This window comes from Phyllostomus discolor, chromosome 1, assembly GCF_004126475.2.
Source record: "Phyllostomus discolor isolate MPI-MPIP mPhyDis1 chromosome 1, mPhyDis1.pri.v3, whole genome shotgun sequence".
Lineage (NCBI taxonomy): Eukaryota > Metazoa > Chordata > Mammalia > Chiroptera > Phyllostomidae > Phyllostomus > Phyllostomus discolor.
This window is the reverse complement of record NC_040903.2, coordinates 206,768,285-206,840,215: the sequence shown is the minus strand read 5'-3', so window position 1 is coordinate 206,840,215 and position 71,931 is coordinate 206,768,285. Positions and strand designations below refer to the sequence as shown.

The window sequence follows — 71,931 nt, the reverse complement described above, 5'->3', positions numbered from 1 at the left end:
CTCTCTGTAGTATCCCTCAGATGGAGTACTCATTAGCAGTACAATAGATAAGCACATTGCTGTATATCAACACAATTGAAATCCATACATAACTGAAAACGAGCAAATGATTGCTGCATGCAATAACATGGCTGAAGTTCGGAAACGCAGTGCAGAGTGATAGAAAAAGGCAGGAACAAAGCAGCACACACTGTCTGATTAAACACCAGATAAAGCTGACCTGTGCTGTCAGAAGTCAGTCAGTGTGGTGGTGCATTTGCTGAGGGCTGGGTGTTCTGGGAACTGTATTAAATGGCACGTGTGCTTGGAATTTATGTTTCACTAGAGCTCTGTGCTATGTACCATAATCCTGTATTGCACATAAAGAACTAAGTCACATATTAAGCAGTTAATCCTAAATGGTGTCATTGGTAGAACTCAGGCACAATCCTTTACTGTAATGCTAGAGTGTCTTAACTCTGAATTATTTTGTCTTTTGCCTTTTGTACAAAAATACCTTAGAAGTCTGAGAGATTTTTGCAACAATGCAGACTGGCTTTGTTGAGAAGGAAGAGAGTATTTTCTATTTTACATCTAAGTTGTAGCACGAATAGATTAGCACAAGATCTCTAGCTATAACAGTTCTAACTGAAGAAAATGATTTATGAATAATAATCTCTGCAAATTACAGATGAAACAATCCCACGTTTTCTAGAAGACATCACTTTGATGTTCTCCATATGACTACATGGGCTTCAAATAAACTTGTAAGAATCACCATCTCGTATCCCGTCCTCACACCCAATGACAATGTGTTGTTATGTTTCCATATATCTATCACCATGCTTTCTTTGAAAGGAAAAAAGTGTTTCTTTTCAACAAGCTGTAATGGATAATGTAACAATTTTTACCTAGATCAGCTTTTATTTTTCCTATACTAGCCAATATCCTATTAGCACACTAAGAAAAAACAGTTCTGAGTCATAAGGCTGAATTTCGAAGTCTATTGTTTAATTTAGGAATCCTCTGTGAATTGTTTTAAAGTTGAAATTATCTTGCAGGACTCATAATATGTTGATGAAAAAAATGTTAAGTCCTATCGCTAGATCTATCAGTCAATCATGTATCTATTATAAGCCAGAAGAACCATGGTTCATTTCTCTCCTTTCTCAGCAAAGCTGAACTACATTGTTTCAGACAACCGGTTAAGGTGTCATATTAAGCGTGAGAGAGAGAGAGAGAGGAAGAGGGAGGGAGAGTGGTTTCCTTAGGGAGGGGCTGGGCAATGAGTTGAAGAGGGCATTTTGGGGCCTGAGAATTTGTGATGTTCTGTTTCTTGATAAGAGTGCTGATTCCAAAACTACTTCTGTTTGTAAAAGTTAACAAGCTGTTCACTTAGGATATGTGCATTTTTCTGGGTGTATGTTATTGTGATTAAAAAGCTGAAGAGGCCCTGGCTGGTGTGGCTCAGTGGATTGAGAGCCAGCCTGGGAACCAAAGGGTCACCAGTTCGATTCCCAGTCAGGGCACATGCCTGGGCTGAGGGCCAGGTCCCCAGTAGGGGGGCGTGTGAGAGGCAGCCACACATTGATGTTTCTCTCCCTCTCTTTCTCCCTCCCTCCCCTCTCTCTAAAAAGAAATACAATCCTTTAAAACAAGCTGAAAAGTGAAATCAAAGTATGTGAGATGGGATATAAAGAATCTTCACAGTCAATATATGTTTTATCTGTAGATGGACTCATATGCCTTCCTCAAAAAGGATACCATTTAACTTTCTCCCTCACCTATAAAACATAATTCATAAAAACAAAAAATGATTTAAATAATATAACAGTGAATGCACCAAAATTTTTATTATACAAAAAAAATAAAGATTTTAGGCACTGGAAAGAAGTAAATACAAATCTTCCCCCGAGGAAAGCTGCCCAACCCAGACTTGAAAGAGTTCTCACAGGTAGACTGCCACCAAGTATGAACTCATTGAGAGGGAGAGAAGGAGGGGGAGGGGAGAGAGAGAGGGGAGCCACTGTGTGGGAGGTTCAGCAAAATAAAAAACGAAGAGCACCAGATCCACAAAAGCTCTAGAAAGAAAATTAATAGACATGTAACACAGAAGAAGTGTGGCTGACAGCTATCTAGAACTGATGAAGGACATGGAATCCTCCCATTTAGGAAGCCCAGCAAACCCCAACTAGCATGAGAAACCAACAAACGAAGATGGAAATCCACACTTCAACACACGGCAATCAAGCTGCAGATCAACAAAAAAACTAAGAAAAAGAGCCAGCGAGAAAAGATGCACTAACTTCAAAGGATAAAATTCAGACTGACAAAGTACTTCTCAACAGCAATAATAATAGGAATCAGAAGACAGCAGATTACTATTTCCAAATTGCTAAGAAAATGTGTCATCCTATGCTTGTGCAGTGAACAGAACTAAATTTCAAAGTGAAACGTAGCAGAGTGAAACGTAAAGACATGTTCAGATAAATTACCATTGAGGAGACTTATCCCCATAGTCCTTACTAAAGAAAGGCTGTGAGGGAAGAAGGAAGACGACACTAGAAAACAGTCCGTGATGCATGAAGGACTGAATGTACTGTGGAGGACGGAGCTCTGATGACTGCACAGCATCCTGTCCACTACCAGGCCCCTGTGTCTGGGAGAACACCTGGACCACGCGAACGTCCTTTCTCGGCGCAAGGACCGAGAGAGCTGAGTGACGATGGCCTGTGGATGCCCCTTCCTCCTTTATCCATGGGACTCAATAAATATCTTTTCTCTCTAGAGAAAAGATGAATAAAATGGAAAGAATAATTTTAGGAGGACTTACACAATTATCAAAGGAAGAAATTTCTTTCTGTGTAAAAACATTTCCTGTCTCAGCAGAAACAACCACAGACGGAATGGTTTGGTGAAGCAGATACTGGGTGTCTTCTCTGCGGGCAACAGAGGCAGTGGTTGCGGAGGGTGTGTGGGGGCTGCTCGGGAGCTGGAAATGCTCTCAGCCGTCCTCGGGGTGGGGGTGTCTGACCGTGGTGTCTTCACTCCTCTAAGTTTTAATTTTCACAGGGTAAGATAGTATCCACTTCGAAGAGTTGCAAGAATTAAATGGCATTAAGACATGAAGCACAGTACCTAGCACATGGTTAGCCTTTACCGTAGATTAGCTAAAAGGAGGTCACCCCTGGCCATCTACCCAGAGTCTAACAGAGAAGCCAGAGGCATTCCGAGTGCGCTCTGGACGGTAACATTTCACACGCGATACCAGCTCTGCAGATAATAGTTGTTACATTAATTCGTGTGAATCTGAGATTTTAATGGAATACATAATTCTTAGTACTCATACATCTTTTCAGATCGTATGCTCATTAATTAAACTTTGAGAAAAATTATTTTTAGAACCAGCTCTGAGAAGTGTGGAGGAGTTTTCGATTTTGTTTTGATTGTTACCCGTGGCCAAAAGAAGATAATCCACAGGATATTAAAATATATCTGCTCTCCTAAGATAGTCCAAATCACTGATGACAATGATTAAAAGATAGCATGTTTGTCCTCATTGTGATGGGAAATACTTGCCTTCGTTTACTATTTTAATAGCTTCTGAGTAAGACTCTGCTATGTGCCCGACACTTATTAATAATGGAAATATTATTTCCAAGCTTTACATTATTTCTGATAGTATAATAAGTATCACCAGACCATTGTGCTGATGAGGAAACGGTGGCAACCCGTTCTACAGTGAGGGCCTTTCTAGGCTACTGAGCTGTTTTTCTGCCCATTTATTTCAGTTTGCCCATACACTGCTTCTTGAAGAGGAAACAGAGCAGATTCTTTGTGTGTGTATGGATCGTTTACCTTACTATCTGTAAACGCGGATTTTGACATCATGTGACCACTGCTCAAAGCAGAGGGACATGTGTCATCCTCAGTTCTCTCTTACAACGCTCTGCAGTGCCACACATACGCCACCCAAACTAGGCAAACTGTTGCAAACGCCACTGACAATCATACAAAAGTATGTTATTTCCTTAAAGATCTCATCTCATTTTAAAATTTTACACTTACCCATGTTTCTTGGGGCGACGATTTTGTGAAAGCAGGAGCCAGACAAATCTGCTCGCGTGAAGAAGAGAAACCCGCACTGTGGAGCAGACAGGAAATTGCACTTATATTTCAGCACAGACCAATGAGGAAGGAGCACCTTACCAAGAAGGATGCCCCTTAGCTAATGCTGAACCAAAAAAGCTTCCTAAATACCTTAAAATGTGTTTTATCTATTATCTCCTGTAGGATGATTTCATAACTTGCTTTTGTATTTGCATGTTAATTACAACTGTGTGCCAAAATTATTTGGGAACTATTTAATAGAATACGTTAGAATTCAATTATTCATTGACTCATTCATTCATTTGTTCTGTCAACAAATATCTCTATTATACATGTAGGGCACAGTGCTGGGAGATATTTAAGACCTGGGTATAGCCCATAAGAGCTTATCACCTAGTGTATGAGAAAGGTATGTGATGTAAAAACCATAATGCAGTGGCAAAAATGCTCCAAGATAGGTACAAAACCATAGGATGAGTCATTGGATGTCTGAGATAGGAGAGGATGTCGTAGATGGAATCAGGGTGGTCAGCATCCTTGGGGGAAAAAAAACAGCAGAGGAAGGGTGGGGGCTGGGTGTATACTGAGCATGCTTCATTGCTTAACGGCAGTGGCAGCGGAGCTAAGGAAGGTAAGGTAGCTGACTTGATAGCCTTTGGTTCTTTAAAGGATTAGCTGTATAGTATGGTAGAAACATTTTCTCCTTTGAATCTTGAAATAAAAGACAATGATTGCTGAAACCATGCTAAGACTAGTTGAACTAACCGTTTTGGAAAAACCAACAATTTTATGAAACTTGAAAACGTGTGTATGGAAGACGTGGAATGTTACAGCGAACACTCGTGTAGCATGGGAGCCCGGTGACGGCTGCGGCCAGATCTGTAAGTGGTTTAATATGAAGCAGAGTTAGCCCCTAGAACTCTTCACATATAGCAAAGCCAGACAGCACTTTTGAACTTGGCTGTCTTAAACTTTTATTGCAAATGAAGGGGAGGATATTACTTCATAAAGGCAGAATTAATTTGAGATAGAAAACTTTAAATTAAAAAACTCTAATCAGGACAGTTTGAGTGTATTTTTGTAAAAGAATATTAGAGGTTGTTGTTGGTACCTTTTAAAAAGTCTCCCCGGGGATAGGAAAGATGTCTTGTGATATAACCGTGACTTTTAATCTTGAGATTGTTCAGGGTATAGCAGGAATGTAAAGGTTTTCTATGCTTCCCTTGTAGGTCTTTCAAAGAGAATAATAAAGTGATAGCTTATAACGTATAAAGTGTATGAGAACTTGCCAAGCAATTGGGCATATAGTAATGTAAGAATTCAGAATACCTTGTATTTTTACTGAAATAATGAAAAATGTAAGTATAATGTGAAAAGTTAATAATAAAATCCTTAAGGCTTTACAAAAACAAAAGTAGTGGTTTCAGTTTATGCACTCCAATTCTCATTTTTGCTAGGTTTTCATACCAGCATATCTGTGGCATCTGCACACAGGTATTTCGTGACTCTCAGTATCTCCTGTTTTACCTCAATAGACTATACTTTTGCTTTTAGGAAAGGGTATTTTTATATCAAATATTTATGTGTTTTGCTCTTCAAAAAAAAAGGATGTAGTTAAAAAAACAGAGAAACACAAACTTTCACTTTTGATTAAATAGGAGAAGAACCATGGCTGACTTATGTCGAAACATTGCCCATTGTACACAGTGAGACATTTAATAATTTTCATTACATTTGCTTTCTGTTTAGTCCAGGATATTGGGCAATACTGCATTTTCAACCACAGGGTTATGAAAAGAAGAGTGGCAAATCTGAGAGCTGTTGAGTCTCTTGTGATATTTGAAATGCCAACATAAGAAAAAGCCAATTAGCAATTATTCAAAACACTACCTTCAGGGGGTTTGTATGTCTGGTGTGGCAGCGATCTGGTCTTCTGAGCCCACAGAATGGACACCCAACACTGGCCAGTGGCAGGGCGCTTGGGCCACCCCTGTGGGAAGAGGGAAGGGAATGTGGTTCTGCCCAGTTCCAACTTCTCCATGGGGCTGACGGTACAAGAACCGGAGTCTGCTGACGAAGGAGCCTTGATGAGGCTGCCTTGTCGGCCCGTGCAGTTTCAAAAGTTAAAGCAGCATTTGTTTCTTAGAAGGAATTCTTGGGAGCAAAGTGGGAGGAGGTGGAGGCGTGGGAAAGACATTCCTAGGTCTTGAGTTTTAAAAAATTTAGGCAACTCAGGAGAATGGAAAGGACTGGGGCACAGACAACATGCTTGAGAGAATCTCTCTTGAGATAAGGCAGAGCTTCCCACCCCCAAGAACAGAGGAAAGTGCTTTTTCTGCGTGGAGGAGGTGGGGCTTAGGGTCGTGAGAGAGAGAACAGTCATGAGAGCTCAGACGCAGTGGTCTGAGATGGGGACCCTCCACTTTCACTGCCTGCATCCCCAGCCAGCAGCCCTGAGGTGGTCATGGGGTGACAGTTACCCAGATGGGCTGCATGGGCTGGGGAGGAGAGGGAACCTGTGTCTCACTGTCCAGGGTGAGGTCGGATGGGTTGCAAGACTCAAGAACATGGGTGTGATAATCACAGCCCTGGTTGGCGTAGCTCAGTGGATTGAGCGCGGGGCTGCTAAACCAAAGCAACTCAGTGGATTGAGCGCGGGCTGCAAACCAAAGCATTGCAGGTTCGATTCCCAGTCAGGGCACATTCCTGGGTTGCAGGCCACGGCCCCCAGCAACCTGCACATTGATGTTTCTCTCTCTCTTTCTCCCTCCCTTCCCTCTCTAAAAATAAATAAATAAAATCTTTAAAAAAAAAAAGAACATGGGTGTGAGTGGCCTGAGACAGCCTCAGCCAAGCTCCCTGTGCCCGGCACAGCCCAGATGGGGTAGAATGATTTCTGGAAGGCCTTGAGGGGCACAAAAGTGGTGGAAGTCCTCAGCCCTACTTAATGTGTGCTTCTAGTGGCCCCGTCTGTCATCGAAGCGGCCTTCCAACTACGGATGAGGGGCACCCCCAGTGAGTCCGGTATGAGACTCACTGCAAACCCGAACGAGGGCACCTGAGGCCAGCACTGGTAGCAGCCTCTTGGGAGCCAAGGCTTGAGCGACTGCCTCCCAGCTTTGGCAACATGCAAACTCCTCGGATCTTAGGTGGTGTTATGGGCTGAATGGTGTACCCCTACCCCTCTGCCAAAATTCATGTTTAAATCCTAACCCTTAGTACCTCATAATGCAAGTGTATTTGAAGCTAGAGCATTCAAAGGGGTGAGTAAGTTAAAAGGAAGCTGTTAGCACGGCCCTAATCCAGTATGACTGGTGTCCTTATAAGAAGGGATTTGGACACACAAAGAGACACGGGGACATGCATAGCACATAGGAAAACCACGTGAGGACACAGAGACAGGCGGCCATCTGATGCTCAAGGGGAGAGGCCTCGGAAGAAAGCACACTTACTGACACCTTGATCTTGAACTTCCCAGCCTCCAGAACTGGGACAAAATAAATGTCTATAGTTTGAGTCACGAAGTCTGTGGTATTTTGTAATGACAGCCGGAGAACGTTAATACAGGTGGGACCCGGAGGAAAGAGAGGTTGCACTCTGAATTGACGTGGTTAAGTTTCTACCACCTTGGCAGAATGGCAGATCGAAGCAGAATTTTAGCGGACTTACAGGAAAGATAGCATTCTATCGCTTGCATCTGTGGTTGTGTCCTGAGTCCTGGAATCTGCAGGGTTAAGATCACGTATTTGGACCCGAGGTGTGTAATTCAACAGACATTTGTGAAGACTTTGTATAGGGCTATTGAGCAAAGACCTTTTTCTCATTCCTTGTCAGGGGCCTAAAATGTAACTATTAGACAGTCTTTCTGCTGGGTCTGGGAAGTTTTGTTTTCAGGCTTCCTTTCTGAAGATGCCAGTATTCCTGGGAGGGGGAACCTATGAAGTTCTCAGGTAGAGCCTTGCTTGGCCGCTGCATTGCAGCAGAGCTCCTCGGGACCCAGGGCACCAGTTTTCCGAGTGCGGCCCCCGGAGCGGCAGCGTGTGGATGTCGCCCTGGGAAAGCGTGAGAGCTCCAGTTCTCCGTTTCACCCCAGGCCCCCGGAGTCAGACGCTCTGGGGCTGCAGCTCAGCCGTGTGTGTTCTGACGGGTGACTCTGATGCTCCAAGGTTTGAGAGTGACGGGTGTACGGAGTGGGGGCCTGGGTAAGAGGACACTGTGCGGGGTAGGAGGGGAACAGACCCTCTGCAAGGGAGGAGAGTGGAAAGACTTTGTGTCCGAATTCTTCTTTGTTTTGGGTATTTAACCCTATTGTCCTTTCGTCAGTAATTGCATATCTCTTATGCATCATTGTACCATTAGTTCATTTGTCTCTACCTTTTAAATTAAATTGGAGCTAATACAGCCTCTCATTTCAGACTTATAAATGTTTTTGACTTCGAGGTTCAGTAAGAACAGTGCTTGGATATAGTCATAGTTAAAGTGGAGCTATGTTATCAAACTGAAGACTAGAGACTTTACTATCCTAAACACCTTTTTAGAAGACATAGTATTTATTTATTTCTTGATGCCTATAAATTATATAAATAACTTTGATGCTTTCATTATCCCCACTTACTGAAAAGAGCTACCAAATGCTAAGAGGACTACTAACTCCAGATAGTTTCCTCTGATGTGTTGTCGGTGTGCAGGACTGCCGACTAGCTTAAGTTTTGAAGTCAGGAGAATAAGTACAAGTCCTTGTAGAAGTGTCTGCAATGACCAGTTGCTTGTGATGGGGATAGCCAGCTGATAGTTTAAGATTAAAGAGCCAAAAAGTGTTTTCACGAATTCAGGTTAAACCAAGGCATGCACTAACATTTATGGAGGTTTAATCCAAAGGATAGGACAGAGAAGAAATACAGACGCTTGGCAGAAGTCTGAGTGAGGGGGGCAGAGTGACCAGGGACAGGCAGGAGGGATGGTCCTGGAGCCAGCGCGCGTGGCGTGGGTCTCTGTGGCATCAGGGCTGCTGAGGGTTCTGCTGCCCAGCGCTGTGGGTGACGTCAGAACCCACAGAATGGGCGGAGCAGAGATTATCATGAAGATCCAAGAGCAATAGGAATACCTGAAATTTTGTAAAAAAAAAAATAATGCCAGTCTTGTAAAGAGGATGCTAAAACACCATTGCGAATGCGCAGTGATTGAGTAACTCTTTACGGCGTTTACAACCCCCGTTTCTTTCAGTGAGTTCAGTATCGAACTGCAACACTCCTTTCCAAGGGACAAGCCTACCACCTGCCCTCACCTGGAGTGCGGGCTAGGCTCGGTGCCTCGCTCCCAGTGAATGGGACACGGCTGAGTGACGGCGTCTGCTACTTTGGAGAAAGGTCAGAAAAGTGCCCTGACTTCCTCCTCGCAATCTCTCTCTTGGATCTTCAGTCTGCGGGAAGCTGGCAGCCAAATCATGAGAAAAGGCCCCCATGTGATCACTTGTGTAATAACGGTCATTTCCGTTTTTCTCACACCTTGAGGAGATTTGAGCTTCTATGTCCAGCAGTCTGAGGATTTCTTTTTCACCTTATATTTCCTGTTTGCCCTTTTTTGTTTACTAGAAACTTCATTGTCTAATGGTTTCCTGAGCGCAGGATATAAACTTGAAATGAGAGATGTTTTCTGGAGTGAAGAATTACTTTGCTGTATGAACTAAGAGGAACTAGTGGTTTGTCCTGGCAGCCAGGCTAATTTTTCTGTTAAATACTTTGTGTTTCTGCTTCTGCAGATTCCGCACATTGCACAAATACTTGTGGCGTGCCTCCCAAGGGCAAGGCGCAACTGATGCGCTGTAGGGTGACTTAGGCTGGGGACAGCTTCCACTTCCTGATTTCACGTACATGGTATTTTCCTCTATTATAACCCTGGCACTTCCCGTCTAGTGACATTATTAGACATATGTTATGAGCATATTTATAGAAATAAAATCCCAGGGTTGGGAGGAAACTTAGCATTTACTCGACGCATCATCCTTGGTGTCACAAGCGTATGTTCGTGATACGGTCTTTCCTGTAAGTCAGTTGCCCAACTGCTCGGCTCGCTGTCTGCCGTGCAGCCCGGCACCCGGGAACAGACACAAGTCACACACAGTAACCATACCGTTCACTCAGCTTTTACTGAATGCAGGTTCACTGGAAGCAGAACATCAACACACATTAATATTCCACTCACACTCTAGCAATCTAAGAGAAATATAATACACACACACAGCAATCAGTGGGGAATAATGAATCCAAGCCCCAGAGTCTCAGTCTGCAGGTCTGGGAGACAGCACGGTGGGCAAGGGAGTTGTCAGCGTCTTTCAGGGAAGGCTCTCCGGAGCCAGGTGGGCAGAAGGGCAGACAAAGTCCTCAGTTCAGCAGGGCAGAGCCTCCGGCGGCCAGTGCCAAGGGAGATCAGAGGGGCGTGGGGCAGCACTCTGGTGTGTGGAGCTCGGCTGTCTCAGCAGTGGCCGGGAACCCACCTCAGTTACACCTTGAAAGTGGAGGACTCCACCCTTCTGGGTCTTTTCAATAAATGTCTTGGCACCCCTGATGCCAAGTGGGGAGTTTGCCCAGGAACCTATGGGTGGCACATGGCTATTCTGCTCGGCACCCCTGATGTAACAGAACCACTGGATTCTGTTGCTCTGGGTTCTATTGCCCGCTGCCAATAGGAACTGTGACTCCCAATGCCAGGGTCTTATGAAAAGGAACTATTATTAAAAACATTAAACAGGTTTAGAATAATGGTGGAATTCTGCTATTAAATCCCATGTTCTTTAGAAAGGAAAAACCCCACCCAGGGACACATAGCCCTGCCTCCCTTTGCCAAACCGGGCCAGTCGGAGGCACCACGTCTCAGGAAAAGAAACAGAAGTCTGTAGCTCAGCTGGGCAGGTTCCCGTCTGTCTGTATTCCGGCTTCTTCCCGTCATCCATGCTCAGGCTAGCTAGGCTCCTGCTCTTAACCCAAAACTGTCTTCTCATGGTAGGTGGGTCGGGGGGGGGAGGGGGTCCTCCTGCATCTTTTCAAACCAGGTGGTCAAGAGCCTGCATGGCTGTTCCATGGTCAAGAGGCTCCTCCTTCCCCAGCCACACAGTCAAGAAGGCAATGGCTACCCTGTGCCTGGGTTTAAATCCTGGCACGGATCTTCCTCTGTCACCCCATTTCTCACTCCTCACACACTGGGTTACACCTGCCAGTAGTCTGGTTTCTTCTGCCTTTCTTGGCTGCCATTGTTACTCTGGGCAGGCATGGCCCGGTGATGTAGAGCTAGCGGCCTTCCTGCTCTCCTGAAGCACAGCCAGCCCCTTGGCTATATCGCCTTATGGGTTAGAGTCAAGCCCGTCTCCCTGGCTCCAAGCAGAGGCACGGCTTTTAGCATTACTAAAACACTGGCCAAGCTCTTCAGACATTCAAAGTAACTCTCAGTGGCCCTGCTCCATCTACCAAGCAAGAGCTGTGGGGACTGTCTCTGTTTTGGGGGGACCTCTAGCTCAGCACTTGGGTTACACTGATGCCAAGTGTGGAATTTCCCCAGAAGCCTATCTATGGGTGGTCCCCCTTTGCAGACACAGGTGCTCCAACCTAAGGTGGAGATATCTTAAGTGTGTCTCCTTGCCAGATGTGTCTGCTCTGACTTGGGCAGTTCCTTTCTTGAACCAAAGTGTCATGGCTGGCTGACAGCCATTTGGTTGACATGAATGACTCCTCTTTGCTTATATACATTATACTACTTTGATGGGACCAATGCCATTTTATTGGTCCTGCTCTCCACACTTGGCTTTTCATCTATTGGGGCTCCCGCTCATGCTTAACGTATTGTGTTAGAACAGAAGGATCAGAGTGAGTTCTGGGAAGGTAAGTAAATCTTTGGAAGTTGGATATTTACTAACTTGTATCACAGACTGGTGGCAGTAGGGAAGGTAGAGAGCTCCTATATGTGTGGCGCTAGGCAAACAAGAAATAGAAGAGAACAAGTGATCCAAATATAGGGGACTGTGTAACTTACCACCCAAACCAGAACACTTTTGAGGATGAAAGGGGCACCATTTATAATTATGTTGGGACAATACACACAGCTGGCACTCTCCTTGGCAGCTGATTAGACCTATAGTAACTTAAAAAGAAAGAGCAAGAATAGCTGCTTTCTCTGTAGCCTCGCAGAGAGCTCTGCAATTTGCTCCAATGCCAAGGAAATCAGACATCTCAGATGAATATTGGATGTGGCAAAAATCCCAGGACAATTCACAACTTCCCCGCCCATCTAAACATCCATAGTCACCATAATGGAGAACCTTATCACCTACTGTTTGCCAAGCGTGTAACACACGCAGCTAAAAATTGACCGAGTGCCTATTACCTTACTTGTATTTAATCATGTCCCCATGCAGCTGCTCTTCCCGTTTCATCTATAGGACAGGGAAACAGGCTTAAAAAGCTACGTGACTCGACCAAGGTGACAGCTGAGTTGGCGCTCGGTTAGGGGCTGCCAGCCCCTGGGTCAGCCACTGTCCGGCACTGCCACCAACTGGCACGTGGTAGATGTGCTCTGAAACTGACGGTAGAGGGCATGGCAGGGCGTCCTCTACTTAGTTGCCTTGCCAGGCCTTGAACGTCCACTTCACCTTCGCTAAAGTGCTGTCACCGGGGAGGCCCGCGGAGAAGCAGCTGAGTGAGCACACAATAAGGTTGGTGCAGGACCCGGACAAAGGCCCGAGCGGAAAAGGCTCGCTGGCCTCCCCCACATCAGTACCGCGACTGTCTCGGCGACCTGTCGCCCGCACCCAAGATGGCGGCAGAGGCGTCTGCAGCCTCTTGCCCTTTCCCATCGTGGCGGCGACCGGACCCGCCTCCCTGGGCGCCTGAGTCACGTGAGCCACACAATGGCTGAGAGCCTACTCCGGGCTTCCCAGCAACGCCGTAGGAAAGCGATGACGGCCGCCGCGGGTTCGGCGGGCCGGGCCGCGATCCCCTGCTGCTGTGCGCGCTGCTGGCGCCCGGCGGCGGCGCGTACGTGCTGGACGACTCCGACGGGCTGGGCCGGGAGTTCGATGGCATCGGCGCGGTCAGCGGCGGCGGGGTGAGCGGCGGGAGGTGGAGCGCGCGGGGACGGGGGCGCCGGGGTCCCGCCCCACAAATCCCCTGGCTCGGCGGTGCCGGCGCTCAAGCTGCGGTGCTGGGATCCGGGCTTGCTCGTCTAGGATGAAGCTGTAGAGGCGGTTAGGTTTAACAGATGAGCATCTAGAGGTCCAATGACAGGTGTAGAAAGTGACAAGGCTGGGACCTGAACTTTCAGCCTGGGCACTGGGCCGGGGCTGTGTTCGCCGCAGAGGGTGCTCCGGGAGGGTTGCTGCAGAAATCTTGGGAACCGGAGAGCCTCTGTCCCGGAGGCGAAGGGGGTGATGCCCCAGTGATATTCTTTGGCTGTCCCCTTTCCGTTTCAGAGAGGTGGGTCGCGGAGTCAGAAGCGAAGCGCCGGACCGCTAGTGCATGCTGTGTGCACCTGAGCTCTTTCAGAGGGGCCGGTGCAAAATAGTGTTTTTTAAAAAATTATTTTATTTTTCTATTACAGTTTGCATTCAACACTATTTTGTATTAGTTTCAGCGGGTAGACATCCACATAGGTAACAAAGTTTCCCTTCTGATAATTTAAGTGCACCTGGTGCCATAGATAGCTATTACAATGTTGTTGAGTATATTCCCTATGCTTTACCTTACATCCCCAAGCCTATTTTGTAATTACCAATTAGTATGTCTTAATCCTATCACCCTTTTTTACCCTGTCCCCCAACACCTCTCCCCTGTGGCAACCATCAGTTTGTTCTCTCTATCTTTTAAGTCTGAATAGGTTTTTACTGGAGGCAGGACAGGTACCTCTAGACGTCTTTAGTAAGGCAAGAGGCCTGGAACCATCTGGGACTTTTTTTAAATGGCGGGCTATACTAGTATCAACTGATCATCTAGAATTGTTCATTGCTGGGGGGCTGTGTTGCCTACGGATGAGCAAGGCGCATGGGTGTGAGTTGCCCAATAGAAGTTTCGGTATCTTAGTACATCATTTTTGTGCGCAAGGAAGGGGAAACAATGGTTTAACAGCAAGGACAGTGGCTAGCCACCATTTGGGGGCCTAAGAATCACCTGGTATGCTTGTTGAAATGCAGATGCTGGCCACCCCCCTACCCCCATTCAGATGTAGCCCGGAGTGGGGCCTAAGAATCTGCATTTTAACAAACACACCATTTGATTCTCATACTAAGTATTGAGTGACAGTTTTTTTTTTCTGCTTCAAGGATCTCTGGAGTAAGGGATGAATTTTTTTTAAACAAACTTTTAATTTCAGAATCGTTTTAGGTATGCAGGAGAGCTGGCAAGACACTACAGAATTCTCAGGGACCCTGCAGCAGTTTCTTCTGTTATCAGCCTCCCACATCAGTATGGCACATTTGTCACAAGCAATATTGGTAACATGAATGGAAGTTCGTATTTCCCTTCATATTTCCTTAACTGCTAGCAAATGTTCTTTTTTTCTCTTCTGGAACCCTATCCAGCATACCAGTTACATTTAACTGGCATGTCTCCTAAGTCCTCTTTTGGCTGTTGCAGTTGGGATGAGTCAGTGTTATGTACGTGAGGGAGACAGGAGGACCACTCCAACTTCGTGCAGGATTGTGTGGGCACAGCTGATAATTTCCTTAGCCTTCTGGTCATGCTGTCAGGTGGCCTCCAGGCGTGGGAATTTGTAGCATGACTTTCTTGGCTCCAAAACAAATTTACTTGATTTTGGTACCACAATTGTTGCCACAGGTGGCAAACACAAGACCTGCGGGCCGGATCTGGCCTTCCACCTTGTTTTATCTGGCCCGGCACCTTGTTTCTGCTCAGTGGCAGCGCCAAGCTCCTTGCCCCTCGTTAAGGAGTGGTTACATTTATACAGTCCTAAAAGCACATTCGGCCCTTTGAAGGCAACCATGAGGCTGATGTGGCCCCCAGTGAAAATGAGTTTGACACCCCTGTATGAAACCTTTGTCTGGTCTTTGTCTTATTCTTGGTAACCTTTGGGTCTGTAGGGTTTATGGTAGTGGACCTTTGAGTGGGAGGGATTTTCTTTTTCGTACCCCAGATCAAAGCTACAGCTAACTTTATTTGAAAATATTAATGCTGAACTCTTGAATGGGTTGTTTGTTGGGTTGAATCCGATGGAACTTGCGCTCTCCAATGCAATTCAGAGCTAGCTTGCTGGGTGGGTGTTTTGTGCTGGTTTCAGTAGGTGGATAACCAGTGCTGTGGCTGGACTGGTTCTTATTATGATTGCAGTGCACTCAGCAATAACCGTCAGGAAACTTGGGGTCGGGGGAAGGTTCATTACTCACAAGTCCTGGAAAGCAGAAGGTGGATTGCTCCAAAGCTCATTGGACACCTGGGACCACACGCTGAGTCTGCAGGTGGGGAAGAGAGAGAGGGGGTGTGTGGCTTGAGGTGTCTGCTTTTACTGCGTTGCAGGTGGGCACCTAGTATTTTGCAGACTCCTTCTGTTGGTGAGCTTAGACTTAAAAGCCCCACCTCAACCTGCCTCTTTAGTTGTGTGGCTGGCAGTGTGTTTATTTGAGATAGCCATCTTTGAAACGGATGCTTCTTTGAAGTGGATGCCACAGTCATCAAAGCTTCAGTCAGGCAGTTGCCTCACAAAAAAAGAAGGAACCAACTCTCAGCATTTACGATGCAATTCATCCTTCATGCTGAGGCATCCGAGTCAATGATGAGGATATTAACTGCCTGGGTAACTGATCTGCTGAAAGTCAGGGGTAGGGCCCATTGTAACCTAGAAAGTACTCATCTAAACAGGATTATACTGACACTCCTATAATAATTATATAGGCAATAGTTTGAAATCCAGTGCATAGCCATTGTCCCAAGTTTGGAGGGTCCTGCCATGAAATCAGGCCAGTGATCTAGGGGCCCTAGGAATCTGTTCACTGGTTTTGGTAATATTGGGAAATGTTTTAACCTTTTGGGCCATCTGGTGTAAGTAGGTATGAGCCGATCCTGAGGTGGTAGATTGCTCCATATCTCCCCAAACCAGTCTCTTAGTCCGGAGAACAGGTCAGTTCAGTTTCAGGGTTGTGCCTCATTTCAGGAGGTGGTGATGCAGGTGGGCTCCCAAGGTTAGGCCTACATGGGGTCGGTATTTGTGATGTTAAATCAAGCGCTTAAACTTGCTGAGCATGGCGGTCTTTGATTATGCTTAACTCAGTTTAAAATGATTAAAATGAGAATTGTTTCATAAGTCAGAGTAGGCGGATCTTATCTCTTTTGATAGAGTCTCCCTGTGTAGTGCGTTACACATCTTAGAAGCTCAAATACTGATTAAACGAACAGGGTTGCAGCACATTATTTGCAAACCATTTTCAACTTCTTTGTGGAGTCCCTGGTGCCCAGCACGGTTTGTAGCGGTAAGGGTTTGGAATGTTCTCATTTACTCTTCGTGTCCGATAGGGAAGGCGGTGTGGTGTCGTAGTTAAGAATGTGGACTTAAGAGCAGATTGCCAGGCGTCTGCTCTGGGCCCTGCCACTCAGCAGTACAGCCTTGGGAAGGTGACTTAAGCTTTCTCTGTCTCAGTTTCTTTTCTGGGGTCACAGTGATACCTGTGATACCTGTGTCATAACATGCCTGGTAGGAACGTTATGAGGAAATATGTCAAGTCCTTGGGATGGCGTCAGGTACGTGAGTAGTTTTAGTTAACAACGTCCTGTTTCATAGATCAGGAAGGAGCAAGTCATTCCGAGGACGGTGAGAGAAACAGGTGTTCCACTGTATGTATCCAACGCCTGCCCTTTTCTGAGAGCTCATTACGTGGCAGCTGCTGTGCTCAGGCTCCCTCCTGTGCTGGCTGGAAAGACCTCCAGGCCCCATTCAGAGATTGTGATGGGTAATTTGGTAATTTGTACTGCTTGATGGGGATTTCCACTTTTGGCTATTCTGCGCTTAACTGGCTATTCTCATTGGCTGATCCTTTTGCAATGGGTGTGACTAGGGGCTGGCACTAGCACGACGATAGTAGTGTGTTGCTTAAAGTTGGCACTTCCTGCGTTCAGGATAGGAGTGTAGAGAGGGCTAAATAACCCCCCAAAACAGCAAAACACACCATAAGGGCATAATGCAGGCAGAGCATTGTTTACATTGGGCCAGATGGGTTTGTGTGCATATAGAATGTTCACTGCACTGAGTGCCTACTTAAATGTTTGAGTCTCTGCTCGTCTGTAAACTACTTGGGAACAGTGACCGTCTTATTAAAAACAATTTGTGTATCTGATGGTTGTCATTTATTGAGAGCTTGCTGTGTGCCAGTTACTGTGCTAAATCCTTTGCTTCCATCTTATTTTATGTCAGAACGGCTGAATGAGTACAGTAACACACTCCACAGTGGTCTGCCCTCCGTCATGCAGCTTGGAAATGTTGGAATCAGGATGCAATCAGATTGCCTGTACCAGCGCAACAGATGATAATGTAAAAGAGATTAATAATCTTAATCTCTCTTAATGTGTATTGAATGAGAGAATAAACGGGATCTGAGCTTAAATGAGACATAATCTCTGTCCTTGAGGAATTTCGAAGTGAAGGAGTAAAGCAGTGATTAGGACACAGGGATGAAAAGACTTCCGGTAGACATAGGGGCCTGATGCGGAGGGCATTCGCAGGAGAGGCACCTGCTGTGGGCCAAGGGGCGGGAGGGGGCAGCGGGGGGGCAGCCGCATCCTTCCCTGGGGAGTGTGAGCAGATGGCTGACGGATGACCTGGCCTTGGCCACGTGAGGAGGTGGAATGCATGCCAGGAAGAAGAAGGAGAAAAAGCAGATTGATTTGATTATTATCTAGACCAGCGGTCCCCAACTTTTTTTGCACTAGGAACTGGTTTCATGGAAGACAACTTTTCCACGGACTAGGGTTGGAGGGATGGTTCCGGGAGAATTCAAGGGCATTACATTCAAGCTCACCTCCTGTGGTGTGTGTGGCCAGGGGGTTGCGGACCCCTAATCTAGACTAAAGATGTAGAGTGACAAGGGATAAAGTGTCAGAGTTAGGATGCAAATAATGAAGGGTTTGGGTATCAGATTGAGCAGTTTGAACTTTATCCCGAAAGCTCTTGGAGGAGAGGAAGGTCTTGGTAAGTTTACAGTGAGAAGTTTCACGATTAGATTTGTGTTTTGTGTAAATCAATCTGGCAAGTGGTGTCGAGAATAGAACACAAGAGGCAGATGGGAGACTCTGAGACCAGCTGAGGCTACTCCAATAATTGAGGAGCCTGGATGAAGGCAGCTGGGGTGAAGAGGAAGGGATGGGTTTCTTGAGACAGTAAGGAGGTCTGGGTGACTGAAAATGGATGGGAAGTGGGGTGAAAGGGTGGTCCTAAGTTTATGGTTAAGGCAGATTGTTCTTTACTAAGATAGAAGATGCAGGAGAAAGAACAGATTTAGGAAAAAGTGGCCATGTTCGGGTGGGGGTGTGTTGCGCTTGAGGTGGCTCGCGTGTTGGTGGCTCAGTAAAGGAGGGGGAGGTTCTGGGTGTGGGGGAGACAGATAAGGGTGCCGCTGACATGTCAGAGGGAGCACACCCGAGAGTGTAAACGGCACATTGAGTTCCATAAAAGTCAAGCATCTTGTCATTGTCATACACCTGGCAGGGTGTCAATGGCTTGAACCTACGGTCCATCTGGAAGTGATGTGCCAGCATTTCATGATACAACTTACTTCTTCTCTTTCCCTTGGGATATGTTATTGCTCAATCACTGGTTTTGTGGTTTCTTTGTTCAAGCAGTCATCAGCCATGGTTAGGTGTGGTCTGACGTTGGTCTCTGCCCCTTCCACCTCTGTCTTCCCATGCATTCCGATGCCAGTCTTGTGTGAGGTTTTCTTAGTGCAGCTCGGTCTGGGCACCATCGTGTGGTCATTCGTAACAACAACAGAGAGCACTGACAAATCTCTAATGAGGAACAGGAGGGTAGTGGTTCCTTTGGCACCTCTGCTTGTCATATCTCCCTGCAAGATGTTGGGGGTGAAGTTACCTGAGATTTATCCTTCCTATCCTGGCCCCCAGAAACGGTAGTTGACTCATGGCCTTAAGATAGACAACTCAAGTTTCATTTCTTATAGTCACCACTCCCTGAGCCCAGGCCCTCAAGGTAAATTTGTAATCATGAGGTTCATCAATAGAATTAACAAGCTTAGCTCCCAGCCAGCCCCCGTCTCAGTAGAAGAGAAACTTGCTTCTTGCTTGGAACCTGTGTTTTAGCTATTGGACGAACAATAGCCCCATTTGGCCAGCGTGGGGCAGCAAAACAGATGCAGGCAAACAAACAAACAAACAAACAAACAAACAGCCTGGGAAATGACTTCATACAGCTCAGCTTTGCCTAAGAGCTGGCTACATATGGGTGGGGTGCATAAAGCAGCATGAAAAAGTATTCATGATTGGATTTGCTTCATTCATACTTTTGAAACTTTTTTTTTTAGGCAACCTCCCGACTTTTAGTAAATTACCCAGAGCCCTATCGTTCTCAAATATTGGATTATCTCTTTAAGGTAATGGAAAAATAATTGTTTAATGGTGCTTGTGATATTTTAGAAACTAGGGTGATTTTACTCATTATTTTATCACCTTCATGATTCTAGGTTTGTTTTTTTTTTTAAATGGCAGATTACTTTTGGGATAAGTTGCTATGTATTTGAAGTTTTGCTTTGCTTTTCTCACCTGTAAAATTGAAGGCAGCAATTAGTAATTGTCTTGAAGTGTTTTGTCCATCATACAATGAATCACGGGTTAATACTGTTACTTCTTTCTCCAGCCAAACTTCGGTGCCTCTTTGCATATTCTAAAAGTGGAAATAGGTGGTGATGGGCAGACAACAGGTAGGAGTTTGGGAAATGGGGTTCTCCCCCAACCCCCGTCATTTGAATCTATGGTTAAACTTAATTTCAGAGTATAAATAGTGCCTACATTTTTTGATATTGATTATTGATTAGTAGATTGTTTCTTAATATTCTTTTTTACTCTAGTTCTTTTAAAAAATTGTATCAAAGTATACATTTTTTCCCATCAGAAATAGCATTTGGACTTTAGATTGTTTATTTAGTTGAAGTAGTCAGTGATAAACAAATCTACAGTTTTCTAAAAGCTATATTCACTAGAGAGAATATAGGGATAGTTTGAAATTGTGTTAAAGTAAAAGCTTTTAATATTGTATAAACAAGGTAAGGTGTTATTAGTTTTAAATAAAATAGGTGATAAAATATAAGTCATCAGTATTTCAGGTACATAGGTCTTTTTTTCTTTTCAAAACAAAATTATTTTTAACCACCAAATCTTCACTCTTCAATGACCATTTTGATTGACTTTGTGTTGTACATGTAGTCAATTAAAGGTTTATGGGCCATGGTTTCCAGGAAGGAGAAAAGGAATTTAATTCTCTCAGTAATACTCTGCAGCTTATTATTCGTAGGTCAGATTCCACTGGAGTGAACTCTAGCCTGTTGTTTGTGCACTCATGTTCCTAGTAGTGATTTGGAAGTCATTTTTGGTAAACACGTACCTCCCTGTGGTGGTGTTAGCGTTTACTTTACACTGAAAGGAACAGAGTGTGAGAATTGGGTCTTCGGAGCCCAGGGGCTCACACCCGACACTGAGAAGCCGGCTTGGGGGAGATGTGAATTGGAAGGTGGATATGGGACTTGAAAACCCCAGAGAGACCCAAAGCCCAGCGGAATGTAGTTCCAGGAATTTGCAATTATATGAGGTGTTAATACTTCTGTTAACACTGCTTATGGTAGAAATGGAAAGTGCTTAGGATGCTTAGGAGGATGAGAACAGATGAAATACTGTGCTTTGATCACCCATCCACAAGTTACATCATGCGATTGTTCTCCTTTGCCCCACTGTAGGATCAGAACTGGAACACTCCTTCTGTGAGATATGTGTGTGTGTGTGTGTGTGTGTGTGTCTAGGGCGAGTGGGACCCACCCGTGGTGCACCGATAATGGGATTGCTTCCTTTCTCTTTCGCTCTCTCCCTTTCAGATGGCACTGAGCCCTCCCACATGCACTACATGCTCGATGAGAATTATTTCCGAGGATATGAGTGGTGGTTAATGAAGGAAGCCAAGAAGCGGAACCCCAATATCACACTCATGGGTAAGAAGTGAAGTTTGCCATACTTATGCAGCCTGTTTTCCTTTAACTGTCCTGAATCATGTATGTGGAAGCTCTGTTAAAACTGAAGTACTAATAATGTAATTAATACGACCAGCATGTTACCAGTAGCCAAGCGTGCGCCAGGCACGGTCCTTTTTTCGCCCTTATATGTTATCTCTGATTTTTATAATAATTCTGGAGCAAGGCATTATTCTTCCCATTTTACAGAAGAAGCAGTAGAGGCTTAGAGAGGTTATGCCACTGACTTAAGGTCAGATAATTAGTAAATGGCAAAATTAGGTTTATAAACTATTCCATTCCGGTGTTTTGCTAAACTTCTTTCTTCAGCAAAATTTCTCATCAACATTTGTCAAGGGGCAATCCTGTTTATAAAATTGTATATTACATGCAGTAATATATTCCAACTATTTGCAAAATTGTGTATTATATATAGTAGTAGTCCCCATTCCTAGAAGCAATACATATAAAAGGTGTTTGGTTTGTTTTGAATCTCAGGGATGTGGGGTTGGAATGATGCAGCCGCGACCCCTGCCCTGCGAACCTCAGGTCCCAGCGGCAGGATCGTGGGTGGCCCTCCGATGGGACCGCGCTCACTTCCCAGTGCTCCTGCCGCAGTGAGCTCACTTGTAAAAAGCTTCACACGTGCACAGTGGTGGCGTGCTTCCGTCATTTGAAGTGAATTTGATTTTTTGTAGCAGGCTTGCATGTTCAGGCTAGGTTCAGTGAGATTATGAGATTTCTACAATTACATTAAAGGACAAGCATAAATTTCCTAAATTAAACACTGAGGAGTCAGTGTGTTCCTTGTAAATGGACTTTTATAAGAGATTCCAGAAATGTGTGGAGCAGTAAAAAGCACCATTGACTTCAGCGCTTACTTGCCCATTGGGCTGCCTTCAAGGTCAGTTCTGGTTCAAGTGTAGGAACCTGGCATGCGGAACCCTGTCCTAACCAAGACTGACACGTGGTGGACCTTCGGAATGTATTTGGCATTTCCTTGTTTTAATATGCTCCATTATTTTAATGTCACGTTTCTTATGTAAATACACTTAGACATTTCTCCTGAGTTTAGAAAAATAAACATTTTGTTATTTAGATTTTGAATTTTTTAATAGTGAACCAGGTTGGTAACATATAAACAGTTAAGGAACTTAACCGTTGAGTTTATTTTAATATAGCAGTGACAGAATTAGGATTTAGAATTGTAATTAGTGCTTCTAGTATTCTCATTTTTTCACTGAAAATAATATTGGGGTATCTGAACAATGTGGATTAGTTAATGTACATCATTTAACAAGGGAATGTTTATTTCCCCTGTTGAGTCATTGGCATTTATAGTGATATAAAGACAAACTAGTTTTGCTGAATTTCATTACCTACTTTATGTTTTAAGTAGCCTTAGTACTGAGTGGGGAACTGATATGATACCTTGAAGGAGTAGTCAAGCATAGCTTTTCAGAACTCTTTGATTTGCGCTTGGACATAGAAGTTGGATATTGAACATCCGCTATAGTATGTGGTAGAGATGTTCAGTTAAATTGTATGTTTTTCTTTCTATTGGCAAGTTATCTTTGGGAGAGGTGTTTGTTTTTATTTCTTTTTCTTGAAAGAGCATTTGGAGTTATCACATCTGATCTAGGGATCAGTAAGAGATTATAGTGTTGAAGGGATTTTGAGAATTTGCGTAGGGCATGTGATCTTTCCTTTAGCCGGGTCTGTATTGTTTTTCTTTTCTTTATCTATGTTCTGTTTGGTTTCTTTTGCTTTGTTTTCAAGAGTGCCAGCATTGTCACACCCCCTCTGCCCCTCTGCAGGGTTGCCGTGGTCCTTCCCTGGATGGCTGGGAAAAGGTTTCAACTGGCCGTATGTGAATCGGCAGCTGACTGCCTACTATGTCGTGACCTGGATCATGGGCGCCAAGCATCATCACGATTTGGACATCGATTATATTGGGGTTAGTGATATATCTAACGCGTGCTTAACTTTGGCACACTTATTTGTAATTTTTTAAAGTGGCTGTTTGTTGACTAGCCATTTTGTGTCCTGAGACTAAGTTGTTCTGTGGGTGTCTGATAATAACGTAAATTAACTGCACGCAACCCTCTAATTCCCTCTCTTTGCCTGTCCGTACGTATTCTTTCCACTGTGGACAAATGTACTAAATGCTTACATTTTTGGAACTATTTTTCAGTGTTTGTTTTGGGTGTCATCCAAGCTCAAATTCTCCTTTTTCAAAGCTTTCCCTAGTTTCTCTAGTTTTTATAACAATACTATGTTAATCTGTATGTTACGACACTGATTAATCTCATTTTCTTCTATGACTCTTCTCTTGTTCTAAACCAGGGGGTGGCACACTTCCTTTAAGGGCCAGAGAATAAATAAATTTAGGTTTTGTAGGTCAAAAGGTATTGATAAGGATATTTATGTAGGTAATTCTGCAACCATTTAAAACTGGAAAAACCGTTTACAGCTCTCAGGTTATAAAAATAGAGGTGGTGTGCCAGATTTGGCAGGCTGGCAGAAATCTGCCTACCCTTGTCCTAAATTGTTATTTAATGATTAAAAACATGTGAAATGTGGTATCTTGTCTTTCTAAGCCGGTCTGCTGGCAGGCTGGAGGCACGTCTCAGACTACGTTGTACCCACAGAGCCTGATGCCACATGTCTAGGGGGTCTCCATACACTTTTGTTTATTAATGTGCCACCTGTCAAATCTGACTTTAAACATTTTCTTGCAATCCACAGGCAATTATTTAGTTCCTCCTGTGCTGCAGGTCCTGTGACTATTACGTTCCACACACACCAGAATTAATAAGCTCTTGTGGAGTTCAGTGGGAGGAGTAGACACTGGAACAGATGAACTGCAGAATCACGGGTTGATGCAGGACGTGAGGATGAGCCAAGGGCTGTCAGCCAGGAGCAAGTGTACACCTGTGCTTATTATCCTTCTCCAAATTATAACTGAAAACTAGTTTGTGTGACAACACGTTAAACTATTTTTAACCCATAGTGAGACTAAATATAGGTTTGCGTCTAAAAGTATTCAATTATGATAAAGCCACCCTTAGAAACTCTTTCTGGTGAATAATGGGTAATTCACATCTTTTTTAGACTCTTGATAATCACATGCTATGGCGAGGGGCTTCTTTGATAAGAAGCTCTTTCCCATATCCCTTGGAGTAAAAAGAGTCACATCACCTGGACTCTAGGCCCATCTCTGCTACAAATGGTTTCCTCAGCTGCAGAATGGAAGTTGTGAAGGTTCTCTTTTCAACCCTGAATTCCCATGCTTCGTGGTCCTAAACCCAAGAGACTTGTGTGTGTTCCTCTTATTCTTATTAAGAGTTCTGCCCTGGCTGGTGTAGCTCAGTGGATTGAGTGCGGGCTGGGAACCAAAGTGTCCCAGGTTCGATTCCCAGCCAGGGAACATGCCTGGGTTGCAGGCTATGACCCCCAGCGACCGCACATTGATGTTTCTCTGTCTCTCTTTCTCCATTCCCTCTCTAAAAATAAATAAATAAAATCTTAAAAAAAAGAGTTCCCTTTTGTGATGTAGCACGTGGTTGTGCTTCTCCGTGTGTGTGTGTGTGTGGTGCACCCAGGAGCACTTTGCCTGTGGGAACCTTCTGGGAGCTGCTGCAGCAGCGCCCCCTGTCTGCAGGTCTCGGGTGCCAGCGCAGCGCCCGGCACATGGCGCCTGGTCGATATCTGTTGAAAGCTGACTGTTTCTCTTTTGGAAATCTCTGGAATAAACAATTTTTGAAAATACCACAGAAATATTTTAATCTTTTAAAAAATAGTATTTTAATTTTAAAAGTTATGTTGTCTTATAATTATTAATACATTCAATAATAGACCCTCCCATAAAGTAAGAAAAACGGCCTTTCAAGTGATATGAGAGATGACGAGAGAAATGGCATTTAATGATAATGTCTATTTTCTGACGCTTAGAAACTTTTAGTTCAGAGCTTTTTGACTTTTTGTTTTGCAGATTTGGAATGAGAGGTCATTCGACATCAATTATATCAAGGTCTGTACAACTTAAAAATATTTTAGTCTTTAAATATAAATAAGTAATTCCTTTGTGGTTCCATGGAAATTAGTAGTAAGAACAGTATTTGTTTATAGCACAGTTATTGGTTTTGCTAGTTGTGACACAAAATTTGAGCAAAATCTTAATATTTGTATTCATGATTAAAGCATATGTAATTTCCCATAAGCCCTGCATTTTATTTTATATATATTATGAGTGTTTATATATGTATATGTGTATATATTATGAGTCTGTGTATATATATGAATTACGAGTCTGTTCTAATTCCATTGCATTCTAATTCAACTTATCTGGTCTGGAAAACTGCTATTTTAAACAATTTAGACCATTTCCTTTTCTCTGAACCTTTAGTTTAGTTGCAGCAAATTGTCTCAGGGTATAAAAACTTTTAATGTTTAATTGCCATTTGGTAGTAATGTTTCATTGGAATCTGTGTCCTGTTGGCTAAAATGCCTATTGAAAGAGTTCAGCAATGGCTGATGAATGTAGGTGTTCAGGTTCGATAAGCTTTATGAATATATATTCCATAGAGTATAGTAAGGTGGTCCCTGGAAATGGTATGGATTTGTTTTTAGGAGTAGAAATTAATATAATATGAACAAGTGATTTATATAAAAGTGACGGGACTGTTGTTTCTTTTATTTTTGCCATTTATGCTGTATTGAAGATTTACCTTGGGTTTTCAGGGATATGGTTTTTACATTGTGTCTGCACAGTCCCGTCTAGGGTCTGAGGGTGGTCGATGGGGCGGGATGTGTGAGTGTCTGGACAGGGCCGGGCACCGGAGTAGGCACCCTGTGCTTTGTTGACTTACTTCCTGGTAGAATTTAGCTTGGTACTTTTAATTTTCCTGTGTAGATAGTCCTACAGGTAGATTTTTTATTAAAATCTGTCCTGTTTAGACGTGTGAAAGACAAGGGTCACAATGGAGTGTTTCTTATTTCTATAAGATACACAATATTGAGAACTAATACGCTCAGTAATGGCAGAATATTTAAAGACACTGGAAAAATATTCAAAATAAAATGATAGTTTAAAGCATTTTACCAAATGGTATGTTTATATGATTCCAGTTTTATTTTGTCTATGTATAAGAAATTTCCTTATTGCCCTGGCTGGCATAGCTCAGTGGATTGAGCACAGGCTGCGAACCAAAGTGTCGCAGGTTCGATTCCCAGTCAGGGTACATGCCTGGGTTGCAGGCCACAGTCCCCAGCAACTGCACATTGATGTTTCTCTCTATCTCCCTCCCTTCCCTCTCTAAAAATAAATAAAATAAAATCTTAAAAAAAAGAAATTTCCTGAAAGAATACATTCCAAAATAATAGTTATTTCTGTGTAGTACTATTATGATTTTTTTTCTACTTTCCACCCTCCCACTCAAAGTTTTTATGGTTAAACATAATTTTGAAGGTAGAGCAAAAATCCCTCTAGGACATTTGGACCTCATGGGTTTGTTTATTTTCTTTTTACATCCCCATGAAGTAGGTTATCCTGATAATAATGCTTTTATTTTCCATAGGAAGCACGTTTCTACTAAGAAGTGATTTTGACACTATGGTCCAGGATGCTGAGTTTTGAAGAGACTTGAACTACCTTGGTTGTGATTCAACAGCTGAACACCCACTGTAGCCTTTCTCATGTTCTGTTTCTCTCCACAAAAGGTTTTAAGGAAAATGCTGGACTACCAAGGTCTCCCGCACGTCAGAATCATCGCGAGTGACAACCTCTGGGAGCCCATTTCTGCTTCCATGCTGCTCGACTCGGAGCTCTTGAAGGCAATTGATGTCATAGGGTAAGGAACGTTTTACTTTGGAAACTGAGTCTCTGGTTGCTTGCTCCGAACATTGACTGTGCCTTTCTTTTTGTGTTTTCCTCCCCATTTGGTTATATTTTCAGAAAGTAGCTTTCTGGGGTTTACTTAACTAAAGCCAGTATAACTGAAACTTCATTCCTTTGAAATGTATGCATTTGGGATTTTTCTATGATCATGAAAGGTACTGGTGATTTTTAAAAGTTGTATTAATGTTTGCAGTAATAAAACATGGCTTTGTTTAGATTAAGGGGCAGAATAGTATTTAAAGTTTAGGAGCTGTAAAAAGCAATGTCATGAAGTTAGTTCCCAGCTCTCAGATTTCCTGTGGTTGGGAGTTCTGTCATGAGCACTTACGTCCATGGCACGGTGTGATCACTGACCGTGACGTTTGTCATGCCTCCTTAGTGGTACGGCCTTGACCCTGCTCCTCAGTCCAGTCTGCCTTTCAGCCTTCGAGGCCTGCACCTCACTGCATTTCAGCAGTAGTTATTTTTCCCGTTTTATTTATTTCTCCAGTTTGATTGAGAGTAATTGTCGTACATCACTATGTAAGTCTAAGCTATACAGAATGGTGGTTTGATTTACATGCATTGTGAGATGATTACCACAGTCGGTTTAGTTAACATCTATCATCTCATATAGCTGCAATAAAGAAAAAAGAAAAGGTGGTTCTTATGGAGAGTTCTTAGGATCCTGCTCTCTTAATGACCTCCTTACATATTTATAGCAGCATTAACTAGGCATTACATGGTACATTACATCCCCAGTACTTATTTCTCTCATACCTGGAATTTTGTACCTTTTGCATCTTCTCCCAATTCCACCCCCAACCCCCACGCAGCAATTTTTTTAAAAGTGGATTTTAATTTTATCTATCATGACAATGCACAATACATAAAATAAAGTACACGTATGTGTGGAATTTGTCCCTCATTCACGGGTGAAGGCTCTGCTTGGTTTAATAGCTTTTTCAATGAAGAATTTTAAAGATACACAAACATAGGCAGAATAATACAATGAGTATCCATGTTCCCACCACTCAGTCTCCCTAAGGATGAACCCACAGCCATGTTATGCTGTGAATTGGTAGATGTTTTGCCTAGTTACCATATTTTGCTGCGTATAATGGGCATGTTTTTCCCAAATTTTTGAGGGAAATATAAGGATGCACATTATATATAGATAGTACTAAGTCCATATCTATATAAATGTTTTTGATTCTTTTATGTATGTTTATGTATTAAAAGTGTAACTCTAGAAAGAAATTATGATATCCATATGCAAAGTAATACCCTGGAATATGATAATTGGTTTTGTTTCTAAGTATAAATAAATAAAAAATTGAATTAAAAAACTAAAATGAAGGATTTTTTTTTTCCTGCAAGTTTGGGCCAAAAATGGGTGCACATTATACATGCAAATGTGTTATACATGGCAAAATACAGTACATGCATTTACACAATTATATTCGTAAGAGCCTTCACACTTTGTTGAATTAGCAATGGATCTGGATATTAGGCGAGACCCTGTGTTAGTTCTGTCCTTCTTGCCCAGATTATTTAATCAGTCAGGTTTAAATGCAATGTAACAGTCCTATTATTTTCTGAGTGAAGGATACAACACCTGTTTCTATAGTTTTAAAAGAGATACTTTTTCAGATTATAAAAATACTGCATGCTCATTAGAGAAAATTTGGAAAATGAAAAAACTGTAAATATAGAGTTAGAATTTACTCATAATCCTAACATCTAAAGTTCAGTGGTAACAAAATAGCATGGACTTCCCAGGCTTTATTTTTTTATACAAATATCTTTTAACCAGAGATATACTGACCATACCTTTGGCTTTTGTCCGAGGCTGAATATCATGATTGTAGAATGAAGTTTAAAAAACTGAAATTAATATTATTATAAATATTAGTAGTCATTTTCCACATTAGGCATTACAGTGCCGAGACAATAACTTCTTAACCCTGGCAGGTGCTAGTGTACTCTCGTGGTCTCTGTAGGGTGTATTTACAGTACTGAAAGATGCCTGTTTGCACCTGAGGTTAGTGACTCAAAAAATCTTGGTGGGACCTCGCTTTTCTCAACTGTTTCTTTTTACATTCTCTATTATATATATACACACACACGCATATATGAGGTCTGTGCAGAAAGTATCCAGCCATGCACTATGAAAACCAGAGACATTTATTGAAGAAGATACAAGATACAAGAGACATTGTACACAGGACAATGACACCTCAGTCCCCTTCAAAGGAGGCACCTTGGGACCTCACACAGTTCTCCCAATTGCCATCGGCTGCCCCTTTGTATTTTCTTGAATTTCCCCTGTGGTCTGAAATCTCTTCCCTTTCAAAGGTGATTTTAGTTTTGGGAAAAGCCAGAAGGTGCAGGGCACCAAATATGGGCTGTAGAGGGACTGAGTCACCTGGATGATTTGATGTTTTGCCAAAAAACTCTGCAGCAGATGAGATGCATGAATGAGAGAAGTCATCATTGTTCACGCTTGCGCATTCCAGTCCATTCTCCTTGGCTGCCGGGTTACACTGATGTTGCAAACTGTTCTCTTTGTACTAACAATGGCTGGACTTTTCTCAGGCAGACCTTATTTTATTTTACTTACTTATTTATTTATTTATTTATTTATTCATTCATTCATTCGTTCACACATACACACACACTTATGTATACACCCCTCCCCCCACATATTTTTTCCTCATGACATCCTGAAATGCCAAATTGATGTTGTACCCTAATCTATCTTTACTAGGTATAACTGAATTCCCAAACAGGACTTTCTCCGGAAAGATTCATGACCAAAATGGAATTAAATAACTGCAAACTCTAATAGGACTTCACAATCATTCTTTTAATGTAATGAATGCTACTGCACCAGACTACAAAGATATAATCCAATCTTTATTACATGCTTGTGTTAATATTACATTTTTTTGTAAATAATCGTTGGACTAAAAAGCATACTCACGTCCCCAAAGTTATTCAGCTGACGTGCTCTCTTATTACTATATGAACTGTCAGTCTGTGTTCTGTTTTACATTTGCAATTTCTTAATTGTTTTTATTCAGTCATCAATAGTTTCCACAGTCATTACGGCAGTATTTTACTCTTGGAATGATAAACATACATTTCCGCCTCAGCGGCCTGACTCCTCTCAAATGCTAGAATAAGGGAAGTGTTCGTTCCTGTGGTGCAGGGTTTCCCAACCTTTGCAGTTGTGGCAGGTCACTGGGCAATCCTTTGTGGTGGGGACCTCCCTGGGCCTTGCTGGGTGTTGAGCAGCGTCTGCAGCCTCTGCTCCCTCGATGCCCCACCTGGAAACCCGCAGGAAACCCTGCCTCCACTGCCTAGCAACATCGCCCAGGCTGAGAGCCAGCGCTGCTCTGGGGTTACAACTTGTAGTTTTCCCAAGGTGTTTATTCAAGAAAGGACTCTGTGTGGATTTGTATTGTTTGTTGTTGTTGTTGTTGGGATGTCAATGCCAAGCTTTCTCTGTCTACTAAGGGCGGGAGCCAGGGAGGAAGCACTACTCTGTATAACACACTCATGAGTCTTACTTTTTGCTTTCTTCTTATTCTTTCCTTCCTCGGGTCCCAAACTCTGTGCTTCCCCTGGGAAGTCTGAATCCTGTCTCCACCTTATTCTCTCCTGCAGGGCTCTGGGCTGTGGCCTCCTATGCTACCTCCACCTGTCAGCATGCTTCCATAGACTTTATGGTTTCCAGAAACACATTTCTCATTCATCTTCCTTCCTGTCTAGTGTGTGGTTGTAGGCCTGTCTCATCTTTTTTTTTAAAAATATTTTATTTATTTATTTTTTTAGAGAGGGAAGGGAGGAAGGGAGGGAGGGGGAGAGAGAGAGAGAGACAGACAGACAGACAGACAGACATCAATGTGCGGTTGCTGGGGGTTATGGCCTGCAACCCAGGAATGTACCCTGGCTGGGAATCGAACCTGGGACACTTTGGTTCCCAGCCCTTGTCTCATCTTAAGAGCATCCTGAGACACAAGGTTGGGAAGCAGGTGCTTACAGTCAGTGTGACATCTGCCTGGTAGCTGCCCATTGTCTGAAAATAGAACGTGTTGGAGAAGACGCGTACTTTTATTTAAACCACTCAGCAAGTGGTTGTATGTGCCACATTTCACCCTTTTCCCGTTTCCTCCCTCCCTTTCTTTCCCAGAGCTCATTATCCTGGGACCCACACAGTGAAGAATGCAAAGCTGACCAAGAAGAAGCTGTGGTCGTCCGAAGATTTTAGCACTTTCAACAACGAAGTGGGTGCTGGCTGCTGGGGTCGCATATTGAATCAGAACTATGTCAATGGCTACATGACTTCGTAAGTTATGGACAACTTTGAAAGGTTTTTAACCTTGAAAATTTTCTAAAGCCCAGGAAGTAGAAAAATGTGCAATGGACTTCCATATTCTCACAAACTGGATTCAGTGATTGTAAACATTTTGCCTTACGAGCTTCATCTATAACTATATCTGTATTTAGGCTACATCTATTTATTTTTCTATATTTGAATGTAGTCTGTATTAAATAAAGTCAGGCTTATTGGCATATAATTCATGTATAGTAAAATTTAAGCACTTTCATGATTTTTAACAAGCTATGTATAAATGTATATATGTACACACATATATACACATATATTTATAAAGTAAAATTACAGCTATCATGACACCCCTAAATATTTTAGCATGTATCTCCAAAAAGAAGGATATTTTTCTACATGATCACAGTATCATTTCGATACATAAGAGTCTAAGAACATTTAAAAAATATTTCTAATACGTAGTCTACATTCCAGTTTTCCTAATTGTCTCCAAAAATGTTATTTATAGCTTTTTTTAAAAAAAAAATAAGAGCCAATCAAGCACCAAGCATTGCATTTAGATGTTATGACCCTAAAACTCCTTTTAGGCTAGAATGGTTTCTTCCTTCCTCACTGTTCATGGCAGTGACCTTTGGCAGAGACGAGGCACGTTGTCTTGTGGACTCTCCATTTCCCAAAGCCCCTGACCGATTCCCGGCAGCTTCGCTTAATTTGCGCGACCGTCCCCAAAACAGAGGTTCTGAAGAGAGAACACAGCTCTGTTCTTTCCTTCTCAGGGAAGCTTTTGTGAAATGCTTTGAGACGCTTTGATTGTAATTAGATTCAATTTAGCTTTCTAAAACAAAAACAAATAGAACAAAAGCGAGCCAACACATGCTTTTGTGATGGTAATTTGAGCTGGCACGCTATTCTGACAGCCTTCTTTGTTCTTCCCCTTCTCTCTTTGGAAGAAAAGATGCTTCTCTGGAGCCGTTGGTTCTAATAACTTAATTTGGTGTTATTAGTGGGCATGCCTGCGCATTGCAGAGAGCTCAGGAACTGCATAGAAATGCAGAGTAGGAAACAGAATCACTCATATGTCTGCCATCCAGAAGTTAACTGTTCTTAAACATTTTGCTTCCCGCTTACATATGCAAACTTTTAATGTAGAATGGAGACCATACTGTATAATGTTCAGTAAATAAGCTTTTCACTTAACAAGGCATCATGAACTTTTTCTCATGTTTAAGTACACTTTGACGTCATCATTTAAATGTTTATATATGTCATGTTACACAAGGCAGAATTTCCCAAACTTGCTTCGTTTTGAGCAGCACCAAACACGTGCTTGCACTGGCTGACCCCTTGGCAGCTGCCCAGACCTGCTGAGCCTGAATCTCCAGGCCCGGCTCCTGGGGCTCTGGTGGGCTGGTCGGTGCCCAGGTGATACTGGTGCATGCAAATGTGGGAAACTCTGTTGCAGAAAATATATTATGCCTCGTTGAATATTCTCTTCTTCCCAGGAATGGGTGTTGTTTCTTCCTAGTTTCGTGAACAGCTCAGTACACACGGAAGGAAGGGATCGGGCGCATACAGAAATCTGTATAGACATCCATGGTTATTTCCTCCCCCTCAGGGTGCATCCTTGGAAATGGAACCAGTGTCTGGGGGGAAGTCTATCGGCCTTAAACGCATTTGTGTAGATTACAAAGTGCCCTCCAGGACCGGTTTGCCTGTGCTGTCTAGCATTAGCCAGAGGCAGATGCCATGCATCTTGTAACATCACGAGAGCGCTTGAGATTTTCACTGCTAGTAAGGATTTTTGAATATTGGGACTTTTCTGCTCGGTTATTTCTGCTTTGTGTTGACAGAATTAGAAGGCTTTGACTTTCTAAGAATGTCAGTCTGTCATTTTATTATGGGTGCGGACTTGATAAGAAAAAGAAGCTCTTTTCTTATCAAGAAAAAGAGGGTAAGCTCTTTTTTTTTTCTTTTTTTAAAGCTCTGTGCTGGGGTCCAGGGTCCCGAGCTTCCTTTTTGCCCTTGGATTTCCCTGAGAACCACAGATTCTAGGGGAATCACAGATTATAGGAGTCAGCACGTTCTGTGGGCATCTGAAAGCATGGACTAAAATCCAGACCAGCGAGCTGCCCCCAGTAGTCCTTGTAGGTGAAGCAGATCATAGCGGTGCCACAGCCCGGTCCTTGTTCTGCACCCCTCGCACACATCAGCACACTTAATTCTCACAGCAGTCACGTGGACTGGGCACAGGTCTTATCCTCATTTTGCAGGAGAGGAAACTGAGGCCCAGAGAGGTTAAGTGGTAGAACCATGATGTGAAGCCAGGCAATCAGTCTCAATGTTAAAACTCTGCAGTCATTCAGAACTGCATACGGTTATATCGTGAACCGGGGGCACGGAGAAGGCTGACCATCCCAGGAAAGCAGGTATGGATACAGCCTCTGTCTGCACTTGACTCACACTGGCGACGTGTCTGCTGCTGCTAGGGCAGGGCCCATCTCCTGGCCACACCATTCCTCGGTAGAAATTGTACACCCCGTATGCATTCGTAGTTGTTTATCATGGGATTCACCGTTAGCAACATTTAGATGCATCCAACACTGGATTTTTCAAAATGTGAATGAACTTAGTCAACTTACATGTTCTTGTTTTGTGGTCATCTTCCAGTTATTTACGTATTTTTATGTAAGTTAGCTGTAGGTCTTTTTACTGTGTAGGCCTAGACATTGACATTTTGGTGTTTCTCTTTGGTCCAAACAAATCGTTTAGAACAATCGCGTGGAACTTGGTGGCTAGTTACTATGAGCAGTTGCCGTACGGGCGCAGTGGACTGATGACCGCGCAGGAGCCGTGGAGCGGGCACTACGCGGTGGAGCCTCCCATCTGGATAACAGGTGTGCTCACGGACCGGCCCTCACTCCCTACATTCCCGAGACAAAGCAGAAACTACTGAGAAAGGATTGTCGGGAAGAGCGGAAATTTTCTTCTAGTTTTCTTGGTTCTCTTGGCTGTCCAGTAATTAAACAGCCACAAGACAGGTTAACAGGAGGGGAAAAAAAAAACAAACTTAAGTTTGTACATCAGGAGGTGTCATAGATACGGGACCTATGAAGTGACCAAAGCAGTGTGGATAAAACTTTTAGACAAAGAAACTAAGTTTGTGAAGAACTGACAAGACAACAGAATAGGCTCGGGTGCTGAGCAGTCTGCCTAACACAGCTTTGTCTGCTCTGAATTTCCTATTACTGGCAATAAGGATGTCTCTCTGCCTCCTGGTACAGGGAGGGTACCTGTGACCTGGGGGGTTTATCCCCTGCTTTTGGGTGGATAGAGAGGAGAGTCGGGGTGTCCTTCTTGCACTGCTGTTTCTCAAGTAACTTGAATAAATGAGAATAATCACTATGCCACCTTGGGATATGTCCTGGTTGAAATTGCTTTTTTTGGGTGTGGGGTTGGGATGGAGAGTATTGCTCAGTATATTTTCAGAGCCAGCTTTGGAAGTGCCCAGTAAATATGTATTGTGGGGAATAAACTTGTTTGAAACCATAAACTTAGTTTTTGAAATACATTATTAACTTTTTTAACCTTATGTTTGTAATTATATTAGGATGGGTTAAATAGAGATGAGTAAAGGTTTGGAAGGGATAACTTTATTTTCCTCTTGGTAAAATACAATCAATATCCTTGAACTGACAGTGTGGTTCATTTATTTTTACTAGTCATGGTAAGAATCTTCCCACAGTTGCACCATTTAAATGGACTAGTTATTTCAAAATTGGAACATGGGATTGGCAAGTAGTTTCTTCCAAAATAAAAATAGCCTGTGAGACTCAATCAGACACAAATCAGTAGACAGAGTTTTGTTTGTTTGTTTAAAAGAAGCCCCATTAATTACCATTTTTATCTTATGTGGGTCTTTCTTGTGCTTTTCTGTGTAGCTCACACCACTCAGTTTACCCAACCAGGTTGGTATTACCTGAAGACAGTTGGCCATTTAGAAAAAGGAGGAAGCTACGTAGCTCTGACGGACGGCTTAGGTAACCTCACCATCATCGTTGAAACTATGGTAATTCTGTGTGTTTATCTGGGGGGATTCAATCACTTTTTATAAACCAGCTTTTGAAGATTATACATATAATAGGTTTACAGTATTAGAATGATAAACCTACTTTTGCCCACCCCTGTATACAATTCCTGGAAATAGGTAGTCTTATTCCTCCCACTTTGTTCTTTTCGTAGCTGTTTCGGCTAGTGTAGGCAATTTGCATTTCCGTGTGCATTTAAGAACAGCTCCTTAATATCTTTTAAAAAATAGACCTGCTCAGATTTTGATTGGGATTGCCTTGAATCTATAGATCAACTTGAGAGAATTGATGTCTGAACAACAGTGTCTTTCAACCCATTAATTTGACATCTCCTCAAATTTGTTTAGGTTTTCTTTAAAATTTTCAATAATATTTTGTAGTTTTCTGTGTGTAGGTTTTTCATTTCTTTTGTCCAAATTTTGGCTAAGTATTTTACTATTTCAATTCTGTTGTAAATAGTATTTTTAAAAATTTCAATTCTATTAGTAGCTAGTATAGTAGTGTAAGTTTATGTATGATGATCTTATTTTTTTGCAACCTTGCTAAACTCACATATAGTTTTAGTAGCTTTTTCATAGATTCCATTGGATTTTCTTTGTAGGTGACCTGAAAATTAAATTAATTTTGCATCTTGCTTTCTAATCCGGCAATCTTTAATTTCTTATTCTTGCCTGATTGGACTGGCTACAATCTCTGATACAATGTGGAAAGGAAGCAGTGACAGCAGGCATTCCTGTCTCGTCCTTGATCTTGGGAAAAAGGCATTTAGTCATTTGCCATTAAGTATGATGTCTTCCTTGTATGCCCTTTATGAGATTGAAGTTACTGTCTATTCCTAGCATTTTTTAAATGTTTTTAAAAAATATTTTATTTATTTATTTTTAGAGAGGGAAGGGAGGGAGATAGAGAGAGAGGGAGGGAGAGAGAGAAAGAGAGAGAGAGAGAGAAACATCAATGTGCGGTTGCTGGGGGTTATGGCCTGCAACCCAGGCATGTACCCTGGCTGGGAATTGAACCTGCGACACTTTGGTTTGCAGCCCGCGCTCAATCCACTGAGCTATGCCAGCCAGGGCCAATTCCTAGCATTTTTTAAGAATATGGAATGGATGTTGGGTTTTGTCACATGTTTTTCTGCATTTATTGGAAACATTGTATTGTTTCTATTTATTTTTTGCTGTTTACTAAAATGATGAGTTATATTGAATTTTAAATTGAAAATTAATTCACGTACTACAGAATTTACCCTTTAAAGGATACAATTCAGTGCTTTTCAGTTTGTTCACGGAGTCGGACGACTATCTAATTCCAGGACATTTTCACCGCTCCGAAGAGTAGCCCCACACTCGCTCATTGGCAGCCGCTCCCTCATCCCCTGGCAGTCATCCTCTTTGCTTTTTATCTCCTGTGGGTTCAGCCTGTGCTTGATACTTCAGACAAATTAAATCACACCGTCTGTGGACTTTTGTGTCTGGCTTCCTTCACTTAATGTTTTGATGGCTTTGTATTCCTACTTAATTGTTTTTATGTTTGTATACTATTTCATTGTATGAATATAGTACATTTGTTTGTTCACTTTCAGCTGATGGACAGTTTGGGTTGTTTCTGACTTGTCGGCATTTTGAATAATGCTGAGATAATACTTGTGTGTAATTTTTTCTCTGGACACGTGCTTTCATTCCTCTTGGGTACGTGTAAGAGTGGAATTACTGAGTCCATTGGTAACTCTGCATTTAACATTTTGAAGTTTATCAGTTTTATTGATCTTCTCAAAGAATGAACTTTCGGTTTCTTGATTATCCTTTCTTGTTTTTCTGCATTTGTCTAACTGATTTCTCCTTTGATTTTTATTATTTTCTTTCTTTAGCTTGCTTTGTTCCTCTTTTCCCAGTGTCTTCAGGTGGAAGCTGAAGTCTCCAATTCTTTCTTCTTTTCTGATCTAGGCACTTAGTGCTATAAACTTCCTCCTAAGTACGACTTCAGTGCAGCCCACAAACTTTGATATGTGTTTTTATTTTCGTAGGGTTCAATTTTCTTTTCTAATTTCCCTTTTTATTTTGTATTTTCTTTGGAGCTGTGGATCATTTGGAAATTTGTTATTTTGTTTTTAAATACCTCATAATTTTTACAGAGGATTTTCTGTTATTCTTTTCTGATTTAATTTTGTTGTAGAGAGCAGACTTTGTGTGACTTGAATCTTCCTGAACTTATGAAGACCTCTTTTACTGCTAAGCCTGTGGTCTACCCTGGTAAACGTGCACTTTTTTGAGCCTGTGGTCTACCCTGGTAAACGTGCACCTTTTTGAGCCTGTGGTCTACCCTGGTAAACAAAGCCCTCGGCAGTTGCTGGATGATGTGACCTGTCAATGTTGATCCAGGCAAACTGCCTGTCTCCTTGTTGGTTTTCTGTCTAGTTGTGTAGTCAGTTACTGAGGGTACTGGAATCTGTAATAATAATTATGATTTTATATTGTCCACACGACCTGGCCCAGAATCTTGTACTGCAAGTGCTGTGTGATTGTTGAATGCCCTCAAGGAGGGACGATGTCTCATACTTTGTCCTGACTCCAGACCCATAGTAGTAACTCTTTAGTAAGAACGGATGTTGGTCCTGTGAGAATTATTTATTATATGTATTTAGCTGACCTTAGTTATGTATTTGAAGGTGTTATATTTAGATGAGATGCCTTTTCAGTAAAAATATCCCAAGCATTTGCTCTTTTGATATATTTTACTTGGAAGATAATCACATAAAAATGAACATTTGTGCTATAAAATGACTGTAATTTAGCTATGCATTCAGAGTTTGACTCAGTCGAAATGCCAGTGAGCTTTCCTTTGACTGGTCATAGGCAAGCACATTCAATAAATGTTATATTAAAAAAGTCTTTACAAGGAACATGTATAAAGGCACATGGACAGAGCCAAAGGTCGGGCAGGATTGAGGGTGGGCGGTGGGGAGGGCTGGGGTGGGCGGGAAGTGGTGGGGGGAAAACGGAGACAACTGTACTTGAACAACAATAAAAAAAGAGAAAAGAAGTCTTTAGAAATTTGAAATAAATCCATAGCTGTCACATAATATGCACAATTTCTGTTAATCTTGGGACCTTAAATGTTTAAGGTTTTTTCCCTAAGGTGGCTTGTGCATCTTTTGGATGATTTATGTGATTTTCATTTCTCCGCAGAGCCATAGACATTCTAAGTGCATACGGCCCCTGCTTCCGTACTACAGTGTGTCGCACCAGTTCGCCACCTTCGTTCTCCAGGGTTCTTTCGTGAGTGCACTTGTGGGGCTCCTGTTCTGGTTTTGATCTTGACAATGTGTGTATTTTATCACAGGCTAGTAGTCCTTAAACGAAGTTGTATATTACAGTTATTAAGAGTTTGCAGAGGAATGGAATTAATAAGGTGGTTTCTTCTATCTGCTGGCTGTTTTTTTTTAAAGATTTTATTTATTTATTTTTAGAGAGGGAAGGGAGGGAGAAAGAGAGAGAGAGAGAGAAACATCCATGTGCGGTTGCTGGGGGCTGTGGCCTGCAACCTAGGCATGTGCCCTGACTGGGAATCGAACCTGCGACACTTTGGTTTGCAGCTGCTGACTGGTTTTAATTAAACACTACAGAAGCCACTGGGAGGTCAGACTGTGTGTGGCTTTGAAGCACACCGAACAAAAGTCACTTGCAACAAAATCGTTCTTGTTTCCAGCAGCATCCATTAAGTAGTCTAGGGAACGTCCATGCATTGATCTTTACTGTGCTCTGTAAAAAAAAAAAAAGAGAGAGAGACACCAGATTCTAGCCATTTCTACCTATTCTTAGATTTGAATACAGAAAATACAGCGCCTTTTCTGATTACTGATGACATAAGAATTGTTTTTTAATACCAGAGAATTCCTTAAAAGATTTCCACATAGGTATAGTAATGAGTATTTTTGAAGCCAGGCACTAAAATCGTTAAACATTTGCCAAAAGTCTATAGACTTATGGGAAATAAAATATTTGCTTGAGTAATGCCTTTCTGCTTCCACTATGTTGCTATTTAAAATTTCAGGCGGGCCTCTCGGTAAATAGAAGAAAAGTGCACAGTGACACTGGCTCCTTCCTGGTGGTGCTGATTTTGCGAATCCCCCAGGAGCGTGCAATGGACCACTCACCTGGGCTTTCCCGTGTGTTTTCTCTGCAGAGTGAAATACCAGAGCTGCAAGTGTGGTACAGCAAGCTTGGAAAATCATCCGACAGATTTCTTTTTAAACAACTGGATTCTCTATGGGTAGTTTTAAAAGAAATTCCTATATTTTAAGCATTGCAAACAGTACAAGGGAACAGAAGTTTGATTTATGAATGAAGAAATTTGAATTTTATAATTGATTTTATGGCTGAAACATAAGAGAGATAAAGTCGTCCCCAACCATTTTTTAAAATTAGAAATACTCTTCACAGCAGTTTGTGTCTTATATAGGTGTGTTTGTTTTGGGGCAGTTTTAGTTTCTCTTGGCGAATGGTAACCGCCATCACTTGGCTGCCCCAGCCAGAAATTTAAGTCTCATTTGAAACTGCTGTGCCCGCCCACCCTTTATATCCCGCCAACGTTTGAGGACAGTCGATTCTGCCGTCCACGTGTGTCTCGTACCCATTCGTCATTCCGTTCCCATGGCTATTGCGTGTTTCAGTTCCCCATCATCGCACTCCGGGGTTTTGGAGACCCACTCCCTATTTTCCACCCTGTTAGTCTTCAGGCCCCCTGCCCCCAACACTGTTGCCAGGGTGATATGTCTAAAGGGCAGACCTGAGTTTTCTTAATGTCTTGCTCAGAGTGCCTCAGTGATTTCTGCTAGAAGTTCGTAGTCCCTTAGCGCAGCCCGTGACCCTTGCTATCTATCACCTCCAGAGGGAAAAGACTGCCCTCCCTTAGGTGCATATATCCTACCAAAGGAGCCTCACAGGCTGAACGTGCATTTTCCAGAGCGTGGCATGCTGATTTAGTTACTACTGGGATGTTGTCCACGCCTTTTCTTCCTTCTAGAAGGCGCTCCACGTATCTTTGTCACCCTTCAAGACTCACTCAAGTGTCACTTTCTCTGGGGCTTTCCCCACCAGCTTTAGCTCATAGCCACCTTAGAGTACGTGCTTATCTAGTCCAACACTTTCCCACGACACTGGCCACCTTGCGCATGGGGCTGTGCCCTGGTTAGCTTTTTATCCCAGGTGCCTGCTGCAGACCCGAGTACACGGTAGTTTCTCATGAAATATTTCAAAGAATGGATTTGGCTAAAGCAAGCACAACACTTGAGCTAACTGACACAAATCTGCCCTTTTTTTTGATAATTATTTATATCCTCTGAGTGCACTAGTCACTCTCCATGATTGAATGCTCATTAAATATTAAATTCCAGAAAAAGAACAGTGTCTATGTTTTGTACAACAAATTGCTAGAAATAGCACAGTGAAATTGATTTTCCCCATAGGAAAAATAGTATCATTTGGGGTTTTTTCTGAGCCAAAATATTCATATTTTCAGAATATGGCGTTAGGTATTTTTTGGATCTGACCAACGATTTATTATTAAAGCAAGGATATGATATGATTCCATTTTAGTTCAAAGTAGGAAAACTGCTCAAACTTCATTAAGAATAGGCATATGGCGAATGCCTACGTTAGCCGTGCCGAAGGTGGCGGTGCCTGCAGAGGCCTGCGTTTAGCACAGAACAGGTGTGACAGAAGGCGTGTCTCACACTCTGGGCCAAGGGCATTTTAGACATATTATCTCATTTAATCATTATCACAGCCCTGTGGAGTACGTATATTTTTTCCTGATTTTATAGATGAGGAGATGGTGGTTTAAAGAGATTAAGTCACAATCACTAAGATCGTAAATGTAATATAAACCTAACTTGATAATTTAAATATATATCAAACATACAATGAACTGGACTTTTTTTTTAATAGTAAGAGGTTTTCCATGACTAACACCTGAGTCAACAGTGATATTTTATGGATTTTTCTACCTTAGTAAAAAATCAGTAGACTCCAAAAACGTAAATAAAATCTTTTAGTTGTGTGCATTGAATATATATGAGCTTTAAGGAGCTTACAGTCTGGTGGAAAAGAATAGACTAACAGAAGTCGATTTGGGATCATCGAGTCTCTCTCCAATTAGTGAAACTCTTTTAAAAATGCTTTCTATAAGGTATAATCTGACAAAGTCTTCAAAATAACTTAATTTTTTTTTTCTGAGGGCCTTGATATGGAGTGTGTCCTTTACAAGTGGTTAGGAAGTTCTAACAGAAATGAGTTTGGCTTATCCTATAGCTTATGTTTAAAAAAGCTATTTTGCCCCAATGAGATGAACCAAAGCCCCTGGCCTTGACCATGATGTCCTCGGTTTCAGCTCCTCAACAGCAATGGCAGTTTCACACTGAAGCTGCAAGAGGACGAGGTCTTCACGCTCACCACGCTCACCACGGGCAGCAGAGGCAGCTACCCGCTGCCTCCCAAGTCCCAGCCCTTCCCGCGTGTCTACAAGGATGACTTCGATGTCGGTAAGCGTCCTTCGCTGCATTCACTGGGCTTCCGTCTTTTAGCAGTGGTGGACCGGTGCATGGCGGAGTGGCTGTGAAAAGGACCTTCACTGAGTACATGCAAATCTCTGAGTGTCTCACTGAGACCTCCTTTTCGTGTTACTGCAAGGTGCCTCTTTTTTTTTTTTAAGAATCAAGAGAATTTTTTTAAAGATTATATTTATTTATTTTTTAGAGAGGGAAGGGAGGGAGAGAGAGAGAGAGAAAGAGAAAAACATCAATGTGCGGTTGCTGGGGGTTATGGCCTGCAACCCAGGCATGTACCCTGGCTAGGAATCGAACCTGCGACACTTTGGTTCGCAGCCCTCGCTCAATCCACTGAGCTACGCCAGCCAGGTGCAAGGTGCCTCCTAACTGGAGGACCCTGTGTGTTTTAGGGCCAGCAAAAACGTCGAGGTCGTTGTCAGGGTGAAAGTCAGAATCCTGACTTGTTTTTGGTGAAACTGAAGATTTGCAACACTGCTACCGCCCTGTTATCCATATCTCATGAAAGCCATTGTCCTTTTTCGTGGAATTAAAGACACCTTAGTGTCTGTCCTCCCACAGTGTCGGTGGACGGAGTGCTTGTGGGCAGTTGTGCTGTCCTCGGGTAATCCACTCGTTATCCACCCTCTGGTGTGCCTGGGAGTTTTAGGTGTGTGCTCTCTAGGTTTTCTGGAAAGATCTGTCCTGACGCTGTTAGAAGAGCTTTTGGTTATAGGGGATTTAGGAAACCTTCAATGGCATTGTGGACCTCACGGACAAGGTCAGCTGGCTCTGTGCTCTGCTCCTATGGTCTGTAGCTGTAGGGAAGAAGTGGGGAGGAGGCCGGCTTTGAGAGAGAAACTCAAACCCCCTGTTGCTGCAGGGCCGGTGCCATCGTGGATGGAGACTCCTGCCACCTTGCTCTGTGGTCACCGCCACTGGGTCTCAGCTCCTTTCCCAGGAAGGGGTCCCTGCTCAACTGGAGTACAAGGCCCTTTGGACTGTGGTTTGAGTAGCACAGACAACAGGGACCCTCCCTCAACATGGGAGCCTGGTGCTCTGTTTTCTTGCCCCTCTCTGGAATGACCGCAAGTATCTGGGCAATCTGCAGCCCAGTCCTGCGCTGGCAGCAGTCAGGCAGGGCTCTGTGGGAGACGGCCTCGTCAGTGAGACCGAAGGACCATCAACACCAAGACCACGTGTTCTGCGGCCGGAGTCTGAGACGCTTCACTGGCTGCAAAGCAAACTAAAAACTGAAGTTGAAAACTATAGCCCAGGCCTCGGAACTCTCTTGGGTTCTGAATATCTCAAAGGATGTGGTGAATGGGAAAATACTTGGAAAATCGTCAAGTGAGAAATGGCTGTAGGATATTATGACTAAAATTACTCTCGAGAGCCTTCCTCATTGCAAGACTGCAATTTCATGTACTAAAGCGAAGGAGAGGTTGATAGCTTAGGCTCAAACTGGTTTTTGTTCCATTTTGGAAATACAAGAAAAATTGTAATTTCCAAATTCTGTGTTTGGCACATAGTAAGCCTTTTCTCATGTTCCCTCAGCTGATGACTGTGACCAGTGATGCAGAACCTCGTCTGACAGACGTTAGAAATAACAAAAATACAGGGTTGGCCGAAAGGTTCGTTCAGGTTTAAAGTAAAAATAAAAGACGCATTTTCACCAATAACTTTACTGGACAACACATTCACCCATTTTGTCCCACTACCTTGTGCCATCCTTCAGGAGAGCTTGATAATTCCGTCTTCCTGAGACTTCTTGTCTTCTTGAGCAAAGAACTGTTCCAGGTGCCTTTTGCACTCTTCCAGGGAAGAGAAACTTTTCCCCGTAAGAAAATTTTGTAAAGACTGAAATAAATGGAAATCTGAAGGTGCAATGTCTGGTGAATATGGCAGATACATTGCAACTTCCCAGCCAAGCTGTTAACAGTTTTTACTTGGTCATCAAAGTAACATACGGTCTAGCGTTATCCTGATGGAAGGTTATGTCTTTTCTGTTGACTAATTCCAGATGCCATTTATTGAGTGCTGCTTTCAGTTGGTCTAGTTGGGAGCAGTGCTTGTTGGAATTAATCATTTGGTTTTCCGGAAGGAGCTCCTCCTATAGAGGACTCCCTCCCAGTCCCACCGTATACACAGCATCACCGTCTTTGGATGAAGACCTGCCTTCGGTGTGGTTGGTGGTGGTTCATTCCGCTTGCCCTACAATCTCTTTGGCTCCACGTTGTTGTAAAGTATCTCCACTTTTCATGGCCCGTCACAATTTGTTTTAAAAACGGGACATTTTCCTTACGTTTAAGTAGAGAATCGCATGCAGAAATATGGTCAAGAGGTTCTTTTATTTTCCCACTTAATTTATTTAGAACCCAAACATCAAAGCAATTAACATAAGCAAGCTGGTGCAAATGATTTTCAATGCTTGATTTGGATATTTTGAGTATGTTGGCCATTTCCTCTGTGATATAACATTGATTTTTCTCAATTAATGTCTCGATTTGATTGCTATCAACTTCAACTGGTCCATGGAGAAATCTCCGGCATGAAACTTTGCAAACCACCTTTAATACATTTGATCACGTTTAGGGTTTATTCACCTAAACCCTAAACGTTGGCTCTACGTTTCATTTCCTTGTTGAAAACTTTTCAGCAGTGTCTTCAAATGTATCATAAAATCTCAGAGAGAAAATAGTCTGTAAGGATTTGCTATTAACCAGAGGATTTATTGTGTCCTGAACAGATTACCCGTTTTTCAGCGAAGCTCCGAATTTTGCTGATCAGACTGGGGTGTTTGAATACTTCACGAATGTCCAAGACCCGGGCGAGCACCGCTACACACTGCGCCAGGTCCTCAACCAGCAGCCCATCACGTGGGCGGCGGACGCCTCCAACACCATCAGTGTTATCGGAGATTACAAATGGTGTGTGACACTGATGTTCTTAACGCGGCTCCCACTGACCGGCAAAACCTTGTAACGTTGTTGGGTACCTTCCGAAACAAGGACTCTTCCCCGGTCCTCCCCCTCCGAGAACCTGACAGCTGTGTGGTGGTTGTGGAGTAGCAGGGCCGCCACGGAGTAGCAAATTGTTTTGCTGCGTCAGTTTCCTTCCCTCAGATTTGCCCAAGTTAATAGTGATTAAATGCAGGAGCAGATGATTGTGATAGAAAAATTGAGGGCTTTTGGACCCAATAATAATTTTATATTGATTTACAGACTTTATAATTTGAGTGCTTTTTTCCCCCCCCCCCCCCCTTTTGGGTTGCTGGCGAGTGGATTTGTTATCCGGTGTTGCCACCTGCTGGATCTGTGCTAGAATTACACGGTTTTAGCCTTGGACAAAATGTATTCACCAGGTCACGCACGGTACATGGCAATGGTAAAAAGTGAAATTTGCTTGTAGTTGGATAGTGAATTCAACTCTTTTCTTTAGGCACCTGGTAAAGAGACAAATTGTATTTACTCCTCACTTAAAATATAGTCACCAGCCCTGGCTGGTGCGGCAAGGCTGGGTGCACGTCCTCCTGCCACTGAAAGGTTGCCACTGAAAGGTCACCCGTGCGGTCTGTGGTCTGTGGTTGGGGCACAGGCCTGCCTTGCAGGGTTGGCCCCAGTCAGGGCGCGCACGCAGGAGGCAGCCACCGATAGGTGTTCCCCTCTCACATCGATTGTTTCTTTCCCCTCTTTCTCCCTTCCCCTGTCTCTAAAAAAATAAATAAATGAAAAAATATCATATAATGACCAAACCAAAACTTCCCCTTTACGTTAGTATGGAATTCCAACATTCTGGCTATCATACCTATTTTAGGTATCTTTTTTTCTATTTTTTTTCTTTCAGCTGTTATAATTCCACTGTGAAACACAGAACACACTATTCCAGCTTCGGTGACGCTAACTATTAGTGCCACGCCACCGAACAGTTTAGAAACTGGCCAGGGAAGGGCATGCAATTCTGAAAAGAACCTTGAATCGTTTATTGGTGGGATGCTGCAGGAAATGTTCATCCCTTCTCTGTGTCTACGTGTAAATCGCAGTTCTAGTCCCAAGCTCTGATCTAAGTCCTGAGAGACTTGCAGCTACCCAGAGTTTCTGGAACCCTTGCAGCAGGTGCTGCTGGGCTGGTGTGGGGCTCCCACGGCTGCCTTATGGCTGAGGTGTCACCCGCCGCAGCCGACAGACTGGGAGACTGTGGCTTCGGCTAGGATTTGCCCATGACCCCATGCTTGTAAATTCCAGAACCGGGGATGAAGAGGCCGTGTCTCTCTGGTTCTGCAGCCCATGCTCTTTGGACCACCCCTCACAGCCTCATTTTAGTCATTGCCTTCTTCCTACGAGTAGGAAGGGGAAGATTAGTGAGCTTCCTTTGTGGTCCTGTTCGAGCAAATGTGCCCTCTGTGGGTGCAAAGGGCCCCGAGTTCTCAGAACTGTGTTTGTGGTGGAACTTCCTCTCACACTTACACAGTTAAGGGTGAGCACAAACATTTCAGTACACTTTACCAAAGCTCCTTAGGACCTTCCATCTAACAGACGAGAGCTTTGTTATTAAGCTTTGGTTGGGATCTGAGGACAAGCACGAAATTACCTTTTGCTGCTCTCGTGTGAACTCTGCATCCCTTGATCAAATTTGCTTAACACGATGGCTGGTTTTTGTTCTGTTGGCACCGTGGAGAGGTAATGGCTGCGGAAGACGAAACCACACTGCTATTGTGCTTCGTTCATTGTCTGCAAAATTGCCTGCAAGTTCTGATGCAGGAATGACTTACTCTGGAATGTGACTTAAAAGAAAGGAAAACAAGTTCAGTCATCTCTCATGCTAACTCTAAATAGAATAATTTTATGGCGCCCGTAGCACTTTGAAACTTCTGATGAACCAGAAGAGAGGAAGGGCTGTAAGAACCTTGTGGGTCCTGAGAGAGTTTGTGCATGCGACAATATGCGGAGAGAAAAGGGCCCTCCGCTGTGTGAGGACTTGCAGGGGAGACAGGCTTCAGCGACTTAGCCCTTGAACTTCCTGTGCAAGTGCCCAGCCCTGCTTAGAGGCTTAAATGCGAGTTTCCTTTATCGTTGAGTGCCTGTTGTGGGTGCTTCTTTTTTAAATATTTTCATTTACATAGTAAATTCCACTGTGCACATTTTATTGGTAGGAAGAAACTCCTAGAAATGTGAAAGCCACAAAATTCTATGTCAAGCTCCCCCCTCATTTCCAATGTATTTTTGGGCATTCTTCATGTTTTTAATTTTAGATGAATTGCTTGCCTTATTACTTGGCCATGTCCAGGTTTTCTTTCTCATTTGTAGGTAGACTTTGCTGGGAGGGGAGTTATGTTCAGAGCTCATGTTGGTTTCAGGTGGCTCTGTCATTGCGTAAGGTGTCCGTGGCATTTAGAAAAAGGGAGCCTGGAGGAGAGAGCTCATTGTCCAAGCCCTGGTGGTTCCTGTTGGCTGAGTCTCCCCTGCTTTGGTAGTCTCCTGTCCATCAGTGACCCCAGAACTGGGGTTTTACTGCCTCTGTAAACAGAGGTGCTCTCTGGGGAGATGGTTCTCCAGCCGGAGTTCCCAGACCAGCAGCAGCAGCGTTACCTGGGAATTTGTTAGCCGATTCAAGGGGCACCCCTCTGACCTACTGGATGTCACGAGCCTTGCGGGTGACTTCAGCGCTGTTCAAGTTTGAAAATCGGTGTTGTAGAGTCAACACAGCGTTGGCACCATCTCTGCAGAGAAGTAGTTTTAGATCTTCTGCCTGGAGTTCTTAGGTCTCGCTAGGGTGCAGGGTGAAACCCAGCCCTGAAGTTGTGCGTGGTCTCCCAGAGACTCCTGCCGTCGCCTTCGCTGCTTGTCTCTGCGGATGGAAGCACAGTTTCCCTTGTGTTCAGAATTGTGTGGGCCCTTACCTTTTATGCACTCCTAGAAAAAGTGGCTTTTAAAAATATATCTTCTTTGCATGAGAAGTTGTGTTATTATAGGGAGACAAGAAATACCCGTATATTCTTTTTTTTTTAAAGATTTTATTTATTTATTTATTTTTTTAGAGAGGGAAGGGAGGGAGAAAGAGAGAGAGAGAGAGAGAACATCAATATATGGTTGCTGGGGGCTGTGGCCTGCAACCCAGGCATGTGCCCTGACTGGTCATATATTCTTACGAAACTTAAAAACAGGAAATATAAGTTCCCAGTAAGCCATTAAAAGGGGCAATGAAATGACTTGACTTTAGTCATGCGGCACTTAAAACTGTGATCAGTGAAGATTCTTGAAGCCCATTCCTGCTACAAGCACAGACCTAGCAAATCACATACTGGCCTTCCTTAGACGTTTGGAAGCATGTGGTTGTGAAATGATGCATTTGTGCTGCACTTGGAATGGCATAATTAAAAGCACTAATCCACAGTGTCATTCTGCAGGTCCAATATCACTATCAAGTGTGACGTTTACATAGAGACCCCTCACACAGGAGGTGTGTTCATTGCTGGGAGAGTAAACAGAGGTGGTATCTTCATTAGAAGTGCCAGAGGAATTTTCTTCTGGATTTTTGCAAATGGAACCTACCGAGTTACAGGTGATCTGGGTAAGTGACTTCTTCTATCGCACGTGAGAAAGAAGCCACTGAGTGAAAGAGAAAATTGTACAAAGCCTTTTCAGGTGTTATGGAGTTGAGCTGGCTGCTGGGGTGGGATTCGCATACACGGGGGTGAGGGTGGTAGTAGGGAGAGAATGCTCTGGAAACATTGTAAATAAAAGCAGGACTATAAGAGTGTGGCCACTGTGCTTATGGAAATAAAAGGAGAGGCACTAGTATGCTTCAAGTGGCGTAACCCTATTTCCTGATTTAGTTAATAATTTGAAAACAGCTGAACTTTTTTCCTTCCTTTTAACAGCCCTTGTTCTATGCAGAATAGTGTTTTATCCAGAGTAGCGGCTTAGACTGTGTTCAAGTTGAATTCCATCCAATTCCCCCTTGGTGTGGGTATACACACTGCTCTGTTGAAACGGGCCCTTTGTTGGTGGTGACTCTTCAGGAGTCTGAGTCTCTTGACTTGCCTCCTGCATCAATAAAAAACCCGTTCTCCTGCAGCTTTCTGCTCTTTGCCTCTTCCTAAGGTGAAAAGAGCTCCATAAATGAAATGAAAAGAAAAGAGGAAGTGGGTAGTGAGGACATTAGAGTAGAAACTGTATAGTCAGAACACGACTAATCTGGAAGGCACCTCCCGTTTTCCAACCCAAAACAGAGCCGGAAAGGTTCATTGACTTGCCCAAGGTCTCAAAGTGAGTCAGTGGCAGGATCGGAACTAAGAATTTAAATCCGTGTCTTTGGTGCCCACTGCTCCGTATGCGAACTGCCCCTCAGCATCTCATGCTGGGTTTTTCTCAGGCACTCCACTCAAATACAGCCCCAAACCAACTCATTCTTTCCTCTCTCTAAATCTCAGTGAAGGCTCTTACCATGTAACCAATTACACCAGCTAGAACTCTTACGGTAGTCTTTGAATACTCCTTCTCATCCTCTGGATTCAGTTCGATCAGTAAAAGTATATACCGGAACCACAGAAGCTAGTGCATTCCAGTGTCGTTGGTTTGTCAGTTTCTTCCCCTGGTTCTCCGGTGAGCTCACATGTATGGCCTAGGGTAGCATCTCCATGCATGCTTGTTGAATGCATGCCTGAATGAAGGATGTTTTGTTTTAAATCAGCTGTAGATCTTTATTAAGGTTGACTTTACAACATGCCCATGCCAGCCGAGAGCCCCCACTGAGTCACGGGATTCTGTGATTCTGTGTTACAGCCGGATGGGTGGTGTACACTTTCGGGCAAGTCGATGTCACGGCCCAGCAATGGTATACACTCACTTTAACTGTGAAGGTAAGTGCTGCTGCTCAGGATGGCTGGAGGTAGGGTGTGCTTTTCCTGTCCCTTTCTAGCATTTTCTGGTAACAAATGAGAGGGGGAAACTGTGGTAAATAATGGGAATAGACAATCTACCGTGACACCAGCAAACCACCACTCCCTAGAATGGGGGTTCCTGTCAGCGTCAACCCCCAGGAGAACCGTCATCGGTTGACTTGATTTCCCCAATAATTGAGCTGTTTTTTCAAGTTTGCTTGAACGAAGATTAAAATTGGAGCTTGTAGGTATAAGCAAAGTCATGCATTTATTTTTGATGGTGGAATATAATTTGGTTCTTGACTATAAGTACAATATTCTAGAAATTGGTTTCCATGAAGATGTTTGTCAGAGAAGATACTGGGTTAATGGTAGTACCATGGAATCTAAAAATATTTGTCAGAAGAACTGGTTGATCATGAAGTATTGGTTTCCATGCTTCTAAGGGATTCTATGTGGAGTAATTTTGTATAATATACTGATCTCAGTCAAGATAGGCATAACTTTGTTCAGGTTATACTAGAGCTTGGAAATAGAATTCAGATAACTGTTTGAACTTGTTCTCTTCCCTTACCCAACCACCAAAAGTGACAGTACTGATTTTTCAGGCATCTGTATGTTTTGACCATGTGGTTTGGGGTTAGCAGAATTTATTTAACTGTACCACACTTGAAGGGCATAACTCTGTTCCCAGTTCTTTCCATGGTAAACTGAGGCAGTAAGGGGTGCCTTTACTTGCAGATAGAGTGGAGGGATCTCTTACATGCTCCTGGGGTGCACATGTTCTGTTATTTGCTTAGGCAGATATTTAGAAATGGGACTGAATTTTACATTTTAACAGATACCGCCCTATTGCTAGCCAAAGTGATCGATTTTTACAGCAGTTACAATAATGTTTGATACTATTAAGTTTTAAAGATTATTTTCAAACTAATAGACATGATTTGTATTACCTTGATAACTTAGGGAAGTTGTATGTTTTATGCTCGTTGGCTATTTGTATTTTCTCTTCTCTGAAGTTTCCCACTGAATTCTTTCCTTATTTTCCTGTTATGTTTTCTTTTTCTGATGGATCTGTATAAATTTATTACATATTCTGGGTAGTAACCCATTGTCTGTTATATGGGTTACAATTTTCTTCTCTCATGATTTGTATTTTAATTTTGATTATGGTATGTTTCATGAATAGAAATGTAAAATTTTGGTATTGTCAAATATTTCACTTTTCTTTCATTGCTTTTATGTTTTATGTTTTGTTTAAGAAGGCCTTCCCTTTACTTTAGGTTAGGAATACTTTTTTCCCCCGAACTAAACAAAGTTTAGGATGTTTTTTACATTTAAGTCTTCAATTCATCTGGAATTCATTTGTGAACTCTAAGGGGAAGAGCTCAGTATAATTTTGTAAAAACCAGTGGGTAGCTGTCATCATTTACTATATAGACTGTCCTTTTGCTTAAGATTTAAGGCTACTTATTTGATGTAAAGTTGTCACACATGCCTAGCCTTGTTCCTGAACATTTCTTTGTTCTTTATTTTGTTCTGTTCGTCTATTATCATCCAGTTTGACACTTTAAATTGCATGCACGTTTTAACACCTTTCATCATATGGTTTACTCCCTTACTCCTTCAGAGCCCTTTTCTGACCACCTTATATAAAATAGCATTCCCTCTTCCCTTACTTTGTTTTTCTCCAAAGCTCTTATGACCTCCTGACTTTGTACATGTTCTGTTGGCAGTTTATGTGTGTGAGCCTCACTCCCTTCACTGGGACATGGCTCCTGTACTGACCAGCCTCCTTCTGTTGCAGTCGCCGCTGGCTCTCCAGCACCTCGGAGAGCGCCTGCCCACACAGGTCTGCGTGAATGAATGAGGGGTTGTTTCGTGGGGCTCTACCGCCAGTATTCCTTTCCAAATCATCTCATTGCTTTATTTACCGAGAATAATTGGCATTTTAAAATCATTTGTATTGTTATTTTATTACAGTTGTCCCAATTTCCCCCCCCTGTTTCCTTCCTCCACCCAGCCCACCCCCTGCTCCCACAGTCAGTTCCCGCACTGTTGTCCATATCCGTGGGTCATTCATACATGTTCTCTGACTAGTCCCTTCCCCTTCTCCCCACCAGTATCCCCCTGTCCCTTCACCTCTGGTCGCTGTCAGTCTGCTCCATGTTCCCATGCCTGTGGTTCTATTTTGTTGGTTAGTTTATTATGTTTGTTAGATTTGTCTTATAGGTGAGATCATACGGTATTTGTTTTTCACCAACTGGCTTATTTCACTTAGCATAGTATTCTCCCGTTCCCTTTGCTATTGCACAAGGTAGGAGCTCCTTTTTTCTCTCTGCTGTGTAGTATTCCATCGTGTATATGTACCACGGTTTTTAACCCACTCATATCCTGATGGGCATTTAGGCTGTTGCCAGCACTTGGTGATGGTATATGGCACTGCCAGGAACATAGAGGTTTTTTTGAATTGCTGATTCAGGAGTTTCAGGATATACTCCCAGCAGCAGAATCACTGGGTCAAAAGGCAGTTCCATTTCTAGTTTATTGAGGAAATTCCATATTATTTTCCACAGTGGCTGTGCTAGTCTGCATTCCCACCAACAGTGCACGAGTGTTTCCTTTTCGCCACACCCTCTCCGGCACGTGTTTGTTGATTTGTTAATGATGGCCATTCTGGCAGGTGTGAGGTGATACCTTGTTGTGGTTTGAATTTGCATCCCTCTGATGGCTAGTTCAAAGGTATCTGCTCTGCTAGTATATATCCTCTTCTATTTGAATTTTTAAATAATCTTTTAAATTCTATGAAAAAGACTGCCAGGACTGCACTGGGTTTATCCATCAATTTGGGCAAAAAGAACCTTTTTTAAAAGAATGATGTGTTCACCCATCAAGGACGTGGGAACGAGAACATGCTGCATCTCACCATTGAAGATCTCCCACTGTGTCTTGGAGTTTTATTTTTGTAGTTCTCACACATTCAGGCTTATTCTTCATCGTTTTTTTTTAACATAATAATCTTTTTTTTAAAATTTATTTTTAGAGAGGGAAGGGAGGGAGAAAGAGAGAGAGAAACATCAATGTGCGGTTGCTGGGGGCCGTGGCCTGCAACCCAGGCATGTACCCTGACTGGGAATCGAACCTCCGACACTTTGGTTCACAGCCCGCGCTCAATCCACTGAGCTATGCCAGCCAGGGCTTATTTTTCATCATTTCATGAAATTTTTGAATTTATGAAGGGTCTTAAAAACATAAGTTTTCTGACTTTTTTTAGGTGCATTGCATACATGGTTAAAATGATCAGAAGGGGTCATGAAAAGAGCTGCCTCCTGCCTCACCCCCTTGTTTCTTCCTCCGCTCCCTGTTCTGTGTTCTCTTCCTCTGATGCAGCCACTCGGAACGACCGTAGCTGTTTCTTCTGTATCTCTAACACCATGTGATTACTACGTACAGAAGTCAGCCCTGGTCTTGGTACTGGATGGATAGGAGTTTTGCTGACCTAGTCCCCACCCCCTCCACCAGCCCCGTTGTTTTCTGTCCCTATCAGCTGTGGGCATTCTGCCCCCCCCGCCCCCCGCATCTCCAGTCTGCACACTAATCCCTGACAGTTCTCCGGCTCTCCAGACTGAATGTCGTCTCTTGGGTACCCACACCACAGCAACCTGCTTTATTTCTGCACGTGCCACTCAGGGCTTAGCTCTTACTGTGTGTGGGTGTCCTTCCACTGAGAGTGTAAGCTCTGTAAGGGCTGGGGACCCCAGTCTTTCTTGTGCATCCTAAATTCCAAGTGCATTAAACAGCCCTTGGCTCGTAAAGATTTGCTGCATAAATGAAAACAATAAAGCAAAACGTCTTCTATGCTGTTTGTTTTCCAAATTACAGCCAATATGAGGATTTTCTCATTTTAATGTTGGCTGTTTTTTACTTCTTCACCCTTAGCATTGTTGTGCAGTATTTAGAACAAGGGACTTTGAGGCCTGTTATGTTTATTTCCAAGTATCTTATGTTGTTCATCTTCTGTTTGCCCATCCACAATATCATGAACACACACCCTCTTATGAAGATTGAATGGGATGATACATGTGAAAATTTGGTACGGTGCCTGGTATGTGGGAAGCGCTCAGTGAATCAAGTTAATATCCTTAGGAGTAGGCGTGCACGGAACCAGATGGACCAGTATTCCTAGTGCCTTGCTGATAGGTACCGAAACTCCTAGTGAGTTACTTCAGCTTTTTGAGCTTCTGGTTTTTGTCTGTAGGATGGAGATAACTTCTGTAGGGTTGCTTTAGGGCTAAATGTCATGTATTCTTTACTTAGCACATTTTTATGAAGCATTTCCGGTGTGCACTTTTCTAGGGGGATGGCAGCGAACAAGACAGACAAAGGTTCTGCTCTCTCACAGCCCGTTCTTCCTGGACAGGGCTTGGCAGACTTTCCTGCGCAGGGCCAGATGGGAAATGTTTTGCCCTCTGTGAGGCGTATGGCCTGTGTTGGAGCTACTCAACTCTGTTTTTGTAATGAGCCATAGACAATAGGTAAATGAATGGGTATAGTTGTATTCCAGGAGAATTTTCTTTATTAAAATAGGCGACTGACCTGCGGGCCATAGTTGACTCCCGTTCTTAAGACAATAAACTCGGAGATTAAACCAATCAATAAAATTGCGAAGAAAAAAATAGATAATGAGATAAAGTAGCTCCCTTGGCTGGGCTTTCTGGATAGAAAGGTCCGGTAAGACCTCTTGGAGAGGGCGATGTTTGAGCGGAGGGTGCTTCTGGGCCGGGCCTGGTGTGAGAAGCAGCCGGGAGGCCAGGGTGGCCGACACCTGTGGGGTGAGGGGTGGGGGCATGGGAAGAGGAGATGAGGTACCATTAGGTTTTGTGCTTAATGTGACTTGTGTGTGTGAATCCCTTGGCTCAGGGGTAATACTCACTGTTTCATAAGAGGCAGAAAATGTTCAATAACCACTTTTAGAGCTGAGGGTAGCTGTGTGTGTGTGTGTGTGTGTGTAGGGATGTAAATTGATGGCTAGGATTCAGTTCCTAGCCCTGCTGGTAAATCTGTGACTTTGAATTTTAATCTTAAGTCTCAGAATTTCCATTTGTAAAATGAAGTAACTAGAAGTGCATTGTATTGTACAACTTACAAGATTTTACTTTGGTGCTTGGCCTTGTGCTTTGGATCTTTAGCAGCCCATTTATTGAAATGAGCTAGTTTGAAATGTTTAGTTATAATAGCATGCTGTGAATATATGCTCATAAATGTGCTGTAATAATGATAGTAAGAGCAAGCTAGCATTTACTCAGCGTGCGCCAGGCACTTAGCTTAGTAGGAACGGCAGCCAGTGTGAAGGGGCCCGACTTCATCTTGCTCTGTCAGTGAGCCGTCAGTCATTGCTGTGGAGACTTCCCTCCTTCCCCCTCCCCGCCCCCATCATCGCTGATGGTTCCCGTTTCTCTAACATGAGGGTGGGGTCCATGCATGACTTTGAGGTGCTGTTCTGTGCATACGGATAAAAAGGACTTACGTAAGTGGACGTTTGGGCTCCAGCAGGCACAGCCGAAGAACTTGGTGGTGGCAGTCAGGATGATCCTGTGTGCGTGCAACCGCTTGTGAATAACGAATGTTCTTTATTTTACTGGGCTCTTGTCTAAAAATTTATGATGATGTTATAAAGACTTGCACATTTCTGTTGGCTTTGCCACATTTTGGTGGAGTCCAAGGAAATATTGAGATATTCCAGTGCCTTGGGAACTTCTTTGTGTAGGTAGATAAGACTTTCCGCTGAGAAAACCGTTCCTGTATTTCAGACTTTTGTTCCAGTCGTGGGACTGGTTTCTGGTGGTGAGGCTTAAGGGACAAGGATGGTTGCTCCCACTACGTCGGTGGGCCACATGTTACTCAGAAACAGACTTCAGAGAGTCGTTTTGTGCTGTCTCCAAGGGATGCCTCTCTCTCTCTCTCTTCCCCAGGGTTGTTTTGCCTCTGGCATGCTGAACGGCAAGGCGGTCTGGAAAGACATCCTGGTGAATTTCCCGAAGAACGGCTGGGCCGCCCTCGGAACGCACGCCTTTGAATTTGCCCAGTTTGACAACTTTCACGTGGAAGCCACGCCCTAAAGCTCCCCGAGCGCCATAGACCGCTCTTCAGATCTTTTCCCTTCCTTTTTGGCTTTGGTTCAGAGCCAGTTCTTGTTTTGACGGATCCACAGATGAGCCTTTGGAGGCTAAAAATAAGGACGAGTAAGTGAGAAAAAATATTTTTGCTTGATCCTGTGGAAAGTTTTTTTTTTTTTTAAACTAAGTCCAAGGGGAAGAAGATGCACCTGTAACATTACCCGGAATGTACTCTACTATTGGAGTGGTACATGGGTCTCACCCTTAGGAGCGGTTTGGGTGGTCCAGACCTCGAAGCCTTGGCGTTGATGCTGAGGTTGCTCTCATCGTCTCATTCGCAGAGTGATCATTCAAGGTGCCAATAGCTTGATTGTCACAGAGATGTATTTATTCATGCTGAGGTGTGTCTGAGTGCACAGATGTCCTTGTCTGAGTAAGGGAATGCTGCCATACTAAGGAGCTGAAGAACACTGGAAATGCTGCTTTTCGAAAACCACTTCAGCCTGTTATTCTAGAAAGATATTCTAAAAAGTATTTTTGCTCTTCTGTTTATGGTGATGCTTTAGAATTAATTATAGATATTATGAATGGGATAAGTTGAGAAGTGTCTCATTAATAAACTACCTCTAAAGCTATTTCTGCAATAATAAATACTAGCAGATTAATTGGGCATCTGCGTTGTTTTTATTCTTTCCCATCCAACTTTTAGTCATGTGACTCTCCACCTCTCTGTTATAACGTTTCCCAGCTGGCTGGAAGGAGGAAGAAAATGCCATGTAGCCAATGCTGTAAGTGGGTCCAAAGATGAAATTGAAGCAAATTTTCTTGTTTCATTTCATTGTGCTTTTTTTCTGGTCTGGCTTCTCATGTGCCACTGGCAACAAAGTAGAAGAGCTAATGAATTCTTTTATCTGCTTATACACAGAAAAAGAGGGGGGCATTTAGCTATTTGCTAGTTCATAGAATTGGATCATCCTCTAATGTTTTGTGTGGTTAGATGCACTTATTTCATTAAACTACTGCTGTGTTTATATTTAAGTATGGGTGAGCATATTTGTCACACAGTATAATTTATATTTAAGAATTCGTGTGCCTCCTAAAAACAACTCAATTATTCATATGAATAAAATAACTTCTGGAAATCCTTATAATGAAAGTGTAAAGCTTCAATGAACTAACGCTTCAATTTTGGAATTTGTAATGGTTGAATATAGGCTCAGCTGACATGAAATTTTGTATTACTATTAAACACCAGAAGCTCAATATTAGAATACATCAAATTACAGAGACAAGTTTTCAATTAAAACCAAATCTAAGTGATTTCCAGTTTGGTCCCACGTATCTTTAAAAAATAAACTATACTGAGGTATAATTTATAAACAACAAAGTGTTCTCATTTTAAGTATACAGTGTGGTGAGTCTTGATAAAAGGATACATCCATGTAACCAACACCCCAATCAATATCACACATGTTCATCTCTTTGGAAATCTCTCCTGTACCCCTGTGCGTCAGTTGCTCTCATGCCCCTGTCTCGGACAACCCCTGGTCTCCTTGCCTTTCACTACTGGTCCGTTTTCTTTGTTCCAAAACAGCTTACACTCGGCCTCATGTGCTATGTACTCTAATGTGCATGACTTGTTTCATTCAGCATGCGCCTTTTGAGGTTTGATTATGCTGCCGTGTGTATGAGTGGTTTGCTCCTTATTTCAAAGAGCTTTCTGTTGTACGGCTCTACCAACTTGTCCCCCGTGTTTTGGTGTTACAAAGAAAGCTGTTATGAACATTTGTGTGCAAGTCTTCGTGGGGAGATGTGTTTGCATTTTTGTTTTGTTTGGGTAAATTCCAAGAAGTGACGTTGGAAATTGTTTTCCGTAACGGTTTATGATTCTACACCGGTTATGATGTGTGGTAGGTACATTAGATGCTGAGCATCTTTGTACGGGCTTATTGGTCATTCATATATTTTCTTTTGTGAAATCTCTGCTTAAATATTTTGCTCATTTTAAAAATTGTGTTGTCTGCCTTAGTGAGTTGTAAGAGTACTTTATATATTCCAGATGTAAGTTTCTTTTCTTTTTTTTTAAATATCAGGTATATGTTTTATGAATCATTTTTTCCAAGTCCATATCTTTACAAGAGTGTAAAACTTTAATTTGGAAGTCCAATTTATCACTTTTTCCTTTTATGGTAGGTGTTCTTTTGTGTCCTAAAAAAATCTCTGTCTATCCCTAGTTTACAAGGAGTTTTTCCTTATGCTTCCATTTAGAAGTGTTATATTTTTAGCTTTTACATTCAGGTCTGTGATCCATTTTGCATTAATTTTTGTATATAATGAGGGGTTTTAGGTTCATTTTTCCTTTATAGAATATTCAGTTTTTCCAGTGTCTTTTATTGAAAAGACCATTCTTTGTCAAATGTGCACATCCAGAAATAAACTCTTTATTCTGTTCTGTTGATCATGTATTCCCTAGGCAAATACCATCCTGTCTTCATTACTGTAGCTCTGTAATAAAATTTGAACTCAGTCTTAATCCTCCAACTCTGTTCTTCAAAATTGTTTGGGCTAACCTAGGTCGTTTTACATTTTCATATAAATTTTAGACCCCCCTTATGTACTCATGCAAAGAGCTTTCTGGAATTTTGATTATATTACAATGAAATTACAGATCATTTTTAGAGAATAGATAACCTTAATAATATCAACCCTTCAGTCTATGAGCCTGTTACATTTCCACATTTTTGCCTTTCCATAATTTCTGTCTGCAATTTCTGTAACTTTTTGTGTACAGGTTCTGCATATATATATATTATTAAATTTATCCTTAAATCCTTTATGTTCTTTCAATGCTATTGTCAGTGGTGTTTTTTTTAAATTTTATTTTTCAGTGATTTGTTGTGGGTACATCCAAATACAGTTGCTTCTTTTATGTTGACCTTCAGTCCTACTGCGTTGCTAAATTCACTTAGTTTTTATTAATCCTCCCCCCTTTTCTTTGGTAAACTCTTTTGGATTTCTACCTATGAAATAATGTCATCTGTAGACACAGATAGCTTTACTCATCCCTTTCCTATATGCCTGCTTTATTTCTGGTGTTGCTGTATTGCAGTAGCTAGGGCCCAGTACAATGTAGGACAGCAGTGGTTAGAGCAGATGTCCTCGCCTTGTTCCTGGTCTTAAGGGCAAAATGTCTTTCACCGTTAAGTGTGATGTTAGCTATAGAGGTGTGTAGGGGTGTGTGTGTGTGTGTGTGTGTGTGTTTAATAGAATTCCCTTTATCTGGGGAAAGTTACCTTCTATTTCCAGTTTTTTGGAATTTTATTATGAATAGAGATTGAATTTGTTAAATGCTTGTCTACATCTAATGAGATATGTGATTTTTCTGCTTTATTAAGATGGTATATCAGATTGATTTTTAAATAGTAAAACAACTGCCTTTCTGACATATATCATGACCAAGTGGGGTTTATTGCCCTGTTTATATATTCGTGGATTCAATTTGCCAATATTTGGTTAAGGGTGTTTTGTGTCAATGTTTATGTGAAATATTGGTTTAGGGTTTTTTTTTAAAGATTTTATTTACCTATTTTTAGAGAGAGGGGAAGGGAGGGAGAAAGAGAGGGAGAGAAGCATTGATGTGTGAGAGATACACTGATTAGTTGCCTCTCACACTCCCCACACTGGGGACCCAGCCTGCAACCCAGCCACGTGCCCTGAGTGGGAATAGAACCGGTGACCTTTTGGTTTGCAGGCTAGCACTCAATCTACTGAGCCACACCACTAAACCAGCCAGAGTGGTTTAGTTTTTTTCTTGTAATGATTTTATCTAGTTTTGGTGATAGGGTGATGCCTCATAAAATTAGTTGAGAAATGTTTCCTCCTCTCCTCTATTTTCTGAGAGTTTTTGAAGTTCTTAAATCTTAGAATTCATCAGTTGTATCAATCAGGGTCCAATCAGGAGATAGAAATCACACCAGGAAAAAACTTACAGAGTTATTAACTTAGCAGTGGGATTAACTACTACATGGTGATGAGACCTCTAAAAGATACAGAAATGGCAGATGTAGAGTTCAGCCACTTCCTGGGAGAAACCGAGGAAGGAGCAAATTTGGAAGAGGTCTTCCTTGCAAGGCTGAGACTCAGATCTCATTGGAGGTGGTGTGGCTGTGGCACTGTGGCTGGCAAAGAATTTTGCTGAGATGGTGTGCACTGGGTCTGGGATTCAAAAAACTGCCCTCTGGGTTGTGTTCGAGACATATTGGGAAGCTCCCTTCTGGCCTACTGTTGAGACTCCCTAGAAAGTTACATTTTGTGGTTCTGGTTAAAGTTTCCAGGAAACCATTTAGGGTTTGGTGAACATTGGTGAAGGGTAAGTACCACTGGTTGTCCCTGGAAGGGGTACATTGCTGGGTGTGCCAAATGCTGCTAGCAGCGACACGCCACGGGAGCAAGAACAAAAATGCACACGGAAACAAAGCTCCTTCCTCTGCAAAGTTCCTGCAGTACCCTCTGCACTATCTGTCATGGAGAAATTGAAACTGGGAAAAATGTCCCTGCAGGGTTGACTCCCTGACACCACGAAAGCCACACCCATGGGACAGGTGCTGGTGAGAAGGAAAGTGGTTTATCCAAAGGTGCCTGCCTCCTGAGAAGATTGGGGACTCACATCTCAAAGCCCATCTTGAAATCTCAGTGCAGGCAGAGGTTTTCATTAGGAGGGAGAAGGAAAGCAGAACAAAGAGACCCAGCGGTGGGGGTTGGAAAGCTCTCTGCTTGCAGACCAGCACAGTGCATTCCGATAAGGACCTTGAAATGACCAAGCAGTGGTCCGGTGTGTATCATCCTGGTTTGCATCACCCTGATTTTACAGTTGAAAGAGGAAATCTCTCAGAGCTGGGATGACTGAGCATCAGAGTCAGTATCTTTGAAGTTAGTTCCTAGGATTCTTATATAAACATGCGATTTATCTACAAGCTACATAGTCAGAGTCAGTACTTACAGAAACAATGTCAAAAGAATGGTGGGACGGGTTACAAATCTCCAGTGTTACAATTCCCCACTGTTACGAAATGTTTACAGGCCCCATCTTCCGTATCACAAAGCAGTTCAAAGAAGAGGGCTTGGGGGCTGATGTGGCCAATTTGCACTTTAAATCTTTATCAGTATAGTTAGCGTTTTATCAATTTTATTTACCTTTCAAAGAACCAGCTTTGGCTTTCTAGATTTGTTCCTGTTGTTTCTTTGTTTTCTGTTTCATCAATTGCTGCTTGTCCCTTCATTTTTCTTCTCCTTCAGGTTCAATTTGCTGCCCCTCCTTCCCCTCTTCAATCTCATCCTCCTCCATCTCCTCCTTGTTGCTCCTTTCTCTCCTGCTTTTCCCTCTTTCTTTCCTTCTCTTTCTCTCCTCTTCCTTTTTCACTTCTTCCTTCTTTTCCTCATTCTCCTTCCTTTGCCAATAAAGTTGCACTTGATGCTCCATAGAATTGATGATTGTTACTCATCTAAGAAACATGTAAATGCTTCGAGGGATTATGGGGGACTGTTGATCAAGACATTCGAAGTGATTTTGTTCCAACATAAGTGATGTAAAGATTACACTGAAAATATAGTTTACTGCTTTCTGCATCTGTTTTAACAGATTGCACTGATTCATGTTTTTGAATTGCGTGGTATGTATTTAACAAAATGTGGGGGGATGTCTTTAAGGTCATATTAAAGATTTTATATGCAAGGTGGTACTGTGTGCTTTGGGAATCATTGTGGATGTTGGCATCTGCGATGTTGCTGCTGTGGATTGGCTGCTTTGGTAACAAACAGGTGGTCAGCCACTCAACAGGAAGAGCCTGAGAGACACAGGCAGAGGATACAAGCTCCTGTAAGTTGTAACTTACAGGGACTAAATGATACTAAAACTTACCTGCGTGTTGATGACTCTTCAGGACGGGGGACACAGTGGTCTCCTCCCAGGTGGGCTTGCACAGTTTCTGACCCTGGAGGTTCACAGGGTCTCTCAGCGGCTCATAATACTGTATAATAGGGATGAGAACAGGGTCAGGTTGTTTACAAGTGGCAGGCTTCAGGGCGTCTCTACCCTCTTGCTCTTTCTAATTGCTTTGGAGACTCTAGGTATGCACTTGGCTACTCGCTAGGTGTAACGCATAATAGTCCTAAACAATCTGTGAATTCACTGCAAGGACCGATCAAGGTGAAGGGCAGTTTTTCAGGCATGGCCTCCCTCTGTCGGTCCAAGCACAGGGCCTGTGGAGGTCCCTTCCCACACATCCTCCGTGGCAGATCCACGCAGACTGTGGTTACTTGTGCTAGTACTTCATGTCTGCAAATAAAACTATCCGGGACACCGTGACGGTGAATTTCCTGTGTCAACTTGGTTGGTCTGTGGTACCCGGATATTTGGTTAAACATTATTCCAGCTGTATCTGTGAAGGTATATTTTTGTAGGAGAGATTAACATTTAAATCAGGAAACTTCATATAAAGCAGATTACCCTCCATAATGTGGATGGGCCTCATCCAATCAGTTAAAGGCCTTAAAAATAAAACAAAACAAAACAAACAAAAACAAAACACAACTGACTTTCCTGGAAGGGGAGGGGATTTTGCCAGCGGACTGGTCGCCTTCGAACTCAAACTCTTGCCTGGGTCTCCAGCCGCCAGCCTGCCCTACGGATTTGAACTTGCTAAGCCTCCACATTGCGTGAGCCAATTCCTTGAAATAAATGTTTCTCTCTGTGTGTGTGTGTAGTCCTGTTGGTCCACATCCTGGTGGTCCTGCTCCTCTGGAGAAACCCGACCAACACAGATGCCTTTATCCTAGAAGTGCATATTGGAATTCCTAAATGAAAGTAGATAAAATCTTCTTTTTGGAGTATTGCATTACCCCTTCTAGCAAAAAGGTAACTTAGAGCATGGGATTTTGAAATGTTTTTCATAGAGGATAAAGAGTGCATGGGAAATCTGCAATGATCATAAACATTTGTGATGCAGTGTTTATGATGTGGCAGACATTAATGTTAAGAATGTTGAATGAAAAACTTATGGTTAGTCTAATTGTGGGGACTTCTTCCTCCTAGTGGTCATAAGTGGTATAAGGACCATTAATTTAATCCTAGAAAGAGCCCACATCTGCCTTGTGGGGTTAAGGTGATGTGGAAGTAAAAGGTTTGTTTAAAAAATTGACTTTTGAAAAGCCCACTTTCACATGGTTCAGGAGCCTTTACTTCCCACATACTCTGTTTTCTATTGCTGTTCCGCAGGGGGAAGGGGCCTGACCTTCCCTATTTAAGAATATATGCCAGAAAGACCAATTTATGTGGCATTAGCAGAAACTTAGTAAAATTCTAGCCAGAGTCACAGGAGGAGCTGGGAAATAAGGACTTTAAGCTGAGCTCCTAGACACTTGAAATAAAATTGGGGTTCAGTTACTGAGGAGGAAGGGGACGGGGACTGTTGGAGCAGGCAACAGCCTTTGCCACATCCTTCATTTTTTAAAAATCATTAAATTTAAAAGATTTAACTTAAAAATTTAAAAATTTGCCCTGGCTGGTGTAGCTCAGTGGATTGAGCTTGGGGTGGGAACCAAAGTGTCCCAGGTTCGATTCCCAGCCAGGGTTGCAGGCCATGACCCCCAGTGGTTGCTCAATGATGTTTCTCTCTCTCTCTCTATCTCCCTCCCTTCCCTCTCTAAAAATAAATAAATAAAATCTTTAAAAAAAGTTTAAAAAATTAAAAAAATTAAAAATTTAAATTACTTAAAATCTCAATCTGTGAGAAGGCATTTTGCTTAGTTATTTCAGTAATACTCAACTATGAAAGCTGGCAAACCTGAATCGTCACGATTTTTAGGGGAAGAAACAAGAAACAGACCCCTGCTCCCCCCCCCCCCCACACACACACACTTAAAGATACTGGAAAGTGTCGGAGCCACAGGTGCCTTAGCTGCCATCTGGCCGAGGAAGGAGCTGACCCCCACAGAGGTGCGGGGACTTCAGTGGACATGGTGATGCACGGGGGAGGCTTGGGCGCAGGAAGCGGCCCTCTCAGCCCTGTGTCCACACGCCCCTCGTCTCTGGCATTTCCTGTTTAATCAGAGTCAGAAAGTTATCCAGCCCTTCAGGGCTGTGCTGGTTCTTTCCCTGAAACTTTCACTGTACAAATACTTGCCGTTTGGGAATCAGCAAGCCCAAGGAAAAAGGTTGCAAAGTCTTCCTGTGTCACTCACACTATTTATTTTTAGCAGCGAAAGGCTCATTCCCGCTCCTAGCATCTTGAAATAATAACAGCCGGCATCTATGGAGAATTAGTTTGTAAGCTCCGTGGAAGCTGGGATCAAGCCTGATTTTACGCCCCTCTGTGTCCTCCGTGCCTCGCGGAGTCCTTGATGCATAATATGTAACATAACAAATGCACGGCTGTCGGAGGGTGGATGTGGTGTTTACGAGGTGGCAGACACCGTGCTAAGCGCTCTTCATGCGTTATCTCATTCCATCCTCGTAACAGTCCCACGAGGTGGGTCATATTTGAAACTAAAACTTGAAAACGTGCCCGAGGATACAAACATAATGAGTGTCGGGACATGGACTAGTCTGCCTGACTCCATCCTGAATTACGAGGGAAGCTGGAGGTTTGGGGGTTGCCACTGGTTATCAGTATACAATGTATAAACCTACTCTTAGATTCCATTTTTAAAAGCCTGACTAGCTGACATGTCACCCAGCACTGAAGATAAGTCACTCAGCCATGCAACACATGGGAGAAGAAAACAGGACAAAACAGACCTGGTGCTGGCCAAAGAGAATTGGGTACTGTGGGCGAGTGGGGCGAGGTTGGGTGGAGAATAATTATTCCAAAAAGTTTCTACCCTATTTTGTTGCAGATGTCAGGAGACTGTCTTCTGAGCCCCATGTTCAATTTGAAAGTGCCACCCTGGGGTGGTGTTGCACCTTGATCATGAAAGAGAGACACGGAAATCTCACTCCCAGGATTTATTGCCACGATGCTAAATCGTTTTCAAACGGAAGGGTGGGTGTGTGCGGGAGCAGAGGAGGGCACTGAGCGACAGGACTGACTCTCCTTGGTCTCCCCGCCTCAGGCTCTGCTCTTCCACCTGCAGGGGAGAGAAGGTTTGTATTTTTGTGGGTTATTTTTTTTTGTTTTTTGCTGGAGGCATCTCTAATGCCGGAAGCGCATGTGATGTGGTGAGGACGTGAGCCTGTGTCTCACCCCCGCAGAGAGACCTAAGCCACTGCATCTGGAACAGAATCCCTAAAGCTACTGTGGGGCAGACCTGGGCTAGGGCTCCCGTCGTCAAATGTTGGGTGTGGGTTAGAGGCCTCGTGGCCACATTCTTTTAGAGGTTCCTCCCCTCAATATTGCTAGAGCCTCGTTCTCAGCTGTGGATGCACGTTAGAATCATCTGAGGAGACCTGTAATGCTGATGCCCAGCTTCCACCCTAAAGCACCTGATTTAATTGGTTTGGAGAGGGCTGCAGGCACTGGCATTAAATTGAGAAGCACGGCAGGTGATTTGATGTGTAGTCAGGGTTGGGAGTCACTCTTGTAGCCTCATAAGGCTCTTTCCCTGGCAACCTTGGATTATCTTTGCTTTCTCCTCCGAGCTGTGTCCTGACTCACATTGCATGGGGGCTTCTGCTTATATTAAAGGGCATTTCAGGGCTGTCAAAGACTGTGCATTTGATTGGGGTAGGTGAGGGGAGGGAGGGAAAGGCCTCTATGAGAAGCAGAATGAGGTGTATATAACAATGGACTATTTTTATTTTATAAAGATTTTATTTACTTATTTTTTAGAGAGGGAAGGGAGGGAGATAGAGAGAGAGAGAGAAACATCAATGTGCAGTTGCTGGGGGTCATGGCCTGCAACCCAGGCATGTGCCCTGACTGGGAATCGAACCTGTGACACTTTGGTTTGCAGCCTGAGCTCAATTCACTGAGCTACACCAGTCAGGGCTCGGATTATTTTTATTTTAAATTAAAAGTTAATGAATAAACCTAATGAAAGAGATAATAAGAAGCAAATAAATATGAACTAGAAAAGTTTTACGGCTTTTCTATAACCAGTAACTCTGAGTACAGATTCTCTTCCAACAAATGGAAACATTGGGCTAAATGAATGCTTTTCTAAGAAAAAGGCTCTAATAAAACTGACTCAAGAGGAACTGAACAAAGAAAAAGAAAATGACCAATTCTCATGGAAGAAATTGAGCCATTTGTTATAAAATATCAGACACAACCTGTTTCCAGTTGGATAATTTTAAATTATTTCAGACCGGATTTTTTTTTGGCTGTTTAAAAGTGTTCTAGAACAGAGAAAAAGTAGGAAAGCTTCTGAATTATCTTTATGAAGCCAGGACCACAGTGGTATAAAATAATGGGTGAGGGTAGTCCTTAACAACAATCAGCTAAGCACTCCAATCTTTCCTACAAACACTGAAAGTCCTACCTAAAGCATGAGCAAACAAATCTAGCATTGTGGTAAAGGATAGCATTATGGCCAAGTGAGGTTCACTTTACGACATCGAAGAGGCATCAGTAGTGGAAATCTGCTCATGTAATTCTCTATTTTGACGGGTAAAGGAGGGAGGGGGGAAACGGCTGATTTCAATGGATGTGGCAAAGGCATTTGATAAAAGTCAACATATGTCCTAGATAAACAAAACAGTAAAACAGTAATGGGTCATATTAGGGAACTTTCCATGAGTTATTTTCATTATGCTTGATGGTGAAGCAGCAGAACCAGGTTTTCAAGTTAGAAGTAGGTGGGATTCCCATAGCAATAGATGCTGTAATTTGAGAGATGGACAAGAAACATAGAGCACCAACTGCACGGTGCTTTCTGTATTCCAGGTGAGTCACTCAGTCCTCCCTGAAGCTCCCCAGAAGAGAGACTATCATTCAAACTTCACTGATGAGAGAATCGAAACACAGGGCAGTGACTTGCCCGAAGTCACACTGCTGGCACGTGACAGACCTGGGGTTTGAATCTCTGTCCCATACTGCCCCTCTAGGAAGAAAACTCTTGGTACTAGGATACTTGAATAAATGGAGACTGGAAGATAATTTTGTGAAGATGGCATTTCTTCTAAATGTATTAACTAGGTTATACTCCAATTGTAATTCCAATAAGACTTTCTTAAGTTGAAAAAAAATTATTCTAAAGTTCCTCCAGAGGATTTGATCTTCAAAACTAGACCAGAAAAACTTTGTAAGGAAGTATAGTGAGAAAGGACTTAAAGTTGTAGTGAAGCAGTAAGTGTGGTAATGGACCAGGAATAAACAAATGGAGGCCCTAGAAGTGGGTCAGAAAACTAAGGCCGATTAAAACCCTGCCCATCCGTGTATGTATGATCTGTGGCAGCTCTCACAGTGCACCAGCAGGGCAGAATAGTTGCAGCAGAGACTGGGTGGCCAGGAAAGCCAAAAATATTGACTGTCTGTTCCTTTACAGAAAAAGTGTGCTAACCCCATGCATGGAATAAAGTCCACATTCAAGTGTCCGTAGATGGCACTTAAAAAGTCAGTAAGACTAAATGTTATAGCAGTTGTCTTATTTCTCCCCTCACCCCCCCCCCACACATGCAATTTGCAAATACTAAGTAATAGTTGTATTGAAAGAAAAGGTAGCTTTTATTAATTTGTGGCAGAAGACGCTTTACCAGAGCTGCTATAGACAAGAAAAAAAATAAAGAGTTTTCAATGATGACTATAAAAATTTAAAGGGTAGAGGAACCACGGAAACAATATTGAAAGTGAAATGGCTAACTTGGAAAAATATTTATGAGAAGCATTTTTTATGGTTCAATATTTAGTGGCCAGGGTTCTGTTGCAGATTACAGAACCTGCTCTGGCTTGTTCAACAGGAAGGGATTTAACACAAGGATTTAAGTGGTTACTGAATCCTTGGAAGCTGCAGCCAGAACCATTGGCTCATGAATCCCACTGAGCCCAGTTACCCCCACAGCAGCAAATGTGAATGCCATATGTGCTTTGGGTGTTGACTTATTTTCTCACTAAATCACTGCCAGCATGACCCAGTGGTAGAATTATATCACATTTGAAATCTTAGCTGCAAGGGAGTCTGGCGAATGTGGTGTTTAGCTCTCCTGGAACAACGGACTAGGGCAGGTGCTAAAGGAGCCAATTTACTCTGTTGCCCATAGTGATATAGCCTGGAATGTACATAAACAGCTGTGAGATGCTATCCAGGGAAAAAGTAAGTGCCAAAGATTTAAAAACTGGCAATGGAGAAGACAGGTCACTCAAAAGGAGAAAACCGAGAGGTCATTGAAAATGAGGAACTGCAACTGAAATCATCCATGATGATATTGTCACGGATATGGGTGGAAGAGGCACCCTCATGCCACTAAAAAGTCAGAATGCTTTTGCAAAGGGCAGAGTAGAGTCCTTGACTCAGTGGTCCTGCTGCTGGGAGTATCTGCCAAGGAAGGAGATGAGCTTGTGAAGTTAACAAGAGGCATATCCAAGCATCAGAGTATTGCTCTTCATGGCCAAGTATTGCAAACCATCTACGTGCCCATCCAAAGGGGACTGAGGGGATACGTGATGGTACGTTTACGCCACAAAAGACCACACCTCCTTTGCACAAGACAGGCATTGCTCAGGGGTGGCGCAGTGCGGCAGTAAAGTGCACAGGCTTTGGAACTACAGTGCCCAAGTTTACACCGTAATTCTCCCACTTACTAGCTGCGTGATCTTGGAACGTAGTCCATTTTGCCATTTGTAAAACAGAGATAATAACAGCAAAGTAGGCATAATAACAGATAATCACCTCTTGGCTGGGGTTTTATGAGAATTATATGAGCTAATGTGCTGCCTCCTTTTTAGCTCTGAGTGCATACTATATGCTATTATGTTTGCTGCTCAAGAGCAGTGACCGTGGCATGACATTTCAAGTGCTAAATGAAGGTTTCAAAAGATCAAGTACATTATGATCTATTTTGTATAAAAAGCAGTGTGCTTGTGAGCACACACCCATACATGCCAGAGGCAACAATCGAATTTTCTGGAGTGCGTTCAAGATATTAGACAAGGTTCCTCTTTGAATGGGATTTCGGGTGATTTTACTTAACTGGCCCTGCCTTCCGTGTGGTGTGTATGTACGTGTGTTTAGAATGTGCCATGTGGCATTTTAAAAAAGTTATTAAGACAACAGAAGGAAGGGTGAAACTCCCTTTTATTATTTTGACTAAAATAAGACACAACTCGTGACTGGCAGGGAAGGCCCCAAGGTCCCTGGAAGAGAAGCCGTGTCAGCCACGCTTAGACACACACTGGACCACAGCAGGGAGCTGGGGTCTCCAAGCAGGAGTCCGGCACCAGCTCAGATCACCATGGCAACCACAGTGGAAAGTTTCAAAAAGTGGTGGGGAGGGGAGAAAGTGCCTCTCTTTATCATTAGGCGCATAAAAATATGAAGCGGATAATTTTTATGGTTTTGACAGCAGTGCTCCTTCCTCCATCCCCGAATTCCCCGAGCCAGATTTCCAGCCTTTTCACCGCAGGCTCAGACAACTAACGGATGACGTGGCGTACAAGCTCTTTTCCTAGACGGCAGGTGTTTCCTGTTCGGATGACCCGTGGACCCTGGAGATGGCTGCTTGAATAAACACGTGGGAAACGCGGCATCCCAGCGAGCGGTGACCTCTTCCAAATGGGATTAGCGAATTCTCGAGTTCTCTGGGAAGTGCTCCGGAGGCCGGCGGGGAGGGGAGCCCTCACGTCTGCTGTCTCGATGTGCGGGGGCTCCGCTTCTGCCTGGACTCTCTGGTGACAGCTGTCCCTCCCTCTCAGTCGTCAGCGGTGTCTTCGCGGAGCTCCCAGTCTGCCTTTCTGGAGCTTCTGGCAGTTTATTTTAATTCTAGATCAGAGTCAACTTAGAGAAAGTCTTCACGCTTACCCGCACCCCAAGCCCTTCAAATGGATAAAGATCACTGTCGTGGGCTGTTTTGGAAAGTGGAGGTAATTTATCATGTATGACAGGGACTTCGGGGATTCTTGGGTACTGGAGGTGTAAAGAGAGAGGAGACACATCCCACTGTAATCTTGTTTGAAAAGCTGATGAAATTTCTCCTCTTTTCCTCGAACATTTTCCTTTGGGTCTAGTTACTCTTCAAAAATCAGGGCAAATGGTGAGCCTCTGAGGTTTCCTGGTTCTGTTGGGGGTCGGGGGTCATCTGCCTCTGTGGCTGCTTCTGTCCCCTGTGGGGAGGGGTTTGATTTCAGGTCTGTCTCTTCCCTGAGACTGTCACTCGGAGGGCTGGGCGGTAGGGGTGGGGGAGGTGCTGTCCACCTGTGACTCCCCAGTGCCCGTCCTACTCTGGGGCTTGATAAATGTCGAACGCACTGTGTGGCTGGTGCTGAGGACAGGGAGCAGGACCCCATGTCTGGGGTCCTGTGAGTGCTGTGATGACATCCCTCCCCTGCTCTGTTCGTGGTTAGTGAGCATTCGGCTGCTGATGGACGAGCTGCCCTCTTTCACCACCTGAGCAGTCACAGGGCTGAGCGCCCCGACCAGGGGACTGGAGGGTCCTCCCTTGGGCTTTACCTGCCCTCTCAGGGAAGGAGGCATTTTTTGATGTTCATGCTGTCACCCAGTTTGGCCCTGAGCGGTTCAAGTGTGGTCATGGGCTCAGCAGGCTGGTATCTGGTGTGGCCTGTGGCCACCTCTCCCTAGAACTGCCTGCAGAGCCCTGCAGCTGAGACCCAGAGTTGCTAAGGAGCCCGTGTCCCAGGTTCAGAGAACCGCCAGCAGTGGGGGCCCAGCCCCTCCCTGCAGGGCTTTTGGAGAGGTGCCGGCTGGAGAACTGGCTCCGTGCCTGTTGCCCCAACTCTCCCCTGATGGAAGAGGGCTGGGGACATGGGAGAGAAGGAGCCTCTTGGGCATGGTCTGCCTGTGGGCATTGTTGGTGAAGACAGACCATTCCTTCTGCTGTCCTTCCCAAAATAAGGGGTAGGAGGCTCCCAAATCCATCGAGGGAGCCTGAACCATCTCTCCTTCTTCTAGCGTGGGAACCCGTGGTCACAGTGTCTCCTGCCTGAGCTGCCATGCTGGTGGGGTGTGGGGACAGGGGCTGGAGGGGGAAGGTGGGGACCAGAGGTGGTCCCAGTGGAGTGCCTGTAGTACCTCCGTGGGCATGGTAGGGACACATGAGCATCCTGTGACTCCTGAGCATGCCCTAGGATGGCTCCCAGATCTCCCTGCTGGGAGAGGGGTCGCTGCAATCTCCTTTGAGGGTACTGAGGGAGGGAGGTACAGGAGAAACACAGTAGGACTTCCTACAGGAGTGGCGCCTGATGACCATTCATCCTCACATGAATCCACACCTGTGCTCTGGAGAGTCCACTTTGAACCCTCCCTCATGGGGGTGACTGCTGTCCAGCCAGGGCCACCAGCAGAAAGAGGCTTCGACTCATATATGAGTTTGAAGGATGAAAAAGAATGGGTCTTTAAGAACTGAAATTATACTGTTCTAATAATTGAAAGTCACCAAAACTGATGGCATTGACTTGAGATATTATTAAAATCCCCTCCTTTCTCCAGCAGGGAGGTGTTGTAGAGCAGGTTCTTTTGGACAGGGCAGTTCCTGGGGAAGATAAGTCTGTTCCGTCTCATGCACCAGTGAGTGAAACCACCAGCGAATCAGCTTCTTTGAATATGTTTGTAAACAAGTGACGGTTCACTGGAGGTCAGTGATTGAGAGAAGCATTGATTGATTGCCTT

General features: G+C 43.2%; 2 protein-coding genes across 2 annotated transcripts in view; one reads left to right on the top strand and one right to left on the bottom strand.

Annotated features, from left to right (window-relative positions):
- Positions 1-4,128, bottom strand: part of GPR65 (G protein-coupled receptor 65) — a 7,868-nt gene extending 3,740 nt beyond the window's left edge. Inside the window, exon 1 of the mRNA XM_028508122.2 lies at positions 4,048-4,128. The gene's annotated coding sequence lies outside the window, so the exon portion shown is untranslated. The remainder of the gene's footprint in view (positions 1-4,047) is intronic.
- An 8,798-nt stretch (positions 4,129-12,926) lies between these two features.
- Positions 12,927-56,827, top strand: GALC (galactosylceramidase). Its single transcript, XM_028506938.2, is given in 18 exon segments — positions 12,927-13,070; positions 13,073-13,182; positions 19,610-19,678; positions 19,942-20,005; positions 21,170-21,283; positions 23,119-23,258; positions 25,296-25,334; positions 27,023-27,153; positions 31,378-31,533; positions 34,306-34,430; positions 35,475-35,602; positions 38,804-38,893; positions 39,801-39,887; positions 42,006-42,156; positions 44,909-45,089; positions 48,566-48,729; positions 49,944-50,020; positions 56,014-56,827. Coding segments are annotated over 18 exon segments (2,058 nt in total). The 5' UTR covers positions 12,927-12,985; the 3' UTR covers positions 56,161-56,827.
- The last annotated feature ends 15,104 nt before the right edge of the window (positions 56,828-71,931 follow it).